The sequence below is a fragment of the Elephas maximus genome, chromosome X, assembly GCF_024166365.1.
Source record: "Elephas maximus indicus isolate mEleMax1 chromosome X, mEleMax1 primary haplotype, whole genome shotgun sequence".
In the NCBI taxonomy this organism is placed as follows: Eukaryota; Metazoa; Chordata; class Mammalia; order Proboscidea; family Elephantidae; genus Elephas; species Elephas maximus.
This window is the reverse complement of record NC_064846.1, coordinates 122,962,349-123,019,710: the sequence shown is the minus strand read 5'-3', so window position 1 is coordinate 123,019,710 and position 57,362 is coordinate 122,962,349. Positions and strand designations below refer to the sequence as shown.

At 41.0% G+C, this 57,362-nt stretch overlaps 1 long non-coding RNA gene across 1 annotated transcript; it reads left to right on the top strand.

The window, feature by feature from the left end:
• Positions 1 to 31,264: 31,264 nt before the first annotated feature.
• On the top strand, positions 31,265 to 33,947 carry LOC126069558 (uncharacterized). The gene is made up of 3 exons (XR_007515941.1): positions 31,265 to 32,793; positions 33,437 to 33,472; positions 33,920 to 33,947. It is a non-coding gene; the product is annotated as an uncharacterized LOC126069558 (long non-coding RNA).
• The last annotated feature ends 23,415 nt before the right edge of the window (positions 33,948 to 57,362 follow it).

Here is a 57,362-nt window from a genome sequence, read left to right as displayed (position 1 = left end):
CACTATAACTTTGTCTTTTCAAGAATGTCACATAAATGGAATCATACAGCATATAATCTTTTTAGACAGGCTTCTTTCACTCAGCATAATTACACTGAAACTCATCCAAGTTGTGGCATGTTATCAATAGTTTGATCCTTTTTATTGCTGAGTAGTATTCCATGGTATGGCTGTACCAAAGTTTATCCATTTAAATACTGATGGATATTTGGATTGCTTACAGTTTGGGAAAATTATGAATAGAGCTTCTATAAACATTTATATACAGTTTTTTATGTGATTGTAAGTTTTCATTTCTCTATGGTAAATTAGCAGGAGTGGAATTGCTGGGTCACAAGGTTATAAGAAACTGCCAAACCATTTTCTGGTGTGGCTGTACCACATTTTGTTTCCCACCAGCATGTATGAGAGTTCCAATTAATCTGTGCCCTCACCAATACTTGATATTGTCAGTGTTATTTTAACCATTCTAATATGTGTGTAAGGTCCCTACTTGGCACAAACAGTTTGTGCTCAAGTGCTAATCTAAAGATTTGCAGTATGAACCCACCAAGCAGCACCGTGTAAGAAAAGGCCTGACAACCTGCTTCTCTTAATATTACAGCCAAGAAAACCCTATGGAGCAGTTCCACTCTGTAACACATGAGGTTACCATGAGTCGGAATCAACTCCACAGCAACTAACGACAACATGTTTGTATCCCATAGTGATTTTAATCTTCATTTCCCTAATGGCTAATAATTTGAACATCTTTTTAAGTGCTTCTTTGCAATCCTTATATTCTCTTTGGTGAAGTGTCTAATGTGATGCAGGCAGAGGCTTCAGAAGTGCTGACACATTGGGTCTTGCCCTTGGCAATCCTGAACCTCGGCTAGCCTCCTGGAGAAGAGGTGAGTCATCCCAGCAGAAGCCCTCTCAGGCTCACCAGTCTTCCAACTACCAGACATGTAAGTGAGGCCATCTTGTACCCTCCAGGTACTCTGGATCAGACCAGAAGAACCATCAAGCTGACCCACAGAATCATAAGAAATAACCGATGTTTATCATTTAAGCCACTAAGTTTTGGGGTTGTTTGTCATGCAGCAAAAGCCAATTAATACACAATTCTTTTTTTTTATTTTTTAGCCACTATTGAGTCGGGCCTGACTCATCATGACCCCATGCACAACAGGATTGGACCACTGTGACCCATAGGGTTTTCATTGGCTGATTTTTTTCTTTTTTTCTTTTATTTTAGATGAAGGTTTACAGAGCAAAACAGTTTCTCATTAAACAATTAATACACATATTGTTTTGTGACATTGGTTGCCAACCCCATGACATGTCAACACTCTCCCCTTCTCGACCTTGGGTTCCCTATTACCTGCTTTCCTGTACCCTCCTGCCTTCTGATCCTTGACCCTGGGCTGCTGTGCCCACTTAGTCTTGTTTTGTTTTATGGGCCTGTCTAGTCTTTGGCTGAAGGGTGAAACTCAGGAGTGACTTCAGTACTGAGTTAATAGAGTGTCTGGGGGCCATAGCCTCGGGGTTTCTCAAGTCTGTCAGACCAGAAATCTGTTCTTTTTTTGTGAGTTAGAATTTTGTTCTACATTTTTCTCCAGCTCTGTTTGGGAACCTCTATTGTGATCCCTGTCAGAGCAGTCAGTGGTGGTAGCGGGGCACCATCTGGTTGTGCTGGACTCAGTCTGGTGGAGGCTGTGGTAGTTGTGGTCCTTTAGTCCTTTGGACTAGTCTTTCCATTGTGTCTTTGGATTTCTTTCTCCCTTGCTCCAGACGGGGTGAGACCAGTGGAGTATCTTAGATGGCCACTCACAAGACACTACTCACCAAAGTAGAATGTAGAACCTTTTCGTTATAAACTATGTTATGCCAATTGAGCTAGATGTTCCCTGAGACCATGGTCCCCACAGCCCTCAGCCCAGCAATTTGGTCCCCCAGGGAATTTGGATGTGTCTATGGAGCTTCCATGACCTTGCCTTGGACAAGTTGTGCTGATTTCCCCTGTATTGTGTGTTGCCCTTCCTTTCACCGAAGTTGACACTTGTCTACTATCTAGTTAGTGAATTCCACTCCCCCTCTCTCCCCACCCTTGTAACCACCAAAGAATGCTTTCTTCCATGTTTAAACCTTTTCTTGAGTTATTATAACAATGGTCTCATATTTGTCTTTTTGCGACTGACTGATTTTACTCAGCATAATGCCCTCCAGAGTCATCCATGTTGTGAGATGTTTCAAAGATTCATCATTGTTCTTTATCACTGTGTAGTATTCTATTGTGTGTATATACCATAGTTTGTTTATCCATTCATCTGTTGATGGGTACCTAGGTTGTTTCCACCTTTTTGCTATTGTGAACGGTGCTGCAGTGAATATGGGTGTGCATATGTCTAGTCGTGTGACAGCTCTTATTTATCTAGGGTATATTCCTAGGAGTGCAATTGCTGGATCATATGGTATTTCTATTTCTAGCATTTTAAGGAAGCGCCGTATCATTTTCCAAAATGGTTGCACCATTTTGCATTCCCACCATCAGTGCATAAGAGTTCCAATCTCTAATACCAAAAAAAAAAAAAAAACCAAACCCATTGCCACTGAGTCAATTCTGACTCATAGTGACCCTATAGGACAGAGTAGAACTGCCCCATAGGGTTTCCAAGGATTCGAACTGCCAACTTTTGCTTAGCAGACGTAGCTCTTCACCACTATGCCACCAGGGTTTCCAATCTCTAATACAAAATTCTTAAAATCATTTCTATAAATACAAACATAAAAATGGTAAAAGACATTTTTAAGTAACTGTTTACTATCATTCAAACATCATCAAGAAACCGCGTGGCATAGAGTTTCTTACTTGGAGTGGAGAAACAGCTGTCATTAGTTTCAGTGACAAGGCAAGGATGTCTGCTTTTGCCATTTCTGTTCTACATTGTACTGGGGGTTCCAGCCAGTGCAAAACAATAAATAAATAAAAAGGAACTGAAGGCATCCACATTGGAAATGAAGAAGTTAAGCTGTCTTTATTCATAGATAATGTGATCCTATATATTTTTTTATATGTACAAAATCCTAAGGAATCCACAAAAACAACTATTAGAACTAATAAGTGAATTTAGCAAGGTTGCAGGACACAAGATCAACACATAAAAATCAATTGTATTTCTATATACTGTCAATGAATAATACAAAAATGAAATTAAAAATAATTCCATTCACAATGGTATCCAAAAGAATGAAATACTTAGGAATAAATTTAACGAAATAAATACAAGATTTGTACACTAAACACATAAAACATTGCTGAGAAAAAGAAGATCCAAATAAATGGGGAAACAATCCATGTTCATGGCTTGGAAGATTTAATATTGTTAAGATGGTGTTATGGATTAAATTGTGCCTCCAAAAAGATAAATTAACAAATTATGAATAACATTGTGAAGAATGGGAATTCCAGAACACTTAATTTTGCTCCTGTGGACCCTGTACATAAATCAAGAGGCAGTGGTTCCCACAGAACAAGGGGATACTTCATGGTTTAAAGTCAGGAAAGATGTACGTCAGGGTTGCATCCGTCCACCATATGTATTCAATCTGTATGCTGAGCGAATAATCAGAGAAGCTGGACTATATGAAGAATGGGCATCAGGATTGGAGGAAGACTCATTAACAACCTGCTTTATGCAGATGACACAACTCTGCTTGATGAAAGTGAAGAGGACTTGAAGCACTTACTGATGAAGATCAAAGACCACAGCCTTCACAATGGATTATGCCTCAACATAAAGAAAACAAAAATCCTCACAACTGGACCAATAAGCAACATCATGATAAACGGAGAAAAGACTGAAGTTGTCAAGGATTTCATTTTACTTGGACCCACAATCAACACCCATGGAAGCAGCAGTCAAGAAATCAAAAGATGCATTGCATTGGGTAAATCCGCTGCAAAAGACCTCTTTAAAGTGCTGAAAAGCAAAGACGTCACCTTGAACACTAAGGTGCACCTGACCCAGGCCATGGTGTTTTCAGTCACCTCATATGCATGCAACAGCTGGACGATGAATAATTAAGACCAAAGAAGAATTGACGGATTTCAATTGTAGTGTTGGAGAAGAATATTGACTGCCAAAACAACGAACAAATCTGTCTTGGAAGAAGTACAACCAGGATGGTGAGACTACGTCTCACATATTTTGGACATGTTATCAGGAGGAACCAGTCCCTGGAGAAGGACATCATGCTTTGTAAAGTATGCTTACCAAAGAGGAAGACCCTCAATGAGATGGACTGACACAGTGGCTGTAACAATAGGCTCAAGCATGACAACGATTGTGAGGATGGCACAGGACCCGGCAGTGTTTCATTCTATCGTACATAGGGTGGCTATGATTTGAAAACAACTCAACGGCACGTAACAACAACAACCCCTGTACTTATGAATGTGACCCTATTTGGAAATAGAGTCAGTCTTTGAAGATGTTCTCAGTTAGGTTAACATGAGATCATACTAGAACAGAGTGGGCCCTAATCCTATATGAAACAAACAAAAAAAAAAACCCAAACCTGTTGCTGTTGAGTCGATTCCGACTCATAGTGAGCCTCTAGGACATACTAGAACTGCCCCATAGGGTTTCCAAGGAGTGCCCTTCAAACTGCCAACCTTTTGGTTAGCAACCAAACCCTTAACCACTACGCTACCAGGGCTTCCAAGCCTATATGACTAGTGTAGTTTTTTAAAATTTTTATTGTGCTTTAAGTGAAAGTTTACAAATCAAATCGGTCTCCCATACAAAAATTTATATACAGCTTTTTTTTTTTTTTGGTTTTGGGATGTACTCCTAGTTGCTCTCCACCAAATGAGACAGCACAATCCTTCTTTCCACCCTCTAATTCTGTGTCCATTCAGCCAGCTTCTGACCCCCTCTGCCTTCTCATCTCCCCTCCAGACAGGAGCTGCCCTCTCAGTCTCATGTGTCTACTTGAGCCAAGAAGCTCACTCCTCACCAGTATCATTTTCTATCCTGTAGTCCACTCAATGCCTGTCTGAAGAGCTGGCTTTGGGAATGGTTCCTATCTTGAGCTAACAGAAGGACTGGGGACCATGACCTCCAGGGTCCTTCTAGTCTCAGTCAGACCATTAAGTCTGGTCTTTTTACGAGAATTTGAGGTCTGCATCCCACTGCTCTCCTGCTCCCTCAGGGGTTCTCTGTTGTGTTCCCTGTCAGGGCAGTCATCGGTTGTAGCCAGGCAACATCTAGTTCTTCTGGTCTCAGGCTGATGTAGTCTCTGGTTTGTGTGGCTCTTTCTGTCTCTTGGGCTCATAATTACCTTGTGTCTTTTGTGTTCTTCATTCTCCTTTGCTCCAGGTGGGTTGAGACCAACTGATGCATCTTAGGTGGCCACACACTAGCTTTTAAAAGACCCCAGATGCCACTCTCCAAAGTGGGGTGCAGAATGTTTTCTTAATAGATTTTATTATGCCAATTGACCTAGATGTCCCCTGAAACCATGGTCCCCAAACCCCCGCCCCTGCTATGCTGGCCTTTGAAGTGTTTGGTTTATTCAGGAAACTTCTTTGCTTTTGGTTTAGTCCAGTTGTCCTGACCTCTCCTGTATTGTGAGTTGTCTTTCCTAAAATAGTTCTTGTCTACTATCTAATTAGTGAGTACCCCTCTCCCTTCCTCCCTCCCCACTCTCATCAAAGAATATTTTCTTCTCTGTTTAAACTATTTCTCGAATTCTTATAATAGTGCTCTCCTACAATATTTGTCCTTTTGCAACTGACTAATTTCACTCAGCATGCCTTCTAGATTCCTCCAAGTTATGAAATGTTTCATTGATTCATCATTGTTCTTTATCAATGCATAGTATTCCATTGTGTAAATATACCATAGTTTATCCATTTATCCGTTGATGGGCACCGTGGTTGCTTCCATCTTTTTGCTCTTGTAAACAGTGCTGCAATGAACATGGGTGTGCATATTATCTGTTCGTGTAAAGACTGTTATTTCCCTAGGATATATTGCAAGGAGTAGGATTGCTGGATTGTATGGTAGTACTATTAGTAGCTTTTTAAGGAAGCGCTAAATTGATTTCCAAAGTGGCTGTACCATTTTATATTCCCACCAGCAGTGTGTAAGTGTTCCAGTCTCTCCACATCCTGTCCAACATTTATTATGTGTTTTTTGGATTAATGCCAGCCTTGTTGGAGTGAGATGTTTGATTTGCATTTCTCTAATGGCTAATGATCGTGATCATTTCCTCATGTACCTGTTAGCTACCTGAATGTCTTCTTTAGTGAAGTGCCTGTTCATATCCTTTGCCCATTTTAAAACTGGGTTATTTGTCTTTTTGTTGTTGAGTTCTTGCAGTATCATGTAGATTTAAGAGATCAGACCCTGATTGGAAATGTCACAGCTAAAAACTTTTTCCCAGTCTGTAGGTAATCTTTTTACTCTTTTGGTGAAGTCTTTGGATGAGCATAGATGTTTGATTTTTAGGAGCTCCCAGTTATCTAGTTTCTCCTCTGGTGTCTGTGCATTGTTAATAATGTTTTTTTTACTCTTTATGCCATGTAGTAGGGCTTGTAGCATTGTGTTTTTTCTTCCATGATCTTTATCGTCTTAGATTTTATATTTAGGTCTTTGATCCATTTTGAGTTAGTTTCTGTGCATGGTGTGAGGTATAGGTCTTATTTTATTTATTTATTTTTTTTTTTTGCAGATGAATATCCAGTAATGGCAGCACCATTTGTTAAAGAGACGGTCTTTTCCCCATTTAACTCACTGGGCCTTTATCAAGTATCAGCTGCTCATATGTGGATGGATTTATGTCTAGATTTTCAATTCTGTTCCATTGGTTTATATATCTGTTGCTGTACCAGTACCAGGCTGTTTTGACTACCCACCCAGCTACGGTGGCGGTAAAATAGGTTCTAAAATCAGGTAGTGTGAGGCCTCCCACTTTGTTCTTCTTTTTCAGTAACGCTTTATTTATGTGGGGCCTTTTTCCCTTCCATATGAAGTTGGTGATTTGTTTCTCCATCTCATTATAAAATGTCATTGGCATTTGGATCGGAATTGCATTGTATCTATAGATGGCTTTTGGTAGAATGGACATTTTTACAATGTTAAGTCTTTCTCTCCATGAGCAAGGTATGTTTTTCCACTTATGTAGGTCTCTTTTGGTTTCTTGCAGTAGCGTCTTGTAGATTTCTTTGTATAGGTCTTTTACGTCTCTGGTTAGATTTATTCCTAAGTATTTTATCTTCTTGGGGGCTACTGTAAATTGTATTGATTTGGTGATTTCCTTTACGATGGTCTTTTTGTTGGTGTAGAGGAATCCAACTGATTTTTGTATGTTTATCTTGTATCCTGATGCTCTGCTGAACTCTTCTATTAGTTTCAGTAGTTACCTTGAGGATTCTCTAGGGTTTTCTGTGTATAAGGTCATGTCACCTGCAAATAGAGATACTTTTACTTCTTTGCCAATTTGGATGTCCTTTATTTCTTTACCTAACCTAATTGCTCTGTCTAGGACCTCCGGCACAATGTTGAATAAGAGCGGTAATAAAGGGCATCCTTGTCTGGTTCCCGTTCTCACGGGGAATGCTTTCAGGCTCTCTCCATTTAGGGTGATGTTGGCTGTTGGCTTTGTATAAATACCCTTTATTATGTTGAGGAATTTTCCTTCTATTCCTATTTTGCTGAGAGTTTTTATCATGAATGGGTGTTGAACTTTGTCAAATGCCTTTTCTGCATCAACTGATAAGATCATGTGGTTCTTGTCTTTTGTTTTATTTGTATGATGGATTACATTGTTTCTCTAATGTTGAACCATCCCTGCATACCTGGTATGAATCCCACTTGGTCATGGTGAATTTTTTTTTGATACATTGTTGAATTCTATTGGCTAGAATTTTGTTGAGGATTTTTGCATCTGAGTTCATGAGGGATATAAGTCTGTAATTTTCTTTTTTTTGTGGTGTCTTTACCTGGTTTTGGTATCAGGGATATGCTGGCTTCATAGAATGAGTTTGGGAGTATTCCGTCCTTTTCTGTGCTCTGAAATACCTTTAGTACTAGTGGTGTTAACTCTTCTCTGTTTGGTAGAACTCTCCAGTGAAGTCATTGGGCCAGGGCTTTTTTTCTGTTGGGAGTTTTTTGATGACCTTTTCAATCTCTTCTTTTGTTATGGGCTTATTTAGTTGTTCTACTTCTGTTTGTGTTAGTTTAGGTAGGTAGTGTGTTTCCAGAAATTCATCCATTTCTTCTAGGTTTTCAAATTTGTTAGAGTACAATTTTTCATAGTAATCTGAAATGATTCTTTTAATTTCAGTTGGGTCTGTTGTGATATCGCCCATTTCATTTCTTATTCAGGTTATTTGCTGCTTCTCCTGTTTTTCTTTTGTCAGTTTGGCCAATGATTTATCAATTTTGTTAATTTTTTCAAAGAACCAGCTTTTGGTCTTGTTAACTCTTTCAATTGTTTTTCTGTTCTCTATTTGATTTAATTCTGCTCTAGTTTTAATTATTTGCTTTCTTCTGGTGCCTGAGGGTTTCTTTTGTTGCTCTCTTTCTATTCGTTCAAGTTGTAGGGATAATTATTTGATTTGGCCCTATCTTCTTTTTGGATGTGTGCATTTATTGATATAAGTTGATCTCTGAGCACTGCTTTAGCTGTGTCCCAAAGGTTCTGATAGGAAGTGTTTTCATTCTCATTGGATTCTATGAATTTCTTTTTTCCATCCTTAATATGACTCGTCTACATTTAAAAGAGAAAAAGATATACAGAGACAGGGAGACAGAGGAAGGATGCCATGTGATGCTGCAGCTGTAAGTCAAGTAGTGTCTGGAGCTACCAGAAACTAAGAGAGACATGAACATTTTCTTTCAGAGTCCTCAGAAGGAATCAACACAGTTGATATCGCGATTTGGAATTTTAGCCTCCAAAACTGTGAGACAATACATTTCTATTCTTATGAGCTACCCAATTTGTGGTATTTTGTTTTGGCGGCCCTAGGAATTGAATACAGAGGTTATTCTCCCAAAATTGATCTATAGGTTCAATGCAATCCCTAAGAAAATCCCAGGAGGTTTTATTGTAGAAATTGTCAAGCTGATACTAAAACTTATATGGCAATGCAAAGGACCTAGAATATAAAAAATTTATTGTATAATTAATTAATTGCTATTTTATTGTGCTTTAGGTGAAAGTTTACAGCTCCAGTTAGTTTCTCATACAAAAATTTATACACACATTGTTATGTGACCGTAGTTGCTATCCCTATATTGTGACAGCACACTCCCCCTTTCCACCTCAGATTTCCTGTGTCCATTCAACCAACTCCTGTCCCTTTCTGCCTTCTCATCTCTCCTCTGGACAGGAGCTGCCCATTTAGTCTGCTGTATCTACTTGAACTGAAAAGCACACTCCTCACCAGTATCATTTTATGTCTTATAGTCCAGTCTAATCTTTGTCTGAAGAGTTGGCTTCAGGAATAGTTTTAGTTCTGGGTTAACAGAGAGTCCAGGGGCCATGTGTTCTGGGGTTGCTCCAGTCTTAGTCAGACCATTAAGTCTGGTCTTTTTACATGAATTTGAGTTCTGAACCTCACTTTTCTCCTGCTCCATCAGGGACTCCCTGTTGTGTTCCCTGTCAGGGCAGTCATTGGTGGTAGCTGGGCACCATCGAGTTCTTTGGTCTCAGGATGATGGAGTCTCTGGTTTATGTGTCCTTTTTCTCTCTTAGGCTAATATTTTCCTTCTTTGGTGTTCTTTGTTCTCCTTTGCCCCAGGTGGGTTGGGACTAATTGATGCATCTTAGATGGCCGCTTGCTAGCATTTAAGACCCAGACACCACTCAACAAAATGGGATGCAGAACATTTTCTTAATAAACTTTGTTATGCCAGTTGACCTAGATGTCCCCTGAAACCATGGTCCCCAGATCCCTGCCCCTGCTACTCTGTCCCTCGAAGTGTTTGGTTGTGTTCAGGGAACTTCTTAGCTTTTGGTTGAGTCCAGTTGTGCTGACTTCCCCTTTGTTATGTGTTGTCCTTGCCTTTACCTAAGATAATTCTTGTCTACTGTCTAGTTAGTGAATTCTCCTCTCCCTCCCTCCACAACTTCATAACCATCAAAGAATGTTTCCTTCTGTTTAAACCTTTTCTTGAATTCTTATAATAGTGGTCTCATACAATATTTGTCCTTTTGCAACTGACTAATTTCACTCAGCATAATGCCTTCCAGATTCATCCATGTTATGAGATGTTTTGTGGATTCATCGTTGTTCTTTATCATTGCGTAGTATTCCATTGTGTGAATATACCATAATTTGTTTATCTATTCATCCATCGATGGCCACCTAGGTTGTTTCCATCTTTTTGCTATTCTGAACCATGCTGCAGTGAACATGGGTGTGCGTATATCTATTCATGTGATGGCTCTTATTTCTTTATGATATATTCGAAGGAGTGGGATTGCTGGATTGTTTGGTAGTTCTATTTCTAGCTTTTTTAAGTAAGCACCAAACCAATTTCCAAAGTGGTTTACCATTTTACATCCCCACCAGCAGTGTATAAGTGTTCCAGTCTCTCCACAACCTGTCCAACATTTTATTATTTTGTGTTTTTTGGATTAATGCTGGACTTCTTGGGTTGAGATGGTACCTCATTGTAGTTTTGATTCCCATTTCTCTAATGGCTAATGATTGTGAGCATTTCCTCACATATGTGTTAGCTGCCTGAATGTCTTCTTTGGTGAAGTTCTTGTTTATGTCCTTTGTCCATTTTTTAATTGGGTTATTTGTCTTTTTTGGTTGAAGTTTTGCAGTATCTTGTAGATTTTAGAGATTAGACCCTGATCAAATATGTTGTAGCCAAAAATTTTTTCCCAGTCTGTAGGTTGTCTTTTTACTCCTTTGGGGAAGTCTTTGGATGAGCATGGGTGTTTGATTTTTAGGCACTCCCAGTGATGTAGTTTCTGTTTTGGTGTTTGTACATTGTTAAGTTATATTTTGTATTCTGTTTATGCCATGAATTAGGGCTCTTGGCATTGTCCCTATTTTTTCTTCCATGGTATTTATCATTTTAGATTTTATATTTAGGTCTTTGATCCATTTTGAGTTAGTTTTTTGCATGGCGTGAGGTATGGGTCTTGTTTCATTTTTTTCTGCAGATGGATATCCAGTTTTGCCAGCACCATTTGTTAAAGAGACTGTATTTTCCCCATTTAACGGACTTTGGGCCTTTGTCTAATATTGGCTGCTTATAGGTGGATGAATTTATGTCTGGATGCTCAATTCTGTTCCATTGGTCTATGTGTCTGTTATTGTACCAGTGCCAGGCTGTTTTGACTACTGTGGCAGTATAATAGGTTCTAAAATCAGGTAGTGTGAGGCGTCCCACTTCGTTCTTCTTTTTCAGTAATCCTTTACTTAACCGGGGCCTCTTCCCTTTCCATATGAAGTTGGTGATTTGTTTCTCCATCTCATTAAAAAATGCCACTGGAATTTGGATTGGGATTGCATTGTATCTGTAGATTGCTTTTGGTAGAATAGACATTTTCACAGTGTTGAGTCTTCCTATCCATGAGCAAGTTATGTTTTTCCACTTATGTAGGTCTTTTTTGTTTTCTTGCAGTAGCGTCTTGTAGTTTTCTTTGTATAGGTCTTTTATGTCTCCAGCTAGATTTATTCCTAAGTATTTTATCTTCTTGGGGGCTATTGGAAATGGTACTGATTTGGTGATTTCCTCTTTTACGTTCTCTCTTTTGGTGTAGAGGAATCCAAATGATTTTTGTATGTTTATCTTGTATCCTGGTGCTCTGCTGAACTCTTCTATTAGTTTCAGTAGTTTTCTTGAGGATTCTGTAGGGTTTTCTGTGTATAAGGTCATGTCATCTGCAAATAGAGATACTTTTACTTCTTTGCCAATTTGGATGCCCTTTATTTCTTTATCTAGCCTAACTGCTTTGGCTAGGACCTCCAGCACAATGTTGAATAGGAGTTGTGAAAAAGGGCATCCTTGTCTAGTTCCCTTTCTCAAGGTGAATACTTTCACACTCTGTCTATTTAGGATGTTGTTGGCTGTTTTGGCTGTTATATATGCCCTTTATTATGTTGAGGAATTTTCCTTCTATTCCTATTTTGCTGAGAGTTTTTATCATGAATGGGTGTTGGGATTTGTCAAATGCATCAATTGATAAGATCTTGTGGCTCTGTCTTTTGTTTTATTTATATGGTGGATTCCATTGATTGTTTTTCTAATGTTGAACCATCCCTGCATACCTGGTATGAATCCCACTTGGTTATGGTGAATTATTTTTTTGATATGTTGTTGAATTCTATTGGCTAGAATTTTGTTGAGGATTTTTGCATCTAAGTTCATGAGGGATATAAGTCTGTAATTTTCTTTTTTTTGTGGTGTCTTTACCTGGTTTTGGTATCAGGGAAATGCTGGTTTCATAGAATGAGTTTGGGAGTATTCCGTCCTTTTCTGTGCTCTGAAATACCTTTAGTAGTAGTGGTGTTAACTCGACACTGAAAGTTTGGTAGAGTTCTCCAGTGAAGCCATCAGGGTCCGGGCGTTTTTTTTTTTTTGAACTTTAGATGAAGGCTTACAGAACAAACAAATTTTTCATGAAACAGTACACACATTGTTCTACGACACTGGTTAACAACCGACAACATGTCAACACTTTCTCTTTTCAACCATGGGTTCCCTACTACCAGCTTTCCTGTTCCCTCCTGCCTTCTAATCCCTGTCCCAGGGCTGGTGCACCCCTTTAGTCTTGTTGTTTCATGGGCCGGTTCAATCTTGGGCTGAAGGGTGAACCTCAGGAGTGACCTCATTACTGAGCTGAAAGGGTGTCTGAGACCCATACTCTCAGGGTTTCTTCAGTCTCTTCAGGCCAGCAAGTCTGGTCTTTCTTTTTGAGTTAGAATTTTGTCCTATATTTTTCTCCAGCTCTCTCTGGGACCCTCTATTGTGACCCTTGTCAGAGCAGTCAGTGGTGGTAGCCTGGCACCATTTAGTTGTACTGGACTATCATTCCCTTGTATCTTTAGTTTTCTTCATTCATCCTTGCACCCGAAGGGGTGAGACCAGTGGAGTATCCTAGATGGGCACTCACGGGCTATTAAGACCCCAGACACTACTCACCAAAGTAGACTGTAAAACATTTTCTTCATAAACTATGTTATGCTAGTTGAGCTGGATGTTCCCCAAGACCATGGTCCCCAGATCCCTCAGGCCAGCAATTTGGCCTCTCAGGGAGTTTGGATGTGTCTATGGAGCTACCATGACCTTGCCTTGTTCAAGTTGTGCTGGCTTCCCCAGTATTGTGTACTGTCTTACCCTTCACCAAAGTTTCCACTTATCTATTGTTTATGAAGTGTTTTTCCATCCCCACCCCTCCCCTGCCTCGTTACCATCAAAGATTGTTTCTTTTTGTATGTAAACCTTTTCATGAGTTTTTACAGTAGTGGTCTCATATGATATTTGCTCTCCAGATTCATCCATGTTATGAGATGCTTTGCAGATTTATCATTGTTCTTTAGCATTGCGTAACACTCCATTGTGTGTATGTACCACAGTTTGTTTATCCATTCATCTCATGAGGGGCATTTAGGTTGTTTCCATCTTTTTGCTATTGTGAACAATGCTGCAGTGAACATGGGTGTGCATATATCTATTCACGTGACGACTCTTATTTCTCTAGGATATATTGCTAGGAGTGGGATTGCTGGATCATATGGTATTTCTATTTCTAGCTTTCTAAAAAAAAAAAAACCAAACCTGTTGCCGTCGAGTCGACTCCAACTCATAGCAACCATATAAGACAGAGTAGAACTGCCCCACAGGGTTTCTAAGGAGTGCCTGGTTGATTGGAATTGCTGACCTTTTGGTTAGCAGCTATAGCTCTTAACCGCCACGCCACCAGGGTTTCCCTAGCTTTCTAAGGAAGTGCCATATCGTTTTCCAGAAAGGTTGTATCATTTTGCATTCCCACCAGCAGTGCATAAGAGTTCTGATCTTCGTGCAGCCTCTCCAACCTTTATTGTTCCCTGTTTTATTGATTTGTGCCAGTAATGCTGGGGTAAGATGGTATCTCATTGTGGTTTCGATTTGCATTTCTCTAATGGCTAGGGATCTCTAGCATTTCCTCGTGTCTGTTGGCCGCTTGAATGTCGTCTTTGGAGAAGTGTCTGTTCATTTCCTTTGTCCATTTTTTATTTGGATTATTTGTCTTTTGTTGTAGAGGTGTTGGATTTTCTCATAGATTTTAGAGATTAGACCTTTCTCTGATGTGTAATAGCCAAATTTTTTTTCCCATTCTGTAGGTTCTCTTTTCATTCTTTTGGTGAAGTCTTTTGATGAGCATAATTGTTTAATTTTTAGAAGATCCCAGTTATCTAGCTTATCCTCTGGAGCTTGAGTGTTGTTGGTTGCGGTTTGTGTCCTGTTAATGCCGTGTATTAAGGCCTCAAGTGTTGATCCTATTTTTTCTTCTATGAACTTCTTAGCTTTTGGCTTTATATTTATGTGTTTGATCCATTTTGAGTTAGTTTTTGTACATGGTGTGTGGTATGGGTCCTGTTTCATTTTTTTGCAGATGGACATCCAGTTTTGCCAGCACCATTTGTTAAAAAGACTGTCTTTTCCCCATTTGATGGGCTTTGGGCCCTTGTCAAAGATCAGGTGACCATTGGTGGATGGATTTACATCTAGGATCTCAATTCTGTTCCATTGGTCATTGTATCTGTCGCTGTACCAGTACCAGGCTGTTTGACTACCATAGCTGTATAGTAGGTTCTCACGTCAGGTAGTGCAAGTCTTCCTACTTTCTCCTTCAATAGTGTTTTACTTATCTAGGGCTCTTCCCTTTCCATATATTAGTGATAAGTTTTTCCGCCTCTTTAAAGAATGTCACTGGTATTTGGATTGGAATTGCATTGTATTTGTAAATTGCTTTGGGTAGAATTGTCATTTTCACAATGTTGAGTCTACCTATCCATGAGTATGGTATGTTTTTCCATTTATGTAGCTCTCTTTTCGTTTCTTGCAGTAGTGTTTTGTAGTTTTGTTTGTATAGATCTTTTACATCCCTGATTAGATTTATTCCCAAATATTTTATTTTTTAGGGGCTATTATAAATTGTATTGTTTTCCTGATTCCTTTTGATCATTCTTTTTATTGTTGTATAGAAATCCAGCTGATTTTTGTATGTTGATCTTGTATCCTCCTACTCTGCTGAATCATTCCATTAGTTCCAGTAGTTTTCTCCTGGAGTCTTTTGGGTTTTCAATGTATAGTATCGTATCATCCACAAATAGGGACAGTTTAACTTCTTCATTACCAGTTTGGCCCTTTATTTCTTTCTCTTGCCTTATTGCTCTAACTAGAACTTCCAGCACAATGTTAAATAGGAGTGGTGATAAAGGGCATCCTTGTCTTGTTCTTGTTCTCTAGGGGGGGCGGTTTCAGCCTCTCTCCATTAAGAATGATGTTGGCTGTTGGTTTTGCATGTATGCCCTTTATTATGTTGGGAAATTTTCCTTCTATACCTATTTTATTGAGAGTTTTATCAGGAATGGCTGTTGGATTTTGTCAAATGCCTTTTCTGGATCGATTGAGATGATTACTTGATTCTTTTCTTTCCTTTTATTTATGTGGTGGATTACGTTGATTGATTTCTAATGCTCAACCATCCTTACAAACCTGATATGAATCCTACTTGGTCATGGTGTATTTTTTTTATATGATGCTGAATTCTTTTGGCTAGAACTTTGTTGAGAATTTTTGCATCTATATTCATGAGAGATACTGGTTTGGGATATTATTTTTTTGCAGCGTCTTTGCCTGGTTTTGATATCAGGGTTATGCTGGTTTCATAGAATGAATTCAGAAGTATGAATCCTTTTCTATGTTCTGAAATAGTTTGAGTGGTACTGGTGTAAGCTTCTATCTGAATGTTTGGTAGAATTCTCCAGTAATGCCATCTGGGCAGGGTTTTTTTGTTTTTTTTTTTTTTACATTTTCAATCTCTTCTCTTGTTATGGGTCTGTTCAGATTTTCAGCATCATTTTGTGTTAGTTTGGGTAGGTAGTGTGTTTCTAGAAATTTGTCCATTTTCTTCAGGTATTCAAATTTGTTGGAGTATGTTATTGTTGTTGGTAGGTGCCATCAGATCAGTTCTGATTTGTAGTGACCCAATGCACAACAGAACAAAACACTGCTGGGTCCCATGCCGTCCTTGTTATGCTTGAGCTCATTGTTGCAGCCACCGTGTCAATCCATCTCATTGAGGGTCTTCCTCTTTTCCACCAATGCTGTACTTAACCAAGCATGATGTCCTTCTGTAGGGACTGATCCCTCCTGACAACATGACTGAAGTATGTAAGATGCAGTCTCACCATCCTTGCTTCTAGGGAGCATTCTCATTGTACTTCTTCCAAGACAGATTTGTTCTTTTGGCAGTCCATGGCATATTCAATATTCTTCCCCAACGCCACAATTCAAAGGATTCAATTCTTCTTCGGTCTTCTTTATTCATTGTTCAGCTTTCACATGCATACAATGCAGTTGAAAATACCATGACTTGGGTCAGGTGCACCTTAGTCTTCAAGGTGACATCTTTGCTTTTCAACACTTTGAAGAGTTCCTTTGCAGCAGATTTGTCCAATGCAATGCATCTTTTGATTTCTTGACTGCTGCTTCCATGGGTGTTGATTGTGGATCCAAGTGAAATGAAATCCTTGACAACTTTAATCTTTTCTCCATTTATCATGATGTGGCTTATTGGTCCAGTCGTAAGGATTTTTGTTTTCTTTATATTGAGGTGTAATCCATACTGAAGGCTGTGGTCTTTATCTGCATTAGTAACTGCTTCAAGTCCTCTTTCAGCAAGCAAGGTTGTGTCATCTGCATAACGCAGGTTGTTAATGAGTCTTCCTCCAATCCTGATGCCCCCTTCTTCTCCACAAAGTCCAGCTTCTCGGATTATTTGCTCAGCATATAGATTGAACAGGTACAATGAAAGGATACAACCCTGACACACACCTTTCCTAACTTTAAACTACTCAGTATCCCCGTGTTCTGTCCGAACAACTGCCTCTTGATCTAGGCACAGGTTCCTCATGAGCACAATTAAGTGTTCTGGAATTCCCATTGTTTGCAATGTTATCCATAATTTGTTATGATCCACACAGTTGAATGCCTTTCCATAGTCAAGAAAACACAGGTAAACATTCTTCTGGTATTCTCTACTTTCAGCCAGGATCCATCTGACATCAGCAATGATATCCCTGGTTCCACATCCTCTCCTGAATCTGGCCTGAATTTCTGGCAGTTCCCTGTTGATATACTGCTGCAGCCACTTTTTAATAATCTTCAGCAAATTTTTTTTTGCGTGTGATGTTAATGATATTGTATAATAATCTCCGCATTCGGCTGGATCACCTTTCTTGGGAATAGCCATAAATATGGATCTCTTCCAGTCTGCTGGTCAGGAAGCTGTCTTCCATATTTTTTGGCATAGACGAGTGAGCACTTCCAGCGCTGCATCCATTTGTTGAAACATCTCAATTGATATTCCATCAATTCCTGGAGCCTTGTTTTTCGCCAGTGCCTTCAATGCAGCTTGGACTTCTTCCTTCAGTACCATTGGTTCCTGATCATATGCTACCTCTTGAAATGGTTGAACGTCGACTAATTCTTTTTGGTATAATGTCTCTGTGTAGCCTTTCCATCTTCTTTTGATGCTTCCTGTTTCATTTAATATTTTCCCCATGGAATCCTTCCTTCACTATTGCAACTTGAGGCTTGAATTTTTTCTTCAGTTCTTTCAGCTTGAGAAACACCGAGCATGTTCTTCCCTTTTGGTTTTCTATGTCCAGCTCTTTGCACATGTCATTATAATACTTTGTCTTTTCGAGCCGCCCTTTGAAATCTTCTGTTCAGTTCTTTTACTTCATCACTTCTTCCTTTGGCTTTAGTTGCTCGATGTTGAGAGCAAGTTTCAGAGTCCCCTCTGACATTCATCTTGGTCTTTTCTTTCCTGTCTTTTCAATGACCTCTTGCTTTCTTCATGTATGAAGTCCTTGATGTCATTCCACAACTCGTCTGGTCTTCAGTCATTAGTGCTCAACATGTCAAATCCATTCTTGAGATGATCTCTAAATTCAGGTGGGATATACTCAAGGTCGTATTTTGGCTCTCGTGGACTTGCTCAGATTTTCTTCAGTTTTAGCTTGAACTTGCATATGAGCAGTTGATGGTCTCTTCCACAGTCAGCCCCTGGCCTTGTTCTGCCTGATGATTTTGAGCCTTTCCATGGTCTCTTTCCATAGATGCAGTCAGTTTGTTTCCTGCGTGTTCCATCTGGTGAGGTCCATGTGTATTGTCACCGTTTACTGGGGTTTTTTTTGTTTTGTTTTTTGAGATGTTGGTGAAAAAAGGTATTTGCAATGAAGTTGTTGGCCTTGCAAAATTGTATCATTCAATCTCTGGCATTGTTTCTTTCATCAAGGCCATATCTTCCAACTACCAATCCTTCTTTGTTTCCAACTTTTACCTTCAAATCACCAGTAATTATCAATGCATCCTGGTTGCATGTTCAGTCAATTTCAGACTGCAGAAACTGATAAAAATCCTCAATTTCTTCATCTTTGGCCTTAGTGGTTGGTGCATAAATTTGAATAATGGCCATATTAACTAGTCTTCCTTGCACGCGTAAGGATATTACCCTGTCACTGACAGCGTTGTACTTCAGGATAGATCTTGAGATGTTCTTTTTGATGGTGAATGCAACACCATTACTCTTCAAGTTGTCATTCCCGGCTTATTAGACTACATGATTGTCTGATTCAAAATGGCCAATACCAGTCCATTTCATCTTACTAAGGCCTAGGATATTGATGTTTATGCATTTCATTTAATTTTTGACGATTTCCAATTTTCCTAGATTTGTACTTCATACATTCCAGGTTCCGATTATTAATGGATGTTTGCAGCTGTTTCCTCTCCTTTTGAGTCGTGCCACATCAGCAGATGAAGGTCCTGAAAGCTTTACTCCATCCACGTCATTATGGTTGACTCCACTTTGAGGAGGCAGCTCTTCCCAGTCGTCTTTTGAGTGCCTTCCAACCTGGGGGGCTCATCTTCCCGCAGTGTATCAGACAATGTTCTGCTGCTATTCATAAGGTTTTCACTGGCTAATGCTTTTCAGAAGTAGTCTTCCGGGTCCTTCTTCCTTGTCTGTCTTAGTTTGGAAGCTCAGCTGAAACCTGTCCTCCATGGGTGACCCTGCTGGTATCTGAATACCGGTGGCATAGCTTCCAGCATCACAGCAACACGCAAGCCCCCAGAGTACGACAAACTGAGTATAGTTTTTCATAATATTCTGTTATGATCCTTTTTACTTCAGTTGGGTCTGTCATAATGTCCCTCATTTCATTCCTTATTTGGATTATTTTTGTCCTCTCCTGTTTTTCTTTTGTCAATTTGGCCAGTGGTTTGTCGATTTTGTTGATCGTTTCAAAGGAACAACTTTTGGTTTTGTTGATTATTTCTATTGTTTTTATATTCTCTATTTCATTTATTTCTGCTCTGATCTTTATTATTTCCTTTCTTCTGATGGCTGTGGGTTTCTTTGCTTTTCTCTTTCTATTTGTTCAAGTTATGTAGCTAATGTTTTGATTTTGTTCCTTTCTTCTTTTTTGATGTGTGCATCTAATGCTATAAATTGACCTCTGAGGACTGCCTTTGCTGTGAACCAAAGGTTTTGGTATGATGTCTTTTCATTCTCGTTTGATTCTAGGAATTTTTTAAATTCCATTTCTGATTTCTTCTGTTACCCAGTGGTTTTTAATCAGGGTGTTATTCAGTTTCCATGTAATTGATTTTTTTTTCCTTACTCTTCCTGTTGTTAATTTTTACTTTGATGGCATTGTGATCAGAGAAGACACATTGTATTATTGCATTGTTTTGGATTTTGTTGAGGGTTGCTCTGTGGCCTAAGGTATAGTCTATTCTGGAGAACGTTCCATGTGCATCAGAAAAGAATATGTACCTTGCAGCTATTGGGTGGAGTGTTCTGTGTATGTCTATGAGGTCAAGTTGGCTGATTGTGCTCTTCCATATCTTTAGCTCTTCTATATCTTTGTTGAGTTTCTATCTAGATGTTCTGTCCTTTACTGAGAGTGGTGTGTTGAAGTCTCCTACTACTATTGTGGAACTGTCAATTTCTCTTTTCAGTGCTGTTAGGGTTTGTTTTATGTATTTTGGAGCCCTGTCATTGGGTGTGTAGATATTTATTATGGTTAAGTCTTCCTGACGGATCGTCCCTTTAATCATTATATAGTGCCCTTCTTTGTCTTTTATGGTGGATTTTGTTTTAAAGCCTAATTTATCTGAGATTAGTATTGCCATTCCTGCTCTTTTTTTTTGTAGTTATTTGCTTAACATATATTTTTCCATCCTTTGATTTTTAATAACTTTACATCTTTGTTTCTAAGGTGTGTCTCTTGTAGATGGATGGATCCTGTTTTTTTATCCATTCTGTCACTCTCTGTCTCTTCATGGGTGCATTTAGGCCATTTACATTCAGTGTAATTATTGATAGGTGTGAGTTTATTGCTGTCATTTTGTAGTGCTTTTTTTGTGGTGCTAACATTTTCTTTGTTCCTCTTACTCTCCTGTGCTGAGTTCCTTTTGTTTATGGATTTCATTTCTTTTGTTTTTGTAGATATTGTTTTTATTGAGACTTTATGTTTTCTTCTTTATTTTGATGAGGTTTGTTAACTTTCTTTGTGGTTACCTTAAAATTTACCCTTATCTTCATAGGTTTGAACCAGTCTATTATTACTTGGTATTGCCTTGCCTTCCTCTCCATTACAAAGTTCTGTACCTACACTGTTTATTCCCTCTTTTATTGTCCTGACATTGTTGTCAGTCACAGATTAAGCTCTCTGGTTCCCTGTTGCAATTCTTTTGGTTTTGGATAGTCCTTGAGGGTTCATTTCCTAGGTTGGTATCTGGCTGGTACAATCTCACATCCTAGACTCAGGCTGTGGTCTGATGTTGTTTGTTCTCAGAGCAAAGAACTCCCTTTAATAATTCTTGTATGTTTGGTTTGGTTTTTTACATATTCCTTTAATTTCTGTTTATCTTGAAATGTCCTAATTTCACCATCATATTTGAACAAAAGTTTTGCAGGATATATTATTCTTGGTTGGCAATTTTTTTTCTTTCAAGGTTTTATATATGCCATTCCATTGCCTTCTTGGCTGCATGGTTTCTGCCGAATAATCAGAGCTTAGTCTTATTGTTTCTCCTCTGTACGTGACATTTGTTTTTCTCAAGGTGCTCTCAGGATTTTTTTTTTTTTTTGTCTTTGGATTTAGCGAGTGTGATTATGATATGCCTTGGTGTTTTTCTTTTGGGGTCTATCCTATATGGGTTCATTGAGCTTCTTGGATGGTCAGCTTTTCATCATTCATGATATTAGGGAAGTTTTCTGTTAGCAATTCTTCAGTGATGCTCTTTGTGTTTTCCATTTTCTCTCCCTATTCTGGAACTCCAATCACTTGCATATTTTTGCTTTTCATTGTATCCCACATAATTCTCAGGGTTTCCTCATTTTTCTTCTTTTTTTTTCCTGATTTTTCCTCAGAGTTGTACCAAGTGTTTGTTCTTCAATTTCGCTGATCCTGTCTTCCATCATTTGAAGCCTGCTCCTCAGCCCTTCTGTGACACTGTCCATTTTCCATGAATTTGTCTGCTTTTTCCATAAATTTGTCTATTTTTTCCTCATTTTTGTCTGCTTTTTGCTTTAACTCTTGGGTAGCTCTGAATATAAGAGATTTGAATTCCCCGTCAGGTAGTTCTAGTGCCTTCTATTCTACTGGAAAGTCATCTGGTGTTTTATTTCGATGCCTACTGGAACCATCTTGTCATTTTTTAAATATGTTTTGATATTGGTATGCTGTCTTTGAGACATTCAGTAGTTATTTTCTTCATTTCTTGATTGTAGATTTATTTGTGTTGTCTTGCTTTTTTGTATGAGCAGGTGGGCCGTGCATCCTTTGTTTGCTTGTCTGTAGTCATGATACTTTTAACCTCCTTGTCCAATGGGTGGGGCCGGTCATTCAGCTATGGTGCAGCAGGGCAGGTCTGGCTGAAGGGGAGGTGTTTGGATGGGCTTTTTATGGCACATACTAGGGCCAACAGGGTGGGCCAGGAGTCAGTGCCTGGCAGGTTCTGGTAGGCCATGTCTGTGCTGCACAGGGGGTGTGATGTTCAGTACACAGTGCAGGTAGGCAGGAAAGAGGGGTGGGGTTGTGATGTTTAGAGCTAATTTGGGTTTGGGAAAGAGGAGAGAGAAACAGGAGCCGAAAACAAACAAATAAAGGAAAAAAAAAGAGTGCTAAGGAAGCTTGCCATTGTAGTGGATAGAAGAGAAACTGAGAAATGAGAAAAGCAAAAAAGAAAAGAAAAAGGGGAAAAGTAACTAGATAAAAAATTGGAAAAAGAAAAGCCCCCAAGGGTCCCACCGGTGTGGCCGAAAAGACTGGGGAAGTGGCTCCCAGGCTGTGCAGTATAGCCTGGTAGAGGTTGTAGAGACGTCACACAGCACCAGGGATTCAGGAGACAACAAAAGAAGGTAAGTATAGAGAGACGAGAATTGAGAAATGAAGAAAGACAGAAAGGGAAAAAGAGAAAAAAGAAATGCTCCCAGGGGTCCTACCTACCCGGCTGCACAGATTGGGGGAGTGGCTCCTAAACTGTGCAGTGCAGCCCACCTAGAAGGGGCTCGCATGTGTGAAAAGAGAAAGAAAACAAAACAAGCAAAAAAAAAACATAGGCCCAGGGGTTCCACCAGCGTGGTGTTGTAGGCAGGGGGAGTGGTTCCCCAGTCTAGTGGGGCTTCACAACCTTTCAAGAAGAAGCAAAGATGGCACACAGAGCCAAGTGTTCGACAGGAAGAATGGGGAGGTGGCTGGAGGTATGGAATAAACCAAAAGAAATGGAAAGAAGCAACACGAGCTCAGGGAACCGGCCAGTGTGGACAGGGTGAATCCAAGCAGCCCAGGGCAGAAGCAGGTGCCTCCGGGCCAAGAGACTGCAGCTGGCAGGATGCAGAGGAGAACAAAGACGGGAGGGAAGAAGAGTGGGGGTCAGGAAAGTGTATATCGCTTGTTACTGGGTCCTCTGTCTTCTGCTGGGAACTTCGTGAAGCTGCTTTCCTTTACTCCCGGTCCGCTGATCTCCGATGTGGGTAGGGCGGATCCAAGTGGCACGGACACTGCACTTTCCGGCCAGCTGAGCCACCGCAGCCAGCCAGGAAGCTCAGAGGTAGAGCAGTGGGGAGAGGATGAGGGTGGGAAAGTGTGTATCACTGGTTACTGGGTGCTCTGTCTCCTGCTGGGAGCTCCATGAAGCTGCTTTCCCATGCTCCCTGTCTCCTGATCCCTGACAGGAGTCCAAGATCGCGAATCCGTGTGCGGTCAGCTGATAGGAGACCTCCACATTTATGTCTCCTCGCTCTCTGTCCTCTGTCAGTTTCTTATTCCATTCGGTGTTTGGCTGAGTTTTTTCTCTCTTCATTTTGATACTTCGGGTTCCAGGACTGACGTTTGTCTCTGTTTTACTTAGTTTTTCGGGTCTTTGCTGTGGAGGGACGGCGTGGTGCTTCTATGGTGCCATGTTGGCCAGAAGTCTGTGTCCAGGGGCTTTTTTGTGTTGGGAGTTTTTAATTACCTCTTCAGTCTCATCTTTTGTTATAGGTTTATTTAGTTGTCCCACCTTCGTTTGTGTTAGCTTAGGTAGGTTGTGTGTTTCTAGAAATTTGTCCATTTCCTCTAGGTTTTCAAATTCGTTAGAGTACAATTTTTCATAGTATTCTGATTCTTTAATTTCAGTTGAGTCTGTTGTGATATTGCCCGTCTCATTTCTCATTCAGGTTATTTGCTTCCTCTCCTGTTTTTCTTTTGTCAGTTTGGCCAGTGGTTTATCACTTTTGTTGATGTTTTCAGAAAACCAGCTTTTGGTCTTGTTAACTATTTCAATTGTTTTTCTATTCTCTATTTCATTTAATTCTGCTCTAATTTTTATTATTTGCTTTCTTCTGGTGCCCAAGGGCTTCTTTTGCTGCTTTCTATTTGTTCAAGTTGTAGGGATAATTCTTTGATTTTGGCCCTTTCTTCTTTTTGGATGTGTGCATTTATTGCTATAAATTGACCTCTGAGCACTACTTTTGCTGTGTCCCAAAGTTTCTGGTAGGCTGTGTCTTCCTTCTCATTTGATTCTGTGAATTTCGTTATTCCATTCTTAATTTCCTCTATAACCCAGTAGGTTTTGAGCAAAGTGTTGTTCAGTTTCCACGTATTTGATTTTTTCCCTTTCTTTTTCTGTTATCAATTTCTACTTTTATGGCTTTATGGTAGGAAAAGATGCTTTGGAATATTTCTGTGTTCTGGATTCTGTTAAGGCTTGCTTTGTGGCCTAATATGTGGTCTATTCTGGAGAGCGTTCCACGTGCGTTTGAACAGAATGTATATTTGGCTGCTGTTGGGTGGGGTGTTCTGTATAAGTCTATGAGGTCAAGTTAGTTGATTGTGACATTTAGATCTTCCGTGTCTTTCTAGATGTTCTGTCCTTCACCAGAAGTGGTGTGTTGAAGTCTCCTAATATTATTGTGGAGCTGTCTATTTCTTTTTCCAATGCTGTTAGAGTTTGTTTTATGTATTTTGGAGCCCTGTTGTTGGGTGAGTAAATATTTATTATGGTTATGTCCTCCTGGGTATTGTCCCTTAAATCATTATATAGTGTCCTCCCTTATCCTTTGTGGTGGATTTTCCTTTAAAGTCTATTTTGTCAGAGATTAATATTGCCACTCCTACTCTTTTTTGATTGTTGTTTGCTTGATACATTTTTTCCATGCTTTGAGTTTTAGTTTGTGTCTTTCAGGTGTGTCTCTTGTAGGCAGCGTATAGATGGATCATGTTTTTTTTAATCCATTCTGCCACTCTCTGTCTCTTTATTGGTGCGTTTAGTCTATTTACTTTCAGCGTTAATTGTTGATAGGTATGAGTTTAGTGCTGTCATTTTGATGTTTTGTGTGTGTGTGTGTGTGTTGTTAACACTTTCTTTGTTCCAATTAATTTTCTGTGCCGAGTCATTTTTCTTTATGTATTTTCTTTTCATCTTTTTCATTTGCTGATTTTGTACTTGCTGAGTCTTTATGAAAGATCTGTGACTACTTTTTTTAGTTCTTCTTTTTAGTTTTAATGTTGTCATCTTTTACATAATGGGGAAACCCTGGTGGCATAGTGGTTAAGTGCTACAGCTGCTAACCAAAGGGACGGCAGTAGTCGGAATCGACTCGATGGCACTGGGTTTTTGTGTGTGTGTGTGTGTTTTTACATAATGACATCTCTATTTCCCTATTTTCAGTGTTTTAGATTTATTTTTGTGACTTCCCTATCTGGGTTGATATCTAGTTGTTCTGTCATGTGTTCTAGTCTTGGGTTGTTATCTAATGTTATGAATTCTCTAACCAGGGGACTCCCTTTAGTATTTCTCGTAGTTTTGGTTTGGTTTTGCAAATTTCCTAAACTTCTGTTTCTCTGAAAATGCCCTAATTTTGCCATCATATTTCAGAGACAGTTTTCCTGGATATATAATTCTTGGCTGGCAATTGTTTTCCGTCAAGGCTTTATATATGTCATCCCATTGCCTTCTTGCCTGCATGGTTTCTGCTGGGTAATCGGAGCTTAGCCTCACTGACTCTCCTTTGTAGATGACTTTTCATTTATCCCTAGCTACTCTTTTAAAACTCTCTCTTTATCTTTGGTTTTGGCAAGTTTGATTTTAAAATGTCTTCGTGACTTTCTTTTGGGATCTACCCTGTGTGGGGTTCCATAAGCATCTTGGATAGATATTTTCTCATCTTTCACAATATCAGGTAAGTTTTCTGCCAGCAAATCTTCAGCAATTCTCTCTGTATTTTCTGTTCCCCCACCTTCTGATATCCAATCACTTGTAAGTTATTCTTCTTGATAGAGACTCACATAATTCTTAGAGTTTATTTTTGTAATTCTTTTATCTGATTTTTCATCAAGTAAGTAAGTTGGCGTCAAGTGCTTTATCTTCGGTCTCACTAATTTTGACTTCCATTGCCTCAATGCTGCTCCTATGAGTTTCTATGCAGTTTTCTAATTATGAAATTTTATTGTTAAACTTTTAGATTTCTGTTTGCTGTCTCTGTATGGATTCTTGCAGTTTGTTACATTTATCGTTATGCTCTTGTATAACCTTCTTAAGTTCCTGTGTTGGTTTGTCTGTGTATTCCTTGGCTTGATCTACATTTTCCCTGATCTCTTTCCTGATGTCTTGAAGTTCTTCTTTTCAGTTTTAATGTTGTCATCTTTTACATAATAACATCTCTGTTTCCCAATTTTCAGTGTTTTAGATTTATTTTTGTGACTTCCCTATCTGGGTTGATATCTTTTTGAAATCTACCTCTGGTATTTCTGAGAAGTTATATTCCTCCAGAAGGTTTCTTGGCAATTTGTTTGGGTTGCTTGCTGAGGCCATCATGGTCTGCCTTTTTATGTGATTTGATATTCACTGTTGTCTCCGAGCCATCAATAAGTAATTACATTTATTTATTTTTTGTTTCCTTACTGTGTCCTAGCTTCTTATTTTGTTTTGTTTTCATATACCCAAATAGGCTGGTCATGTGAGCTAGTTTCATTATTGGTGTCTTTGAAGCTCTCACGTCCCTCTCCAGGTCATTAGAGCTGTTACTAGGTATGTGAGCCTAGGAGTCTGTTTAGTTTTCTTGTGTGGATTCAGCTCAGGTGTCCAGGTCTTCGGTCACCAAGTATGTGGTGCAGATTCTCACCTACAGTCCTAAACAGGCAGGGTGATTGGAGTAGGCAGAGATATCTAGCTGTAGTAGGGTGTCACATGCGGAGCAATGCAGGGGGCTGATGGTTGTCCTGAGTGCCTGGGCGGAAGGTGTGTCCCCATTCCCTAGAGCACACAGGTGGGTGGGTTTTGCAGCCAGACTAGGGACACCCAATGCTGTTGGCCATAAGGACTGGGAGTCAGTGGACAATTGAGCAAAAGTCTCAAATAGGCACATTGCAGAAGAGGATCTCCAAATGGCCACTAAACATGTGAAAAATGTTCAACCTCATTATTCATCAGGGAAAAGCAAATTAAAACCAAATGAGGCATTGTCATGTAATATTGGATTGGTTATGTTAAGGTAATTTCACCGCTGAAGGGAATGTGGAATGATGCAACCACTCTGGAAAACCATTTGGAATTATTTAGGAAAATTTGAAAATAGGCATCCTCTGTAACCCAGAAATTCCACTTGTTGATGCCCATTATGAGAATGGATAAACAAATGGTAGAATATGTAACAATGGAGTACAGCTACACACGACATATATACATCTCATAGACATAATGTTGTGGAAAAAAAGCAAGACACAAAAAATACACACTGCATGATCCCATTTATGTACAGTTCTAAACAGGCAAATCTAAACTGTTGTCTAGGTTCACAGATGTCAGTGGTTAAGAAAAGTAAGGAAATTATGACCACAAGCATCAGGGAGGTGGTTCTCTCTGGGGGAAGAGAGGATGATGTGCTGGGGAAGGGATTCATTGAGAGCTTCTGTTCTCCTCTAGATGCTCTATTTCAGGGGCCAAGTCTAGCCTGCTGCCTGCTTCTGTACCCTCACAAGCAGAGAATAATTTTGACATTTTTAAATGGTTGAAAAAGGATTTAAAAAGAATATTTTGTGACACGTGAAAATTATAAAATACAAATTTCAGTATCTATGAATAAAGCTTTATTGGAACACAGCCACCTTCATTCATTTATGTATTGGCTGTGGCAGCTTTCACAGACAATGACAAAGTTGACTAGTTGCGACAGAGGCCATATGGCTTGCAAAGCCTAAAATATTAACTATCTGGCCCTTTAAAGAAAAAGTTTGCCAACACCTACCTGCTCTATTTCTTCAGCTGGCAGTCGGTTTTGTTGGTGTTCACTTTATACTGTAGTGGATCAGTTTTCTGTGAAATACATTTTTTGTGGCATCTAGGTCCAAGGTATGGTTGCCAGACATCCTATGCATTTAACTATTTTGTTATATGTCCTGTATTGACTTTGTCAGGGTGGTCTACAGATCCTGTATACAGTTTTTTCGGAAAATTGCAAAAATCTGGCAGTTGGAGCGTTTTTCCTCCACACTAATCGACGCGTAAATCACGTAAACGGCAACGCTACTGAAAATCATGCCTTCACAAATAAAGATCTGGATAATCCCTTATGATCTCTCCTGCAGGTTTGGCTGAGGGAAGACCAAAAGGGGCGCTGAGAATTAAAAGCACTTGTTTTTCGTACTGAAAAAAGGAAAAGACTATTCTTGTGGCCAAGGGTCCAAGTTGTGAACAAATAACCACCTATAATTAGAGATATCTTCAGGTTAGTACAAATGCTCTGAAAATCAGGCGATAAACGACAGCCTCACTCAGCAACTAGACTTTTGAAAGTTAGCAATTCATTCAGTGATTACCCTCTCCTGAAAGTCGGCCAATCAGTGCCGATCCCATGCCTCTAGACAGCAGCCAATCAGCAGTACGTCACTCCAGTAGCCATGCTTCTGAAACTCAGCCAATCAGTGATAAACCCCTCCAGTCCTGAAAGCCAGCCAATCAGCAGTGCTTCACTCTAGTAGCCATGCTTCTGAAGTCAGCCAATCAGGAGTAACCTCAATCCTCCTAGCCAGACAATCAATGAAAAACTCCCTAGTCAAGAAAGTCAGCCAATCAGGGACAGCCCCGTGCTTCTAGACAACAGCCAATCAGCAAGTGCCTCACTCCAGTAGTCATGCTTCTGAAGTCAGCCAATCAGTGCTAAGCCCCTCCAGTCCTGAAAGTCAGCCAATCAGTGAGAGACCCACACTCCCAGGCAATAGCTAATCAACAAGTGCCTCTCTTCAGCACCCATGCTTCAGAAAGTCTTTATCCTTGTGAATAATGATATTTATCTATTTCTACTTTTAATGCAGGTACTATACACATATATTCAACTTTATATATATCTACGTAACATTTTAAAATTAAAAATAGGTGTTATGGATTGAAACGTGTCCCCCAGAAAGATGTGCTGAAGTCCCTGTGAATGTGACCTTGTTTGGAAATAGGGTCTTTGAAGATGTCATACTAGGGTAGGGTGGGTTCATAATCCAATCTGAGTGGTATCCTCATAAAAGAAAGAGACACAGAGGGAAGAGGGCCATGTGACAACAGAAGCAGAGATTCTAGACAGCAGAGCTGTTGTAAGCCGAGGGAAGCCAAGGATTACCAGAAGCCGCCAGAAACCAGGAAAGGCATGGAACAGATTCTCCCCCAGAGCCCTCAGAAGGAATCAACACAGCCAACACTCTGAATTTGGACTCCCAGCCACCGAGCTCTATGAGAATAAAGTTCTAATAAGCCACCCCGTTTTGTGGTACTTTCTTACAACCACCCTAGGAAACTAATACAATAGGTAACTCGCTAGAGCACTAACCGTGTGTATAAGTAACACCTGTCAATTACAGCCGGCCTCACGCTCCCAAACCATCACTGTGAGCAAAAAAAAAAAAAAAAAAAAAATGGGGCAAGTGTTTATTCTCTCAGACACACTTTGTCACTAGGGCTTTTAACTGTTGTAAACTGCGTGGTTAAGGTGTCAGGAGAGCCAGACACCTCCCTGTGCCTGTCCCCTTGCGGCAGAACTTAACTTCATTAAAGTAACCTCTGGGAGTTTTCCTAAAACCTAAACTCAAAGCAACACTTTTCGTTTTGAGTAAACTGGAGAATAAGTGAATGCGAGAACGACTGGGCGGCGGTTAAGTTTGTCCTACTGGGTTTGTCACAGAGGTTAAGATCGAATAGCCCAGCACACCGAGCGCCACACCCTGGCGCGTGATCTCACTAAACCCCAACAGTAAGCACCATCCTCAGCACCTTTTACAGGTGAACATACTGACACTCAGCGGCGGTATTAGAACTCTCCAGCCTAAATCCTCAAGGCCCCACCTCAGCGCACCCAAATACACTGGACTGGCATCCACCGCGCATGTGCCACACCAGCGGCCAATAGGAGCCCGGCGCGCAGAATGGCGACGGGGCTGTTTTCCCTCGGAGAACCCGGAAGCTTCAAAGCGTAGCAAGGAGGAGACTTCGGTTTCCGGCCAATCGGCGCTCACGGCGGTCCTCGATTTCCCCCTCCCCACCATGAGCCAATTGCCTACTTGGTGCATTGAGAACTGGCTGGGAATGAAGGGCTCGAGAGGGCGTTACCCTGGTGGCGTAGCGGTTAAGAGCTACGGCTGCTAACCAAAAGGTCAGCAGTTTGAAGCCACCAGGCGCTCCTATGAGTCGGAATCGACTCGACGGCGTGGGGTTTGGGGGAGAGAGATTAAGATGGCGGACGTTAGAGAGGCTGAGGGTGCGGCTGCAGGGTGAGGTCCCCCAAGGTGGGTGGGAGTCGGGAGGACGGGAAGGGAGTCTTCGGATGAGCAAGATCGCGACATTCCCCTATCCCTTAGGAGCTTGGGCAGATTCCGGGGCCGGGGATCGATTCCTAACGCACGGCGACCCCACGTGTGCAGAGTAGAACTGCTGCACAGGGTTTCCAAACTTGTGACCTTTCCGAAGCAGAGGCCAGGCCTGTCTTCCGACGCGCCTCTGGGTGGGTTCGAACCCCAACCTCTGGGCTGCATAGTCGTCCAGCCGTTAACCCTTCCCGCCATCCAGGCCCTCCCTTTAGTAGTTCTCCCCTACAAATAAAATGGTATGTAACAGGATGGCCACCGCCTCCCCGGTGGTACGATCCTCCGCGGACTGTTCCATTTCTGCGTCGTCCCTCCCCACACCCGTTGTGGTCCATTCCAGGCTGCAGTGTTAGTACTCCTTGGGGTCACACAGACAGGGGTGTGGGCGCTTATGGGGGTCACAGATTGGGGTGCAAGGAGGAAGGAAGCATCCATCCAGGGAGAGTTGATGGTGATTTTAAGGGCGTGGACAGTGTAGGGACTAGAAGGGACCCCTGGCTGGTCCAAGGTTAGCAGCACAAACCTAGAGGGAGGGAAAGAGGGGGGCTGACTCACAGCGTTTCCTGCGCAGGTGGAGGGAGTAGGGCGGGAAACGCGGTGGGTGGGACTTCTGAGGTTGGCAGGGTGGGCTCCAGGAGCATCTCAAAGCCCTCTGAGAAAAGTGAAGAAAGAGCAGTGGAGAGGTGGTCATGTGTTTTGGGCCTCTGACTTGAAAGTCTGATAGGGGAGGGTGTGAATGCTAGGCCGCACGGTTGATAGTTCATTTATCGAAGTTACCCAACTATTTCATAACAACAACAACAAAAGATTATACAAGATTGGAATTATAAAGCTTATTCAAAGAGAATACTGTATTTACATAGCTTCCTGGTTTTAATTATTATGGTTTGTTTTAATTGTTCGGATGTACTGCGATCTACTTGGCATTTAAACACTGATTAAAGCTAATCATTTTCACCAGGATAATTTTTTTAAAAACCCAAAAACAATCATGTATAATTACGTGTCAAACCCTGTCCCAGTGACTTTACATGAATTATCTCATTTAGTCGCCACAACAACCCTAACCACTGTTATTATCTTCACTATGGATGGGAGAACCACAGGTGTCTCTGCTTTTCTGTGCACACCTTGTAATCACGTCACCCCACCAGGACTGGAAATTTTCCCTTCGGCTTGTGGCTTGAGGGCCCCTAAAGAACCTATTTGACCATAGCTTCGGTGAACAGCGTAGAGACACCTCGAGTTGTTTTTCTTCTCCCTTTCCCCGGGCAAGGTCCCTGGGTGGTGCAGATGGTTTGCTCTCGGCTACTACCTGGAAGGTCGGCGGTTCAAATCCACCCAGTGGTGCCACAGAAGAAAGGCCTGGCAATCCGATTCTGTAAGATCACATCCAAGAAAGCTCTGTGGAGCACAGTTCTACTCTGAAGCACTCGGGGTGTCCATGAGTTGGAGTCGACTTGACGTGTGGTTTGTTTTTTTCCCGGGGCAGAAGGGGATACCAGATTATAAAGGCTATCAGTGAAGAAAGGACAGGGAGCCTTGTGGGGAGAGGGTGGCAAGTCTGGATAGCTACAGCATGGATATCTACACTGTACAGTTATTACTGATTCAGCAAACATTGATTAAGCCTCTACTGCACGCAGGGTCTTGTGTGAGGAGCTGGGGACACCTCCGTGAACAAGACGGGTCCTGTTCCTTTCCGCCCTCGGGTGTGTTCTGGGAATTCCTGGGGGGCAATTTTGGCTGTCATAATGATGGAGGTACTGGCATTGAGTGGGCAGCGGCTGAGATGCTGGGGGACAGCCTCACAAAGCCAAGACTTGTAACATCCATGAATGTCACTCAGTCTGGTAAACGAGGCCTTCCAAAATGGTTCTTATGAAAAGGGGGCGTTGGAGCTGAGGGTTGGGAGCTGTTGTTTCCTTGGGTTGGGCCTGTGCTCAAGAAGCGCCCCTCAGTCAGGGGTGTGGAGGGCCATGAGGCGCAGAAAGGTGAGGGGAGAAGGATGGCGGGGTGACGTAAATTTTGCCATCTTGACCCTTATGTCAGTCCTAGAGAACAGCAGTTGTACCCAACCCATGTCCACGTCTCCTCCATGGACTCAGTCGCATGGTGAGGAGCAGACACCCCCCACAGGGCTTGAGCATGGAGACCGTGATCTTGTGGTAAGATCCTCTCAAAGTAAAAAAAGCTTAAGCACAAGATATAAGCAGGAAGTGATTCCGGATCTAGTGCCCACTGCGGGTAGGGGGCTTGTCAGGAGTAGATCATGGGAGAGCATCAGGTGGCTGTACATTATTGAACACAACCTGGTGCTTGGGGGTTCGTGGGTGTTCACTACATTATTAAGTAAATTAGAACTTCTGCTTCCAGTGCAGTCGATGGACTTGTGTTATACCAACTCTCCTGCTGAGAACAATCAGAAAAGCTGGATTAAGTGTTTGGGTTTTTTTCTGATCTATTTGAAGGTCCAGGAGAGCAATTTATCTTTGAGGTCATCACCTCACCAAATACTGACATCCAGTGCAGAAAAGCAAGAGCTAATGGGGACACATTTAAGAGGAGAAAAAAAAAAAAAAAACTAGCTCCAAATTATTAATGTAGGTCAACGGAGTAATTCAATAATATATAATATGAAAAAATGATATGAAAATTATTAATAAATCACAGTATTCCAGTGTGGGGAAACTAATCCTATTAGGGACTAAAATAACAAAATCTGCTTCAGGTTGTTTATTTAGAGAAAAATATAAATTTTAAACCTGTCTGCTACTTAGAAATAACAGGAAATATAAAACGTTTTTTTAGGTGCTGAGTTAAGTCCCCCACGTTTTTAAAATTGTGGTAAGTACATATATATATCAAAAGCTTTGTCATTTCAACATTATTTTACATGTACAATTCAGTGACATTAATTACACTCATCATGTGTAACCGTCACCACTATGTGTTTCCAAACTTTTCTGTCCCCTTAACAGCAGCTCAGTGCCCCCTAAGCAAGGACTCCCTTCTCCCCTCTCCTTCCTGCCCCAGGTAACCACTAATGAACTTTGGTCTCATGCATTTGCCTATTCTAGGTATTTCATATAAGTCAGATCATAGAATATTTGTCCTTTTGTGACTGACTTATTTCACTCAGCATAATGTTTTCAAGGTTCATCGTGTTCCAACTTGCATCAGGACTTCAGGAAATACGTAACTTTCAAATGTTAATTAAAACAACAACAAGAACAATCAGCAAATGTAGCAGAGATTTAAGTTCTCCTAATGTAGATTTTTTTTTCCTTTTAGGGAGTCCTGGTGGCGCAGTGGTTAAGAGCTCAGCTGCTACCTAAAAGTTTGGCAGTTGGACTCCACCAACCACCCCTTAGAAATTGTCTTAGTCATCTAGTGCTGCTATAACAGAAATATCACAAGTGGGTGGCTTTGACAAAGAGAAATTTATTTTCTCACAGTTCAGTCCAAATTCAGGGTAAGGCTTCCTCTCTGTCAGCTCTGTAGGAAGGTCCTGTTCATCCATCTTGCCCTAAACTAGGGGCTTCTCCACCCAGAAACCCAGGGTCTAAAGGATGCACTTTGCTTCCTGAACTGCTTCCTCAGTGGTATGAGGTCCCCCTGTCTCTCTGCTTGCTTCTCTTTTATGTGTCAAAGAGATTGGCTCAAGACACAGTCCAATCTTGTAGATTGAGCCCTGCCTCATTAACACAACTGCTTCCTATCCCACTTCATTAACATCATAGAGGTAGGATTTACAACACATAGGAAAATTACATCAGATGACAAACTGGTGGACAGTCACACAATACTGGGAATCATGGCCTAGCGAAACTGATACACATATTTTTGGGGGACACAATTCAATCCATGACAGAAGCCCTGTGGGTCAGTTCTACTCTGTCTTCTAAGGTCACCATGGGTTGGAATTGACTCGACAGCAATGAGTTTTTTGGTTAATGTAGATTTTTGGAGCTCTGGTGATGCACTGGTTAAGAGTTATGGCTGCTAACCAAAAAGGCTGGCAGTTTGAATCTACCAACCGCTCTTTGGAAACCCTATGGGGCAGTGTTACTCTGTCATATAGGGTTGCTATGAGTTGGAATTGACTTGATGGCAACAGGTTTGGGTTCTTTTTTTTTTAATGTAGATTTTTGAAGTGCTGGTTGTGCAGCAGTTAAGAGCTCAGCTGCCTCATCAGCATGTAGAGGTCAGGATCCACAACATATAAAATGGATGATAACTATATACAGTATTAAGAATCATGGCCTAGCCAAGTTGGCACATAACCCCAACCATCTCAGATTCCATATACCTTATGTGCATAGTCGCACTCAATCATTGTGTGTGATTGGCTAGAAGGGCCATATTAAGTAATTCATTACACTGCAGTCCCTGAACTGAAGGTCTGCGATTCGAACCCACCAGCCATTCTGTGGGAGAAAGATGTGGCAGTCTGCTTCTGTAACATTTACAGCCTTGGAAGCCCTATGGGGCAGTTCTAATATGTCCCATAGAGTCACAATGAGTCGAAATCGACTCAGTGGCAGTGGGTTTGGTTTTTTGTTTTATTAATTGGTACAATTTTTTTTTAATTTCCATTTCAAATTATTATTTACTAGTATGCGGATATAAGACTGATTTTTGTATAATGACTGCTAAACTTGTGTATTAATTCTAGGAGCTTTTTGTAGATTCCTTGGGATTTTATATGTAGACAAATAAGGTGTCTGTGAACACAGACTGTTTTACTTCTTCCTCTCTGATCCGTATGCCTTTTATTTATTTTTCTTGCTTTATGGCTCTGACTAGGACCTCCAGTAAGATGTTGAATATTTCTTCAAATTTTTTCCACACTGTTATGTATTGAATTGTATCCCCCCAAAATATATTTTGGAACCCTAACTTCTATACCTGTGGATGCAATCTCCTTGGGGAATAGGGCTTTATTGGTTATGTAAATAAAGCTATATCAGTGTAAGGTGTGTCCTAAACTTAATTACTTCAGAGTTATGAAAAGAGCAGATTAGACACAGAAGCAGGCACAGACGGAGGAAGATGGATGCCATGTAAAGATTGCCAAGGAGCTGAGGAACACCCATGGACACAGAGGCTGAAAGAGACAAGGATTTTTCCCCAGAGCCAACAGAGAAGGAGCCTTCCCCTAGATCCGGTGCCCTGAATTTGGACTTCTAGCTTCCTGAACTGTGAGGAAATAAGTTTCTGTTCTTAAAAGCCACTCATTTGTGGTATTTCTGTTACAGCAGCACTAGATAACTGAGACACACACCAATCTCATTCTCCTCACCTTTCTGAGACTCTGATGACATGAATGTTAGATTTTTTTATATTATCCCACAGGTCCCTGAGGTTCTGCTCATATTTTTCTATGTTTTTCTGTTTGTTCTGAACATGGAATAATTTTCAGAATTTATCTTGAAGTTCAGCAAGTCTTTCCTCTGTCATATTCATTCTGCTATTGAACCTATCCAGATAATTTGAGGTTTCAAATGTTGTATTTTTCAATTCTAAAATTTCCAGTTGGTTCTTTTTTATAGTTTCTATTTTTCTGCTGAGAACTTCTATCTTACCATTCATTTCAAATATATTTACCTTTACCTCATGGAACACGGGATGACCTTTACCTCATGGAACACGGTTGGCATAGCTTCTTTAAAGTCTTTGTTCAAGAATCGTGACATATGAGTCATCTCATGTTAGTATCTGTTGATTGTCTTTTCCCTTGAGAATTGATCACATTTTCCTGGTTCTTTGTATATACAGTAATTTTAGGTTATATCTTTGAAGGTTTGAATATTCTGTTGTTTAAACTTACTAAATCCTCTGCAAAATGATTATTATTATTTTTATTCACAGGCAATCACCTTGCTTAGGTTCAAATCACAGGTTCTGTCTTGCCTTCTAGGGGCAGTAGTCCAAACATCAGTTCAGATTTTCAAAGCCTTTGCCATGCTGTTTTGGGTCTTCCCATGCATGTGTAGCTCAGAAATGAGCATGAGGCTTGTGTCCGTACATATACAGAATAAGTAGATCCCCTTTTCCAGTTCTTTTCTCTATGGGATTCCCCTAAACATTCTCCAGCCTTCGTGGGTGTGTTTTCCTGATCCAGTGACCTGGACGATGTCATTTCTCTTGGATATTTAGCTGCCTGCACTGCTGCTATACAGTTCTGCAACTGGGGCTACCCTTGGGGAAAAGCGAGGAAAGAAAAAAGTCCCCAGAGATTCCCCCCACATACTCTTCAGACTGTTGAGGCCCCTTTTCCAAGTTTCTCTGGCCAGAAAAAAAAGGTTTCTATCAGAGTTTTAGATTCCCATGCTGCTCTTGCATTGCTCCACAATTAGGGTCCATCCTTATGTCTAAGCTATAAGAGGAAAAAAAAAAAAAAACACAGAAAGTCACCCCAGTACAGGTTGCTTCCCCAAGTTTTAATACCTCTCTCCAATCTACCTGTTGTCATTTAATTATCAGAGTCCTCAGATAGTTGCTTTTTAAAAAAAATATAAACTTTTTAGTTTAGAATAATTTTAGATTGACAGAAAAGTTGCAAAGATAGTACAGAGAGTTTCCAGAAGTAGTTGCTCTTTTAACATTTTGTCCAGAGTTTTTAGTCAAATGAGAAGGATAGGCCAGATTGAGCTTGCTCCATCTTTCCTGACACTGGGAGCCTCTTTGGTACTTTGGGTACCCTATGGTATAAATTCTCTAGTTTGGGGTTCTGTGTTCTTTGGAGTGAGTTCTCTGAACTGGCTTTGGAGGGGGACTGTGTATTTCTTTTTTTTTTCCTAAAATGTATTTATTTTGTTGTTGTCGTTGATAATATACACAGCAAAACATACACCAATTCAAGCTTCTACATGTACAATTCAGTGACATTGATTACTTTCTTTGAGTTGTGCAGTCATTCTCACCCTCCTTTTCCGAGTTGTTCCTCCCTCATTATCATGAACTCACTGCCCCTAAGATTCCTATCTAATCTTTCTAGTTGATGTTGTGAATTTGATCCCATTAGATAGTTCTTAAAAGAGCATAATGCTCAAGGCAGACTTTTATTACTCGTTAAGCTAAACTATTGTTTGGTTTTAAGGTGATTTCAGGTGATATTTTTGGTTTAAGGTTTAAAGATTATCTCAGGGTGATAGTTTCAGGGGCTTATCCACCCTCTATGGTTCCAGGAAGTGTGGATTCCATGAGACTTAGAAATTCCGTTCTGCATTTTCTTCTTTTGATCAGGATTCTTCTATGGAGTTAACTGGGATGCCCCATGACACTATGACCCTATACTTCTAAACCAAGGAACTAAATCCCATGAGGTGTTTGGTTGTACATAAGGCTTGGCAAGCAGCCTCAGCGCCTACTTTTTTTTTTTTTTTGGTCATTGTTGTAAATACATCCATCACACAACTTTGGCCAATTCAACTTTTTACAGGTGTACAACTTGACAGCAATTACAATAAACGGCTATGCGATTGATTTTTCCATCACCATAAACCCTCTTTCTCCCCCTCCCTCTCGCCCCTGGTAACCATTACAAAGTCCTCCTACCCTGTTCTTTTCTTTCAACATTGTTTTAGCTATTCAGGGGCTCTTGCCATTCCATATAAAGCTGAAGACTGGCTTTTCTATTTCTGTAAAGAAGGATGTTGGAATTTTGATCAGGATTGTGTTGAATCTATAGATAGATTTGGGTAGTATTAATATCTTAATAATATTAATTCTTCCAATCCGTGAACATGGGACAACTTTCCATTTATTTAAGTCTTCTTTAATCTCTTTCAGCAGTGTTTTATAGTTTTCATTATGTAAGTCCTTCATGTCCTTGGTTAGATTTATTCCTAGGTGCTTTACTCTCTTAGAAGCTATTGTAAAAGGTATTGTTTCCCTAATTTCCCCTTCAGATTTCTCATTGCTGGTGTATAGGAACCCAACTTATTTTTGTTTGTTGACCTTGTACGTTGCAACTTTGCTAAATTCTTCTATTAGCTCTAGAAGTTTTCTTGTGGACTCTTTGGAATTTTCTATATATAGGATCATATCATCTGTGAATAGAGATAATTTTTCTTCTTCTTTTCAAATCTGGATACCTTTCATTTCTTTTCTTTCTTTCTTTTTTTTTTTTTTGTCTTATTGCTCTGGCTAGAATATCTAATACAACATTGAATAGAAGTGGTGAGAGCAAGCACCCTTGCCTTGTTCCCGATTTCAAGGGGAAAGCTCTCAGTCTTTCTCCATTAAGTATAATGTTGGCTGTTGGATTTTCATATATGCCCTGAATCATATTGAGGAATTTCCCTTCTATTACAATCTTCTTTAGGGTTTTCATCAAGAAACGGTGTTGGATTTTATCAAATGCTTTTTCTGCATCCATAGAGATGATCATGTGGTTCTTTTCCTTTGTTCTATTGTTGTGGTGTATTACATTGATTGGTTTTTTAATGTTGAACCATCCCTGCATTCCTGGAATAAATCTCACTTGATCAGGGCGTATGACTCTTTTAATATGCTGTTGGATTCTGTTTGCTAGTATTTTGTTGAGGATTTTTGCATATATATTCATAAGAGATATTGGCCTGTAGTTTTCTTTTCTTGTGATGTCTTTGGCTAGGTTGGGTATTAGAGTTATTTTTGCTTCATAGAATGAACTAGATTGTATTCCTTCCTTCTCTATCTTCTGGAATAGTTTAAACAGGATTGGTATCAGTTCTTCTCTAAATGTTTGGTAGAATTCTCTGGTGAAGCCATCTGGTCCAGGCCTTTTTTTTTTGTTGGGAGGTTTTTGATTGCTGATTCAATCTCTTCACTTGTTATGGGTCTGTTGAGAGTTTCTATTTTCTCTTGAGTCAGTTTGGGTAGGTTGTGCACTTCTAACACTTTGTCCATTTCATCTAGGTTATCCAGTTTGTTGCCATAAATTTGTTCCTAGTATTCTGTTATAATTCTCTATTTCTATTGGGTCAGTTGTAACTGATTTTTTATTTTGGCTATTTGCATCTTTTTTCTTCTTTTCTTTTTGTCAGTCTAGCTAAAGATTTGTCATTTTCATTGATCTTTTCAAAGAACCAATTTCTGATTTTGATTAATTCTTTCTATTGTTTTTCTGTTTTTGATTTTATTTATTTCTACTCTGACCTTTGTTATTTCTTTTCTTCTGATACGTTTAGGTTTAGTTTGCTCTTCTCTTTCTAGTTCCTGGAGTTGTCAAGTTAGGTTGTGATTTGAGGTCTTTTTTTCTGTAGGCATTTGTTACACTAAGAAAAAAAAAGTAGAAAAAGAAGTAAGATCTCACTTATTGCTCTAAGTTTCCCTCTGAGTACTGCCTTTGCTGCATCCCATAACTTTTGGAATGTTGTGCTTTCATTTTCATATGACTCTACAAAATTTGTGATTTCTCTTTTGATTCTTCCTTGAACCACTGGCAGTTTAATAGTGTGTTGTTTAATTTCCAGGTTTTTTTTTTTCTGTTATTGATTTCTAGCTTCATTTCATCGTGGCCAGAGAAAATACATTGTATGATTTCAATCTTTTTAAAAAATTTATCAGGACTTGCTTTGTGACCTAAAATGTGGTCTGTCCTGGAGAATGATCCATGTACACTGGAATAGAATGTATATTGTGCTGTTTTTTGGTGGGGTGTTCTACATATGTCTGTTAAGTCTAGTTGGTTTATAGTGTCATTCGGGTCCTCCGTTTCCTGGTTGATCTTCTTTCTAGATGTTCTGTCCAATATTAAAAGTGGTACATTGAAGTCTCCAACTATTATTATAGTACAGCTTCTCCCTTCAATTCTATCAGTGTTTGCTTTATATATTTAGGTGCTCTTCCTTTTTTCCAATATTGGGTGCATATGTATTTATGATTGTTAAATCATCTGGATTAATCGACCCTTTTATCACTATATAATGTCCATCTTTATCTCTTCTGACAGATATTGTCTTACATTCTACTTTGATATTAAGATTGCCACCTCAGCACTCTTCTCTTTATTATTTGCATAGAATATTTTTACATTCTTTTACTTACAACGTATTTTTGTCCTTGGATCTAAGGTGTGTCTCTTCTAAACAGCATATAGTTGGATCATTTGTTTTAATCCATTCTGCCACTCTCTGCCTTTTGATTGGAGGATTTAGTCCATTTACATACACTATAATTACTGATCAGGAGTGACTTACTTTTGCCATTTTGTTACTTGTGTTTTGTGTGTCTTAAGCCTTCTTCGTGCTTTACTACTGTTTGCATTTGTGTTTTGTTGGTTTGTTGTAGTGAGCCTTTTTGGTTCCCTTCTCTTTTTCTTTTGTGTATGTTTTTAATATATTTTCCTTAGTGATAACCATTTAAGAACTTGTATTTATAACATCCTAGGGTAAAGACCAAAGTGGATGTCACAGAGACTCTGAAACTTGCTCTTGAACATGGAGTAGCTAAAGTGATGAGGAAGTAAAAGAGTTGAACAGAAGATTTCAAAGGGCAGCTTGAGAAGTCAAAGTAAATTATTCTGATGAAATGTGCAAAGACCCGGAGAGAGAAAACTAAAAGAGAAGAACACCCTTGGCCTTTCTCAAGCTGAAAGAACTAAAAAAAATTCAAGCCTCAAGTTGCAATTTTGAAGGATTCTACAGGGAAAATATCGGGTGATGGAGGAACAATCAAAAGAAGATGGAAGGAATACACAGAGTTGCTATACCAAAAAGAATTGGTCAACATTCAACCATTTCAGGATGTACTGTATGATCAAGAACCAATGGTACTGAAGGAAGAGGTCCAAGCTGCACTGAGGGCACTGGCAAAAAACAAGGCTCCAGGAATTGAAGGAATACAATTTGAGATGTTTCAACAAATTAATGCAACGCTGGAAGTGCTCACTTGTCTATGCAAAGAAATTTGTAAGACAGCTACTTTGTGCCCATTCCAAAGAAGGTGATCGATGGGGGAAATTATCAAACAATATCACACACAAGTAAAATTTTGCTGAAGGTCATTCAAAAGCGGTTGCAGCAGTACATCGACAGGGAACTGCCAGAAATTCAAGCGAGGTTCAGAAGAGAACGTGGAACCAGGGATATCATTGCTGGTATCAGATGGATCTTGGCTGAAAGCAGAGAATACCAGAAAGATGTTTACCTGTGTTTTACTGACTATGCAAAGGCATTCAACTGTGTGGGTCATAACAAATTATGGATAACATTGCAAAGAATGGGAATTCCAGAACACTTAATTGTGCTCATGAGGAACTCATATATAGACCAAGAGGCAGTCGTTTGAACAGAACTAGGAAATACTGAATGGCTTAAAGTCAGGACAGGTGTGCCTCACAGTTGTATCCTTTCACCATACTTATTCAATCTGTATGCTGAGTAAAATAATTCAAGAAGCCAGACTATGTGAAGAAGAACGTGGCATCAGGATTGGTGGAAGACTTATTCTCAATCTGCAATATGCAAATGACAAAATCTTGCTTGCTGAAAGCGAAGAGGACTTGAAGCACTCACTGATGACAATCAAAGACCACAGCCTTCAGTATGGATTACATCTCAACATAAAGAAAACAAAAATCTTCGCAACATCAGGATAAACAGAGAAAAGATTGAAGTTGTCAAGGATTTCATTTTACTTGGATCCACAATCAATGCCCGTGGAAGCAGCAGTCAAGAGTTCAAACCATGCATTGCACTGGGCATATCTGCTGCAAAAGACCTCTTTAAGTGTTAAAAAGCAAAGATGTCACTTTAAGGACTAAGGTGCACCTGATGCAACCCATTGTGTTTTCAATTGACTCATATGCATGTGAAGGCTGGACAATGAATAAGGAAGACCAAAGAAGAATTGATGCTTTTGAATTATGATGTTGGTGGGGCATATTAAAAATACCATGGACTCCCAGAAGAGCGAACAAATCTATCTTGGAAGAAGTACATCCAGAAGGCTCCTTAGAAGTAAGAAGGGCAAGACTTCATCTCACATGCTTTGTACATGTTATCAGGAGGTACCAATCCCTGGAGAAGGATTGGTAAAGTAGAGCGTCAGCAAAAAAGAGGAAGACCCTCAACTAGATGGATTGACACAGTGGCTGTAGCAGTGGGCTCAAGCATAAGAACAATTGTGAGGATGGCACAGGACCGAGCGGTGTTTCAATCTGTTGTGCATAGGGTCTCTATGAGTCAGAATTGACTCGATGGCACCTAACAACAACAGGATAAGTTGGTACCAACTTAATTTCAGTAACATAAGAAATTCTATACCTATACCATTTCCTCTCCTCCCTTTTTTGTTGTTGACCTTAAGTACATTTTTATATTTTGTGTGTCCTGTAACATAATTTTATCCTTGTGTTTTATATATTTGTTATTAAGAAACATGAAGGACAAAACATTTAGAATTACCAATCATGAATACCTTATTGCCAGCCCTTATACTTGTCCATGCATTTCCCTTTATTAGGGATCTTTCTTTTTATGTATGGCTTTTTTTTCAATTACTTTCTAGTATCTTTTTCCTTCCATCTACAGAACTGCCATTAGTATTTTTTATAAGGCCAGTCTGGTGGATATGAACTCTCTCAGCTTCTGTTTGTCTGGTAATGTTTTAATTTCACCCTCATTCTTGAAGGATAGTTTCACTGGGTATAGTATTCTTGGTTAACAGTTTTGTTTCGTTTTCTTTCAGCACTTTAAATAAATCATTCCATTGCCTTCTGGCAGCCAATGTTTCTGAGCAAAAATCGGCATTTAATCTTACGGGGGATCCTTTGTATGTGACTATTTGCTTCTTTCTCACTTCTTTCAGGATTCTCTTTTTATCTTTAATTTTTGAGAGTCTAATTAGGACAGCACTGGGTTTTGGTTAATTATGATATGTCTTGGTGTAGATCTTGTTGGATTTATCCTGCTCTTGGTTCTTTGAGCTTTTTGGATTTGTATATTTCTGTCCTTCATTAGATTGAGGAAATTTTCTGTCATTATTTCTTCAAATAAGCTTTCTGTCTCTTTCTCTCATCTCCTTCTAGAATTCTCATTTTGTCTATATTAGATCTCTTGTTGTCACATAATTCCATTAAACTGTGCTCAGCCTTCTTGAACCTCCATTCTTGTTGCTCATCAACATCTGTAATTCTATCTTATCCTCTAATGTGCTGATTCTTTCTTCTGCCTAATAAAATCTGTTGCTAAGTCCTTCTATTGTGTTTCTCATTTCAGTTATTGTCCCTCAATTGCAATCTGCTTTTTTAGATCCTCATTTTTTGCGTTGTTTTTCTTGTTTCTTTTAGCTTTGTCTATGTTTTCCTTTAGTTCTTTAATTATGTTTAATGTTGTTGTATTATACTCTTCCATTTTTTTCATTATTTGATCATCCCTAGATGCGCTGTCAGTCACTACCTTTGTCATGTTCCTTTGGATAAGCCATTGTTTATCTGTTCTTTGTAAGTCTTGTGATTTTTTTTGTTAGGGCATTGGAATTTTCGGAGTGTTAACTCTCTTAGTTTTCCCTAGTATTTGATGTTTTTGCCTGCACTACTTTCTGCAAGAAACTCTTAGGTGGGCAGAGCCTTCAGCCTTGCTTACTGTTTCCTCTCCCTCTCTGTGATAGCTCTTCTCCCTCCCTGATTTAATTGGGAATTGAAAGTTCCAGATCTCGTTTTTCAACTTCAAGACTCTCCCAAATACGTCAGAGAACACGTTGTGGTCAGTCTGTCCACCAGCGGGCCCCACCACTCAGGTGAGATATCAGGTACGAATCAATTTGTCCACCAGGGAGCCCCTCTTTCTGGTTATTAGTCCCTCCCCTTCTCTGTTTCTGCAATCCCATTTTTAGTCAGAAAACCCACACCCGGCGAGTCCCCTTTGGGGCTGGGTCTTGCCCTCTGGTTTTGCCCAAGCTTTCATTCCCTGCTCTGTGAGGGCTACTTATATCCGAGCTGACATTCAGGGGAAGCACAGGCAGACACTCCTCCATTTCAGGAGAAGGAGGGGTTGGCACTCCCCAGAAGGACCTCTGAGAGATCGGACTTGTTGGTTTCAGAGCCCCAATGGTCCTGTGGTGGTTAGGGGAGCAGCCTCCACTTAGGTGATGCACCTCTTGATTCCACTGTTATCAGTTATCAGTCCAGCAGCCGACAGTTAGCAGTTGGGGGGTGGGTAGTCACACTCCAAACAGACCCCCAGGGAGGTCTGCTTGTTGCTATCAGAGCCTGCCCCGTAGTATGTTGGCTTGGTTGTAGCCTCAACTCAAGATGCCTCAGACAGTAATCCTCAGTACCAACTGTAAGGGGAAGCAGACAGACCCAAACTGGTCCCCTGGGAGATCTGTCCTGTTGGTTTCAGAGGCCTGAGCTATAGGGTGCACAGGGAGGCAGATAGAGTGCTGATTATGGGAGCAGCCTCCACTGCGGAGGCCTTCTGTAGCAGTTTGCAACAGCCTGGCAACCAACAATTACCAGGTGTGGAAGAGGGTGTCATGCTCTGGTCAGATCCCTATGGAGGTATGCCTTGTTGCTATCAGAGTGCCCCTGGTAGATAGTTGGCTGTGAGTGCAGACTCCACTCAAGACTCCTGCTTCCTAACACACAGCAGCCTCAGTCAGCAGTCCTCAGTGCCAACTGGAAGTGGGGGCAGACTAACCCTAATTGACCCCCATGGAGGTTTGTCCTATTGGTTTCAGAGACCAGAGCTATGGAGTGTGCAGGGAAGCAGGTAGAGTGATGATGATGGGAACAGAGTATTTCATATTTTGATGTCTCTGTTATGTTGGGTGTTGTCATGCTGAGTGGGAGATCCTTACGCTACTTGAAAACCATTCCCCAACTGATCTTTCAGCTGTTTTGGGGTTTTTATCTGACTTGGGATTTCCATTAGCTATTTGGGCACCTGTGACAAAGAGTGTCATGTGTGGGTCTCTATCCAGTATGCAAGGTCTCCAAGAATCTTTGGGTTCTGTGTCCCATGACATGAGGTCCCTGGATTGTTGGGGTGTATTTTCAGGTGTGAGATCTCTGCTACTTTGGGGGGATCTCAGTGCTAGGATATGATGTTTCTGACTTATTAGGGGACTGTTTCCAGTGACTGAAGCCTCTGAGCTATTTATGAGCTAGTATCTCAAGGAATGAGATCTCTATGGGTGTTCATAGTTTGTGTAATTGGGTGTGAGGCCTGAGCTGTTTTGGTGTCTGGACCTTAGGATGTAAATTCTCAGAAATCTTTTGGCACCTGTCTTGAATGATGTGAGGTCCCTGAGCCATCTGAGTTATGTTTTTAGGCATGAAGCCACTGTTCTTTTTTGGAGGTCTCAAGTCTAGGGTTGATGTCTCTGATTAATTAGGAGATTTGTCCAGAATATGAGTTATCTGGACTGTTTATTGGTCTGTGTCGCTGGATATGAGGTCTCTGTACTACTTGGGGGTCTATTTATCAGGTTGTGAGGTCTCTGGGACACTTGTGGGTCTGTGTTCCACAGTATGAGGTCTCTGAGCTTTTTGGGGTATAAGGTCTCAGAATTTGATTGGGTCTGTGTCTCATGTTGGGAGTTTTTTTTTGCCAGTTGGTTTCTATGAAATTTTTGAGCTATTTACAAATCTGTTACCAAGATAGGTGGTTTCTGAACAGTTTTGTGGTATGTGTCCAGGGTGCAAGGACCCTTTTTTGGGTCTTCACTCAGTAAAGTGATGGTTCTAAGATTTCTGTGGATCGGAGTTCCAACAGATGAGATCTATGAGCGCATTGGTCATCTGTGTTCATGGCATGAGGTTTCTGAATTGTTTTGTGGCCTGTGTCCAAAGGTGTGAGTTCTCCGAGCTGTTTTGGTGTCTGGTCCCCAGAATGTGAGCTTTCTGAGATCTTTGGGGGTTTGAAATCCCTGGGCTGTTTTGGGTTCTGTGTCACATGATGGGAATTCTGAGCCATTTGGGATATGTTTCCAGAGGTGAGGTCTCTGTTTTGACAGTCTCTGTCAAGGGTTTGATGTCTCTGATCTCTCAGGGATCTGTTTCCAAGGTGTGGGGTCTTTGAGCTATTTAGCTGTCTGGGTGACAATGCGTGAGACCACTGTCTATTTATGGATTTGTATTCCAGAGTGTGAGACCTCTGAACTGTTTGGGATTTTGTGTCCAGAGTGTCCCATCTCTGACCTATTTTGCTTTGCTGAATCTCAAGAAGTGAGATTGCTGAGATGCTTGCTATCTGTGTCCCAGGGTGAATTGTTTGAGCTGTTTTAGGGGGTGTCTTAGTTATCTAGTTTATTTCTGCTGTAACAGAAATACCACAAGTGGATGGCTTTAACAAAGAGAAATTTATTCTCTTACAGTCTAGTAGGCTAGAAGTCCAAATTCAGGGCGCCAGCTCCAGGGGAAGGCTTTCTTTCTCTGTTGGCTCTGGAGGAAGGTACTTGTCATTAATCTTCCACTGGTCGAGGAGCTTCTCAGCTCAGGGACCCTGGGTCCAAAGGACGCGCTATGTCCAGTGCTTCTTTCTTGGTAATATGAGGTCCCCTTGTCTCTCTTCTCCCTTCTCTCTTTTATATCTCAAAAGAGATTGACTTAAAACACAATCTAAGCTTGTAGGTTGAGTCCTGCCTCATTATCATAACTGCCACTAATCCCACCTCATAACGTCATAGAAATAGGACTTATAACACACAGGAACATCACAACAGATGACAAAATGGTGGACAGTCACACAATACTGGGAATCATGGCCTAGCCAAGTTGACACACATTGGGGACACAATTCAATTTACAACATGAGGTGCATCCCAGGGTGAGAGTTGTCTGAGTGGTTTGGGGTATACATCCAGGTCTGAAGGTCTCTGAAGTATTTAAGGGTCTGTGTAACAGGATTTGAGATTTCTGAGTTTTGGGGTTTCTCTGTCCTCACAAGGTTGGTGAGGCCATGGTGGAGGGGGAGCTGTGTTCAAAGTTTAAGGCCTCAGAATTGTTTAGTGCTCTGTGTCCAGAGGGTGAAACCTCTGAGCTATTTGGGATACTGTGTCTTAGGGTGTGAGGTTTCTGTGGTGTTTCTGGGTCAGTGGCCCGGGCTATGATGCCTCTGAGCCCTTTGAGAATCTGTGTCCAGGGAATGAGGCCTCTGAATTGTTTTGTATTCTGTGTCCCAGGGTATGAGGTCTTCATGGTCTTGGGAGTCTGGGTAACACAGAATGAGATTGTTGAGGTGGGTGTATGTTTTGTTTTACTTTATTTGTATGTTTTCATCTCTGTTTAAGTGTTCTAGGCTATTTGGGTGTCTTTTTCCTAGCATGCTGAGGTTTGTTTGTTTTTTAGCTCTTTTGGGATATGTGTCCAGGTTTCAAGGTCTCTGAACTTTGAGGGAGTCTCTATCAAGGGTGTGAGATCTCATAGCTTTTGTAGGTTCTAAGTCCTATCACATGAGATCTTTGAGCCATTTGGCACATGTTCCCAGGTATGAGGTCTCTGACACTTTTTTTGGTCTTGGTCACAGGGAATGAGGTCTTTAATTAACTTCAGGGTATATTTACAGAGTCTGAGGTCTCTGAGGTATTTTTTTTTTTTTTGCATTTAAACATTCGTTTATTTTATCTGTATTTTTTTCCTTCCAAAGAAGTTCCAAATCCAATTTCCTATTTTAGCAAATCCCCCTTATAGGAGAAATGGGTTAATTTAAAATATTTTTTTCCTCCCTCCCACATACTATGAGTTTCTTTTTTTTATTAACTTTTATTAAGCTTCAAGTGAACGTTTACAAATCAAGTCAGACTGTCACATATAAGTTTATATACACCTTACTCCGTACTCCCACTTGCTCTCCCCCTAATGCGTCAGCCCTTCCAGTCTCTCCTTTCGTGACAATTTTGTCAGCTTCCAACTCACTCTATCCTCCCATCCCCCCTCCAGACAGGAGATGCCAAGTCTCAAGTGTCCACCTGATATAATTAGCTCACTCTTCATCAGCATCTCTCTCCCACCCACCGTCCAGTCCCTTTCATGTCTGATGAGTTGTCTTCGGGAATGGTTCCTGTCCTGTGCCAACAGAAGGTTTGGGGACCATGACCGCCGGGATTCCTCTAGTCTCAGTCAGACCATTAAGTATGGTCTTTTTATGAGAGTTTGGGGTCTGCATCCCACTGATCTCCTGCTCCCTCAGGGGTCTCTGAGGTATTTTTATGAGTGTGTATTCCGTGGTGTGACTCCTTTGAGGTGTCTCAGGGTCTGTGTCCTGGCCTTTGAGGTCTCTGAGCTGTTTGGGGTCTGTGTCCAGGGTGTGAGTTCCCAGAGCTATTTCAGACTTTTATCCCTGGGTGTGAGGTATCTGAGCTCTTTGGATTCTGAGTTCCATGAGGTGACATCATTGAACTGTTTGGGTGTGAATTTCTTTTTTCTGTTGAAGATCTCAGTCCCAGAATATGGTGTCTCTGTCCTACTAGGAATTTCTTTCCTGATTCTATGTCCCTGCCTTAATTGGGGTCTGTTTCCAGAGTCTTAGATCCATGAGCTATTTATGGGAATGTGTCACAAGGTATAATGTCTCTGCTGTCTTCACAGGTTTGTATCCCAGGATATGCGATCTCTGTTTTGGAGGTCTGTGTCGAGCCTGTAAGTTCTATGAAGTGTTGGGCATCTGTCTCCAGGCTATGAGGCCTGTGAGTAGTTTTCAATTCTGGGTCTTGGTGTGTGCCTTAGTCATCTAGTGCTACTATCACAGAAATACCACAAGTGGATGGCTTCAACAAACAGAAGTTTATTCTCTCACAGTCTAGTAGGCTAGAAGTCCAAATTCAGGGCACCAGCTCCTGCGGAAGGCTTTGTTTCTCTGTTGGCTATGGAGGATGGTCCTTGTTATCAATCTTCCCCTGGTCTAGGAGCTTCTCTGCACAGCAACCTTGAGTCTAAAGGATGTGCTCTGCCTCTGGCACTGCTTTTTTGGTGGTATGGGGTCCCCATGTCTCTCTGCTCCCTTCTCTCTTTTATATCTCAAAAGAGATTGGCTTAAGACACAACCTAATCTTGTAGATTGAGTCCTGCCTCATCAACATAACTGCCACTAATCCCATTTCAACATCGTAGAGATAGGATTTACAACACATAGGAAAATCACATCAGATGATAAAATGGTGGACAATCACACAATACTGGGAATCACAGACTAGCAAAGTTGACAGATATTTTGGGGGGGTACACAGTTCAATCTATGACAGTGTGCAAGTTTTCTGAGCTCACATGGGTTCTAAATTCCACGATATGAGGTTCTTGAGTAGTTGAGTTTATGTTTCCAGGTGTGAGGTTTCTGGTCTTTTTGTTGGTCTCGGTTCCAGTGACTGATGTCTGATCTACTAGGGGTCTGTTTCCAGGTACCAAGGTTGCTGAGCTTTATCAGCATCTCTTTTCCAGGATGTGAGGTGTTTGCGTTATTCAGTGCCTGTGTTCTTCAGTGTGAAGTCTCATAGGCTACTTGGAGGCTTATTTCTAGGGTCTGAAGTCTTTGATCTATTTATGGGTCTGTGTGCTAGGTTGTGAGGTCTCTGACATGTTTCAAGGTCTGTATCCAGGGTATGAGGTCTCTGTGTTGTTTTGGACTCTGCATCCCGGGTTTTGAGGTATCTGAGCTATTTAGGGTTCTTTGAGCTATTAAGTCTCTGAGCTGTTTTGGGATCTTTCTTTCAGGGTGCAAGGTCTCTGAGTTTTCAATATCTGTGTTCCCGAGTATAAAGTCTCATAGGCTGTTTGGAGTTTTGTTTCCGGGGTCTGAGGTCCCTTTACTATTTTTGGTTGTGTCTTGTCTCAGGGTGTGAGGTCCCTGAATTGTTCGGGAACGTGTATGCAAGATGTCACCTTTTTGAGATGCCTTGAGGTGAGTTTCTCAAGGAGTGGGATTGTTGAAGTGTTTGTGATTTGTGTCACAAGGTTCAGACTCTCTGAGCAGTTTGGGTATCTGTGTCTCAGAATGTGAGGTCACAGAACATTTTTCAGAGCTGCTTCTCATGTTATGAGGTCTTTGAGCAATTTTTTCTCACTTGCTGTTAGCAGTATGTCCTTTAGATGGTCCCTCCAGCCTATACAGGTGTGTCACCCTCATTCTGTTTCAGTGTCCAAGCCTCTGAATTGTGTTCTGGTTTATGTCAAGGGTGTTAGGTCTCTGCCCAAATTTTGGGTGTATATCCCAGGTGAAGGAGCCCTGATGACGCGGTTGTTAAGTGCTTGGCTGCTAACCAGAAGGTTAGCAGTCTGAACTAACCAGCACACTCTGTGGGAGAAAGATGTGGCAGTCAGCTTCCATAAAGATTACAGCTTTGGAAACCCAATGGGGAAGTTCTACCCTATCCCATAGAGTCACTATTAGTTGGAATCACCTACACAATAGGTTGAAGGAACCCTGGTGGTACAATGGTTAAGCACTGGGCTACTTACCCAAAGGTCAGCGGCTCCATGGGAGAAAAGACCTGATGATCTGCTCCATAAAGATTACAGCCTAGAAAACCCTATAGGGCAGTTCTACTCTGTCCCACAGGGTCACTATAAATTGGAACCGACTCTGCAGCACACAACAACAAATCCCAAGTGAACTATTCTGGAGTCTGTGTCCAGGGTTTGAGGTATGTGAGCTGTTTGGAGATTTCTGTCCCAGTGTGGAAGATCCCTGAGGTGTTTTGTATTCTGTGTTCTGGGGTGTGAGGTCTCAGATGTTTGCAGGAGGCTGTGACCAAAGGGTGAGGTTTATGAAATAACTGGGCACTTATGTTTCATTTCTCAAGCTGAAAGAACTGAAGAAAAAATTTAAGACTTGAGTTGTAATTTTGAAGAATTCAATGGACAAAATATTGAATGATGCAGGAAGCATCAAAAGAAGATGGAAGAAATACACGGAGTCACTATACCAAAAAGATTTGGTCAATGTTCAGGCATTTCAGGAGGTAGCATATGATCAAGAACTGATAGCCCTGAAAGAAGTCCAAGGTGCACTGAAGGAACTGGCGAAAAAGAAGGCTCCAGGAACTAACAGAATACCAACTGAGATGTTTCAACAAATGAATGAAACGCTGGAAGCGTTCACTCTTCTGTGTCAAGAAATTCGGAAGACAGCTACCAGGCCAACTGACTGGAAGAGATCCATATTTGTGCCCACTCCAAAGAAAGGTGATTCAGCAGAATACGAAAATTTTCAAACAGTATCATTAATATCACACACAAGTAAAACTTTGCTAGAGATCATTCAAAAGCCTTTGCAGCAGTACATCAACAGGGAACTGCCAGAAATTCAAGCCAGATTCAGAAGAGGACGTGGAACCAGGGATATCATTGTTGATGTCAGAAGGATCACGGCTGAAAGTAGAGAATACCAGAAAGATGTTTGCCTGTGTTTTATTGACTATGGAAAGGCATTCGACTATGTGGACCATAACAAATTATGGATAACATTGTGAAGAATGAGAATTCTTGAACACCTAATTGTGCTCATGAGGAACCTGCACAGACCAAGAAGCAGTTGTTCGAATAGAACGAGGCGATACTGCATAATTTAAAGTCAGGAAAGGTGTGTGTCAGGGTTGTGTCCTTTCACCATACTTATCCGATCTGTATGCTGAACAAATAATCTGAGAAGCTGGACTATATGAAGAAGGCGGCAGCATCGGGACTGGTGGAAGACTCATTAACAACCTGCAGATGACACAACCTTGCTTGCTGAAAGCCAAGAGGACTTGAAGAACTTACTGATGAAGATCAAAGACCACAGCCTTCAATATGGATTATACCTCACCACAAAGAAAACAAAAATCCTCACAACTAGACCAATAGGTAGCATCACGATAAACGGAGAAAAGATTGAAGTTGTCAATGATTTCATTTTACTTAAATCCACAATCAATGCCCATGGAAGCAGCAGTCGAGAAATCAAACAACATATTGCATTGGGTAAATCTACTGCAAAAGACCTCTTTAAAGCGTTGCAAAGACGTCACTTTCAGGACTAAGGTATGCCTGCCTCAAGGCATGGTATTTTTAACTGCCTCATATGCATGGAAAAGCTGGACAATGAATAAGAAAGACTGAAGAATTGATGCCTTGGAATTATGATGTTGGCAAAGAATACTGAATGGACTGCCAAAAGGATGAACAAATCTGTCTTGGAAGAATTACACCCAGAATGCTCCTTAAAAGCAAGGACGGTGAGATTTCGTCTCAAGTACTTTGGACATTAACGTTATCAGGAAGGATCAGTCCTTGGAGAAGGACATCATGCTTGGTAAGGTGGAGGGTCAGCGCAGGAGAGGAAGACTCTCAACAAGATGGATTGACACAGTGGCTCTAACAATGGGTTCAAACATAGCAAAGATTGTGAGGATGGCACAGGGCCGGGCAGTGTTTCATTGTACATAGGGTCACTATCAGTCGGAGCCAACTCGACAGCACCTAACGTTTCATTATGTGAGTTCTTCGAGATTTTTTTCTAGTTTTTGGCCAGAGTGTGAGGTTTCTAGTCTCTTTTGTGGTCGCTTTCTCAGGGTGTGAGGTCTCTTGAGCTTTTGTGTTCTGTGCCCAGTGATGTGAAGTCCCTGAGCCATTGAAGTGTGTTTCCAGTGGTGAGGTTTCATTCTGTTTCAGAGCCAGCCCGTACTCGAATCACCATTATTCATAAATACCCCTTTCCTCCCAGTTGTTTGCTCCTCCCTTTCTTGCACACACAGCTCTGCATGCATTTGTGAATGTTTCTTTAAGGCACATTCTTAGAAGTGGAATTGCTGCTTCACAGGAGTTATTCCTTCAACAAACTCTGTTTTGAGAACCTACTGTGTGCTGGGCACAGTTCTAGGTACTGGGAAAACATCAGGGGGAACTAGAAAGCCAAACATGTCGCCGCCCTTGTGGAGCTGATACTCTAGTGGGGAAGGATATCAATTTTTTCCTTTGGTAGATGATGCCACATAAATTCATAGTGGTGAAGTGCTACATCTGTGAACCAAAAGGTCTGCAGTTCGAATACACCAGGCGCTCCGTGGAAACTGTATGGGGCATTTCTACTCTGTCCTATAGGGTCGCTATGAGTCATAATGACTCGACAAAAACGGGTTATCAGTGGTATCAGAGGGAATGAATGCCTGTCTTAGGAGAATCATCACCACCACTTGACGCTTTGGGCATTGCTTTCCATAAAATCTTTAGGGGCTGGGGCTAGGACGGTCCATTTGGGGATATGTGGGGAGGAAGACGTGAAAGAGTATATTTAGTTGTGTTGGGGTGAACTGAAGAATGAATCATTCACGGACATGAAACAGCCCTTTCCAGGTTTCCAGATCACAAAAGGAGCATGATGACTCGGAATGAAGTGGGCAGTGCAGCCCCAGACATACCCTTGCGCGACGCAGAGATGGAACAGTCTGCTCCGGGAGGTACCACGTGGGAGGGGTGGTGTATTTTCGAAGAAACCATTCTATGTGTGGGGACACGAAAGGCCTCATCTCGCGCGATGGAGGAGGGAATGGTGCTTCCTTGACAGACCCGGACCCTGGGCAGACCTCACTCTAGGACGAGGCCTCCAACTCTCTGGAAGTCGCCCTTACCACCATCCTATCTCTGAATCCGCCACCGACCGATCCACAGATTCGAATCAACATGGGAGGGGCGTGGTGGAAGGCAACGGAGCGGTGATTCGGTGTGGGATGAGTGGGGCTGGATCAAATACTACCCTGAGCTCTGACTGGCTACCACAAGATTGCCGACACAAACACTTCCAGGGTGCCGAGGTTTCCCGGATGCCTTTATAGGTTATGACCTCCGCCCTCCCACGCTGTGCTCCCATTGGCTGATGTTTCGGTGCATGCGCTGTGGCTCCAGGATTGGAGTTCGGTGTGCAGAGGCAGGATTTTGCCTATGAAACCTAGGTTCAAATCCCATCTAGGACCTTCATCTTGCGCACTTGTAAAAGGAGCTGGTATTATTGGCTTGTACTCAAGGGCTGGCACAGAGTGTGTGGGGTAATTTTTTCTGTTCTCTCTCTTTTTAAAATAATGCTTGTTGCGTCCAACTTCATTCAAAACAGCACTGAGAAAAACTCTTCTCCAGGGTCCCCCATCTATCAGTTTACTTGTAGGTCAGAGTCCTGCAGAGAAGGTTCAAGGCAACGTCATGATCCTCCTCCTGGCCATGTTTCCTCAGGGAGAGGGTGACCCGGAGGCTTCTTGCTCCCTGTGGCCAGGCCTGAGTAGGGAGGAGTGTGTGGAGGTGCATGTGTGTCGAGGGCGCGGGGAGTGGGGTGAGAGGTGTGATCCAGAAATGACTAAAGAGAGATGCATGATTTTATGCTCTGGAGTGCTGAGGAGTGTGTGGCAACTTAAAGCAGAATTTTTTAGGGGGGCAAGGCTTTACCCACAGGAATACACTTTAAATGGTGGAATTTTAAGCATCAGTCAGGGGAAATGTTTGGCTGAGGGTAGAGGTAAGTAGGAGGAAGGTGGTCCTCAAATTAGCCAATCGATCATAAGGCAGTTCTTACACACTGAGTGTAGTTTGAAGGACTGTGTCCAGAATGTGAAGTCTCTGACTTGTTTTGGAATCTCAGTTCAGGGTATGAGGTCTAGGAACAGAGTGTGAAGTCTCTCAGTTGTTTGGAGGTCTGTGTCACAGGGTTTTAGGTATTTGAGATGTTTGTTGCTCTCTGTCCCAGGGTGTGAAGTCTCCAAGCTGTTTGTGGGTCTGTGTTCCCCTATGTGAGGTGTGTTGTTTTTTTTTCTCTTAAAGTTGAATTTCTTTTTTATTGCATTGGTATTTCTTTGACTGCAGGGAGGCTTAATTAACATTGTTTCCTGTGCTTGTTGGCCAGACTTATTTACGTTTCATAAATTCTGTAATCATTTTTCCTTTAAAAAAAAAAACTATTTTGAAGTCATTTTTGGCTTGCAGAAAAATTTCAAAAATAGTACAGATAATTCATGTATACCCTTCAGCCAACTTCCCCTAATGTTAACAGTTTACATAACCATAGTACAATTTTCAAAACCAGGAAATGAATGAGCAATGTATGATACTATTATCTTCACTACAGACTTTATTCAAATCTCACATTTCTGCTCCTAATGTCTCTTTTTCTGTTCCAGGACCGAATTTAGAATTCCTCATTGCCTTTAGTTGCCATGTCTCTTTGTTGTTGTTATTGTTAGGTGCTGTCGAGTCAGCTCCAACTCATAACAACCTGATGTATAACAGAACAAAACACTGCCTGATCCTGTGCCATCCTCACAATCTTTGCTGTTTGAGCCCGTTGTTGCAGCCACTGTATCAGTCCATCTCGTCAAGGGTCTTCCTCTCCTTCGCTGACCCTCCACCTTGCCAGTCATGATGTCCTTCCCCAGGGACTTGTCCCTCCTGATAATACGTCCAAAACATGAGACAAAGTTTCACCATCCTTGCTTCCAAGGAGCACTCTGGCTGTACTTTTTCCAAGAGATACTTCTTTGGTCTTCTGGCAGTCCATGGTATATTCAATATTCTTCACCAACACCGTAATTCAAAGGCATCAATTCTTCAGTCTTCTTTATTCATTGTCCAGCTTTCCTATGCATATGAGGCAATTGAAAATACCATGGCTTGGGTCAGGTGTACCTTAGTCCTCAAAGTGACATCTTTGCTTTGCAACACTTTAAAAGATCTTTTGCAGTAGATTTGCCCAATGCAATATGTCCTTTGATTTCTTGGCTGCTGCTTCCATGGGTGTTGATTATAAATCCAAGTAAAATGAAATTCTTGACAACTTGTTAATGAGTCTTCCACCAGTCCTGATGCCGTATTCTTCATATAGTCCAGCTTCTTGGATTATTTGCTGAGCATACAGATTGAATAAGTATGGTGAAAGGATACAACCATGACACACACCTTTCCTGACTTTAAACCATGCAGCATTCCCTTGTTCTGTTTGAATGACTGCCTCTTGGTCTATGTACAGGTTCCTCATGGGCACAATTAAGTGTTCTGGAATTCCCATTCTTTGCAATGTTATCCGTAATTTGTTATGAGCCACACAGTTGAATGCCTTTGCATAGTCAGTGAAACACAGGTAAACATCTTTCTGGTATTCTCTGCTTTCAGCCAAGATCCATCTGACATCAGCAGTGATATCCCTCATTCTATGCCCTCTTTTGAATCTGGCTTGATTTTCTGGCAGTTCCCTGTTGATATACTGCTGCAACGGCTTTGAATGATCTTCAGCAAAATTTTACTTGTGTGTGATATTAATGATATTGCTTGATAATTTCTGCGTTCTGCTAGATCACCTTTCTTGGGAATGGGCACAGATACAGATCTCTTCCAGTTTGTTGGCCAGGTAGCTGTCTTCCAGATTTCTTGGCATAGACAAGTGAGTGCTTCCAGTGTTGCATCTGTTTGTCGAAACATCTCAATTGGTATTCTTTCAATTCCTGGAGCCTTGTTTTCGCCAGTACCTTCAGTGCAACTTGGACTTCTTCCTTCAGTACCATCAGCTCTTGATTATATGCTGGCTCCTGAAATGGTTGAACATTGACCAATTCTTTTTGTACAGTGACCCTGTATGCCTTCCATCTTCTTTTGATGCTCTTTGTCGTTCAATATTTTGCTGATAGAATCCTTCAAAATTGCAGCTCGAGGCTTGAACTTTTTCTTCAGTTCTTTTAGCTTGAGAAATGCCGAGTGTGCTCTTCCCTTTGGTTTTCTAACTCCAGGTCTTTGTACATTTCATTATAATACTTTACTTTGTTTTCTTGAGCCATCCTTTGAAATTTTCTGTTCAGC